This window comes from Gadus morhua, unplaced genomic scaffold (assembly GCF_902167405.1).
Source record: "Gadus morhua unplaced genomic scaffold, gadMor3.0, whole genome shotgun sequence".
Taxonomy (NCBI): Eukaryota; Metazoa; Chordata; class Actinopteri; order Gadiformes; family Gadidae; genus Gadus; species Gadus morhua.
Genome location: NW_021963964.1, coordinates 15975 through 88063, shown reverse-complemented (window position 1 = coordinate 88063; position 72089 = coordinate 15975). Strand labels below are relative to the sequence as shown.

General features: G+C 41.4%; 3 protein-coding genes and 1 long non-coding RNA gene across 7 annotated transcripts; 2 read left to right on the top strand and 2 right to left on the bottom strand.

Annotated features, from left to right (window-relative positions):
- Positions 1–23763: 23763 nt before the first annotated feature.
- On the bottom strand, positions 23764–32471 carry LOC115538266 (uncharacterized). Of its 3 annotated transcripts, XR_003975184.1 has the most exons (10): positions 29364–32471; positions 29021–29155; positions 28211–28345; positions 27081–27149; positions 26611–26705; positions 26299–26422; positions 26088–26208; positions 25772–25889; positions 25433–25506; positions 23764–24059 (listed from the first exon to the last, which is right to left on the bottom strand). XR_003975184.1 is itself a non-coding variant. In XM_030349948.1 (9 exons), the coding sequence occupies exons 1-9, from the start codon at positions 31239–31241 to the stop codon at positions 23949–23951; spliced, it is 2739 nt and encodes a 912-aa protein (XP_030205808.1). In that variant the 5' UTR covers positions 31242–32464; the 3' UTR covers positions 23764–23948. The 3 variants fall into 3 exon arrangements, 2 of the variants coding, with proteins under 2 accessions (XP_030205808.1, XP_030205809.1); XM_030349948.1 differs by lacking the exon at positions 26088–26208 and having other exon boundaries at positions 29364–32464; XM_030349949.1 differs by lacking the exon at positions 26088–26208 and having other exon boundaries at positions 29021–32462.
- A 1117-nt stretch (positions 32472–33588) lies between these two features.
- LOC115538265 (uncharacterized) lies at positions 33589–44825 on the top strand. The gene is made up of 8 exons (XM_030349946.1): positions 33589–33604; positions 41087–41293; positions 41511–41749; positions 41846–41946; positions 42073–42233; positions 43844–44038; positions 44347–44433; positions 44535–44825. The coding sequence occupies exons 3-8, from the start codon at positions 41528–41530 to the stop codon at positions 44801–44803; spliced, it is 1035 nt and encodes a 344-aa protein (XP_030205806.1). The 5' UTR covers positions 33589–33604; positions 41087–41293; positions 41511–41527; the 3' UTR covers positions 44804–44825.
- A 54-nt stretch (positions 44826–44879) lies between these two features.
- On the top strand, positions 44880–46131 carry LOC115538264 (uncharacterized). Its single transcript, XR_003975183.1, has 3 exons — positions 44880–44992; positions 45770–45910; positions 46077–46131. It is a non-coding gene; the product is annotated as an uncharacterized LOC115538264 (long non-coding RNA).
- Positions 46132–48234: 2103 nt separating this feature from the next.
- On the bottom strand, positions 48235–56870 carry LOC115538263 (uncharacterized). Of its 2 annotated transcripts, XM_030349945.1 has the most exons (5): positions 56472–56870; positions 56219–56352; positions 55483–55630; positions 54750–55020; positions 48235–48561 (listed from the first exon to the last, which is right to left on the bottom strand). In XM_030349945.1, the coding sequence occupies exons 1-5, from the start codon at positions 56864–56866 to the stop codon at positions 48361–48363; spliced, it is 1149 nt and encodes a 382-aa protein (XP_030205805.1). In that variant the 5' UTR covers positions 56867–56870; the 3' UTR covers positions 48235–48360. The 2 variants fall into 2 exon arrangements, 1 of the variants encoding a protein (XP_030205805.1); XR_003975182.1 differs by lacking the exons at positions 55483–55630; positions 56219–56352; positions 56472–56870 and adding an exon at positions 55133–55249.
- Between the last annotated feature and the right edge of the window lie 15219 nt (positions 56871–72089).

Genomic DNA, 72089 nt, shown 5'->3' with positions numbered 1-72089 from the left:
TTTACTTACATGCATCTGATGAATCCAGTCCAATGAAAACAATAGAGGTTGTTCGAAGGAAACCTTGAGAGGTTGTGTGAGTTCATGGCCAGAAGGCCTGACTTATAAACAAATGTACGATCCAATAGCATTGTGAGACTGAACAATAGGACCCAATGACTATGTAAATGTGGTAAAAAAACAAGAAAAAAAAAGCCAGATTGTTTTTTAGGATGGTTAAAGGCAGTGCTTAATTTGAGGGGGAGCAAGGGGGAGCGCGCTCCGGAAGCTCTGACGTGCGCTCCGGAAGCTCTGACGTGCGCTCCGGAAGCTCTGACGTGCGCTCCGGAAGCTCTGGCGTGCGCTCCGGAAGCTCTGACGCGCGCTCCGGAAGCTCTGACGTGCGCTCCGCCAGCTCCGCCACGAGCAGTATAAAAAAAATGCGCTGCGTAGCGGTAATCAATGAAGTACGACATAACATTGCGTGGGGAATAGGCACTTTGGTGCCCCGTGCTGCAGGCGTACACCCGTGTATAGATGGAATGAAACCCTCACTGAAGTCCATAGGTTGACGATACAAACACCCCCCCCTGTCAACAATCGCTACGGCCCCCCCCCCCCCCCCCCGTCAACAATCGCTACGGACCCCCCCCACCCCCCCCCCCCGTCAACAATCGCTACGGACCCCCCCCCCCCCCCCCCCCCCGTCAACAATCGCCCCCCCCCCCGTCCTCAGCGCTCCGGGAGCTCCCACTGGACAAATTAAGCACTGGTTAAAGGTAACGTTGTAATTTTACAACAAGGGGTGCTACAGGGTTAACATTCTTTAACCTGAGACCCCCACCATTACCCTACACATCCGGATCAAACCATTTAATCTGATACCCCACAACAACCCTAAATACTGGATCAAACTATTTAACACCAAAGAGGAAAGATTGTCTCCATGTTGAAGTTTGAAGTCTCACATTATGTCATTTAGTCCGAAGAGAACAAATAATATTCTCCTACTGCTCATCAAAATGTGTATTTCTTCTCCGTTTTCAAAATAAGAGCCTCTTACCGCCCCACAGTTTGTCGGCCAGTTCCTCCTGGTTCATCTCCATCAGGCAGAGCTTTGTGATGTCCACCACTCCCTCTATGGCGCGCCTCCTCTGCTCCTCCTTCTTATCATCCACCTCCTCCTCCTCCTCCCTCTGACTCTCTGAGCATTGTGGGTAATCTGAGAAGAGATCCCTCCAGAGCTTCTTCAGCTCCTTGTCTAGAAAAGCGTGTGCGTTCTCCTCAGCCCTCTGGAACAGAACAAACATCAAGGAGAACTTTACTCTGAACTCACTGAGGACATCAGAAGCATCTGTCCTGGATTCACGTCCCGCTGGACAAGAGATGCTTTCTAATGTTCATGGAGAGCTGAAGTCAAACGTCTTGGTGGACATTTACACACCTTGATCAGCTCTGTTTGATGTTGCTGTAGAGACTGAGCACTGGTAACCTTTGACGTCATCTGGTGTCTTTGGGGAACACACCAACACACACACACACACACAATTATATTTCACCAGACTTGTAGATGTCAGTATCAGTTAGAGCTGGGACGATTAGTCGACGAAGTCGACTTCAAAAATTCGTTGACATGAATGATTTGCGTTGACGCGTCGCCTCCCCCCCCCCCCCCCCCCCAACTCTCACTCAAGTCGTGGCGGTAAATATGCACCAGAACGCTAGTCGGCCGCCAATCGTTTAAATTCATAACAATGGCGGCGGCAAGCAGTAGCGGGAGCACAGAGGGTGGTATAAAACTCGGCCAAAAGCCGAGCTCCGAGGGTTTGTTTACCAGCGTTGCTATGGTGACCGGTCTTGCGTGTTCCAACGGTTTATTAGGTATCTAATAATCTGTCTAATCATACTTCATTCACTGCCTCTTCCGTGGTCATTACAATATTATGAATAGACTTTGTCGGGTTCGGATTTTATACTCTGGTGAAAAGAGAACTTTCGTCATGTTATGTAGTTCTAGTCCAGCTGTTGACTGTCAAAATTCCACGATCGATCAACAAGTTCTAAGTAGTAAACACACACTACAAGTTGACAATTTAAATTACAGAAATCCTTTTCGAAATTGGGTCTCTGAGGTGGCAGTGCATTATTTTTCAGTTTGCACAATGAGAGAGGGAGGAAGGAGTAGAACAGTATTTTTATATTTGGTATATTCCTCCTGATTGACTTATTTTGTTCATTTGTTAGATACTACATATGGCATCAAAATGCACTACTTTGCACTTTGCACAATTTAAGTGCCGTGTTTGCACAATGTTATTGCACAAAAAAGTGGCATGTTAAAGAAATGTTTAATAAATGTTGATATTTTAACAACAAATGTTTTGATATCCATATTGTGTGAAAAGTTACATTGATGAAGCAATGTGAAATAAAAGGTGAAATAATCGGTAACTGAAAAAATAACCGTTAGATTAATGGTAAAATTAGTCGTTAATTACTCGACTAATCGAAAAAATAATCGTTTGGGACAGCACTAGTATCAGTAGAGACTGATAACAGCCAAGTGGTCTGTTTTCATCGTCTGTTTGAACCCCCTACCTCTCCTCTCTGGAGGGACGTCCATCTTTAAACACAAATGGTACATCCATAGAGTGGTCACTCTTCATGGAGACACAGCTGGGTCCAGGGGAATCTGTTCTCTGCTGCTGCTCTGGGCTACAACACACACACACACACACACACACACACACACACACACACACACACACACACACACACACACACACACACACACACACACACACACACACACACACACACATTACTCAGACTAATGATGGAGTCATGATGCATCACTGCTGAGCTCTGAGATGGACAGCAGTCACAGACAGAGAGATCCTCTTCTTACCTCTTAGCTTTGCTCCGGCGGCCATGTTCCCCAGACAGAGTGGTCTTAGAGGTAGGACCCCCCTCTTCTCTCTCCTCATCCATAGTAGACTGGAGACCTGGACACAAACACAACTCATCCATCACTTCAATTGTCTTTTGAACTTTAGCCGTTTATTGAGAGAGAAGATCTTTGTGACTGCTTCACACTAAAGCATTATGGACGTCATAGACCATCGATATGAACCCCACAACATAACCACACCGCCCTCACTACAGTACAGATGTGTACAGCAGATGACAGATGAATTATTAAACACCTTGAGACTGTAACTGTGCTTAAACTACAACACAAAAAGGATATACAATAGACTTAAAAAATGCATTGCGGTACCATTAAAGTAAAGAACGTTTGAATAATTTCTCCACTGGACCAAAGTCTGAATTCTGTCACTTTACTGAACCACAGATTCCCTATAGATCAACTGGTGAAGCTCAACACATCGATAGTCAATACGCACAAATATTAACTTTTTTAAATATCAGCACATTGAAAGGACTTCTGTCACGTCCTTATTTTAATTCGGAGTAGCATCAGGACAAACGAATCACTTGAATATTGAACGCAGTGTCCGATTTACCACACGGGTCAGAAAAGCAGTGAAACATACCGTGGTGAAGTTGGTTTGAAGTTGGATATTCGACAGCAACACAGTCTCACTCCGAGAACGTCAAATACCGACTGTTGGCAAAGGCCCTTTAGCGTCGGTGACTGACGGGAAAGGTACCCTTTTTATTCGGTCGGTGACGGTAAAGGTACCCTTCGGCGTCTTCTGCATACGGAATGGGGGGTGCCTCACTACGTCTCTAATAGACGATGTGAGCATCTTTCCTATTGGATAGTTTTTTAGGATATTCTTCTGTGAAAATGGCGGACATACTTTTTATCCTGGGTGGAAAATATGATATTTTAGAATAGTTACACCATTAAAAGTGTTTATGTAAACATTTTTAGCGAGAAATGTGCATTTTACTTTCATAATCGTCGTTCGGCGAATGTGAAGGATGTTTGGTTTGATAGATATGACGAAGAATATTTCATCGGGCGATAATGGCCGGCGTACAGGCATCCCGGGCTCACGAAAATAGGTGACACTGTCACGTTATTTAATCTATTGAAACGTGATCAGGTACACGTATTTTCTAAATGTTCGTGTCAAAAAGCAAAATTTTCAAACTCATGCATATCAATTGGAAGTATTTGTCGTGATTTGTCACTAAGCACGACTTCCATCTAAGGTTCTGTCCGGGAGCTTTCTCCCTATTGTCCCTTAAGGAGCTCCGTACAGAACATTTATTGTTAAAAATTGTCTGTGATAACTAAGAATATGACAGCTTTTCCAGTCTCACCAATATGCGCACAGATCGCACGGTTTGACACTTTCAAGATGCGTGCAGTAGCCTACATACGCCAAATGACCATTTCGTGTGCATACGATACGCAAAACCCAGCATTAACTACTGCGGAGGGCGGATACGTCCATTTCGCGTGCATATGATACGAAAAACCCAGCATTAACTGAATGGGAGATGCAATATTTTAGGACAGATTCACCATTTAACGTGTTTCTAATGACATTTCTAGCGAGAAATGTACTTTTCCCTTGAATAATCCTCAGTCAGTGAATGTGTATGATCTTTATTAATCTTTATTATCTGAATGGGAAATGCAGCTCACGTGTTTCCTGCTTTTGTGTGATTAAACCGTTACTTTATGTAACTTTTAATGATATCATCTTGTTAGAAACACGTACGTTTTCGTGAACACTGGATTACGTCGCATTTCAACATAAAATAGCGTGTTATACACACACACACACACACACACACACACACACACACACACACACACACACACACACACACACACACACACACACACACACACACACACTGCATTTCGCTGCCAAATAAATAAATACTAAGGCAGAATAAAGAATAAATTAATTCATAATCATTCAACTTCAACATGCGTTATTACAGTATAGTGGTGGAGGGATGACGTGTGTTGGCCAACCCGGAAGTGAGCGTCGCCCTGGGTTCCCTTGACAAAAAGCCAACGGGTTTTTCCATTTGATTTTGGATTATTGCAGAAAAATTAGCATCTTTGAAGCACCTCCTCAAAAACTGAAAATAAATAAAAATAACTGTGCTCCAAAGAAAGAAATGTAAACCAATGCATTCCGAATGGGAGTGTTTCTCCGATTTTTCCATGCTACACAGAACGAAATGTAAACCCATGCAAATAAAGACTTCATGGTCATAATCATTTAAATATCATTAATCTCCTGAGGGTGGTATTCTATTTTTTTCAACGGGGCTGAATCCAGTCACTTGACCGTCATGGTTGCTATGGTGGTTGCTATCCACCAGCCCCTCTAATCCTTACATGGCTCTAAAAACCACGCGGCAAATGAGCTGCCGTGATTTGTGTTGTTTTTGTCGTAAACTAGTGTCCGATGGTTAAAAAATAGACGGATATTCCAAGGTATCCTTAAAAGGCAGCTTGGATGTTTTTATTTTCTGCAGTTTAGACTTCTTCTATAACCTATTTTTGAAAGCAAAACACCAAGCTCATTGATTTAACGAGGCAGGGTTATTTGTTTTATTTATTAAATAAATATTTATGAGAGGTCATTCCTTCTCCTGAGTTTTCTTCCTATTTATGTCTAGTGTACAACCCTACTGTCCACAAGCATCACCCCCCCCCTCCCCATATTGATTTGGAGAATTGTTGCCACATCCCAGTGGTGGAGGTATCATATATATGAAAGAGGGCATTCAATTATACTACAATGATCAATTAGGAGGCCGAAGCCCTAAAGGAAGTGATGCAATAGGTGACTGGGTCGACGACATTTAAGTAAGCTTTACTTTGAGGTCTCTTATATATCAAAGGGGGTCTCAAAGGACGCATACGCTTCAACCTGTGGCTCCGGTCCTACAGGAAATGACTCAGCAAGTGCTCCATCTCGTTGCACCTGCACCCAGCGGCTCGCTTGCAAGATTTTGGCCTGAAGTTATTCCCAGACCTACACCGTAGCCATCCAACCTGCATATCTGAGAATCAGGCCTCTCTTTAATAATGACAAAATGTATGAGAGAAATACACATTAACTTTTGACTCATAAGCGGCGTGGTGCCGGCTCCTTTTGACCTTTTGACCCCAGACTTCTGGGGGAATAGCTGAATCAATTCATTAGTCAATCAAAAGCATGTAAATATCTTCCCGGTGACGTAAGAGGGAGAACAAGGTGTCCTTCAACATCTACGCTTCCAGGCGATTGCAACGGTGCCACACATGAGCATATTCGAACATGTTTAATGGTAGTAATTAGCTGTCGAAATTGGAGGCCTTAATCAATAATGAGCAGCTATTGATTTGCTTCCCGATAGAAATTTGTGACAAATGACATGTTATTTAGCCTCTACACGTTGAGTTGAGTCCAATGACACCAAGCATGACACTCTAGAAAATGGTAACATGTATTTTACATGGTACACCTAGGTCTAGGACATGATCTCGGTGTAGCAAGAGGGCGAGCTTGATCTCATTGGACTCAGCTTAACGTGTAGATGCTAAATAACATGTAATTTGTCAAAAATCTCCATCGGGAAGCAAATCTATAGCTGGTCATTATTGATAAAGGCCTCCAAAATCGACAGCTAATTACTACCCCGAAACATATTCAAATATGATCATGTGTGGCACTGTTGCAATCGCCTCGAAACGTAGATGTCAAAGGACACCTTGTTTGCCCCGTTACGTAACCGGGAAGATATTTTCATACTTCTAATGAATTGATTCATATTTTAAGGTTCTCGGAGTGATACTTTAAGCGGCTGCAGCAGAAGTGTTGAGACGAAAGATGATATCAAGACATTTATAGAATATTCACATTCACATTATGATTCTTCGTCATAACATCCGACCAAACATCCTTTACAGTCACCAAGCGAGGATTATGAAAGTCCAGGCCCCCCCTTCCGGCACTCAAGGTCCGACTGGGCCAAGTTTAGGGCAGGAAGGGCCCCCCATTCCGGCCCTCGGGGTCCGACCGGGCCAAGTTTCGGTGCGGGGGTCCCAGTTAGGCCTTAGAATAAGGTATTCAAATTTCAGGGCGGTAGGACCTTCCTATCTCAAAAACTGTTTTTCCACCACATTCTGAACCATTAGGTCTTGCAGGTAACACTTCTGAGGGGCTTTGTCCAAATGACAGTCCATTTGGGAAAACTTTTTTTCTCTAAGGGCTAGAACTCCAAATCTCGGATATGTCGTTCTCGGGGCCCCGGGAAATGTGTGTAAACATTTTAGCATCCCTAGCTATCTCGAAAAGGCCGGAAAAGGGGCGTGACCTCCCACAGTACGGTAAATGTACATAAGACAGAGGTTAGTTTCTAGTCCCCATTTTTTGTGGGATGGAGGTGTACATTTGTGGCTTAAGGTGTGTAGTCACAGCTGGCCTGTGGCCACGTTTTTGAAGTCTGGGGTCAAAAGGTCAAAAGGAGCCGGCACCACGCCGCTTATGAGATAACAAAAAGTGAATGTGTATTTCTCTAATAGCTTTTTGTCATTATTAAAGAGAAGCCTGATTCTAAGATATGCGTGTTGGATGGCTAGGGTGTAGGTCTGGGAAGAACTTCAGGCCAAAATCTTGCAAGTGAGCCGCTGGGTGCAGGTGCAACGAGATGGAGCACTTGCTGAGTCATTTCCTGTAGGGCTGGAGCCACAGGTTGAAGCGTATGCGTCCTTTGAGACCCCCTTTGATATATATGAGACCTCAAAGTAAAGCATACTTAAATGTTGTCGACCCAGTCACCTATTGCATCACTTCCTTTAGGGCTTCGGCCTAAAGGACAAAGCCCCTCAGATGTGTTACCTGCAAGACCTAATGGTTCAGAATGTGGTGGAAAAACAGTTTTTGAGATAGGAAGGTCCTACCGCCCTGAAATTTGAATACCTTATTCTAAGGCCTAACTGGGACCCCCGCACCGAAACTTGGCCCGGTCGGACCCCGAGGGCCGGAATGGGGGGCCCTTCCTGCCCTAAACTTGGCCCAGTCGGACCTTGAGTGCCGGAAGGGGGGGCCTGGACTTTCATAATCCTCGCTTGGTGACTGTAAAGGATGTTTGGTCGGATGTTATGACGAAGAATCATAATGTGAATGTGAATATTCTATAAATGTCTTGATATCATCTTTCGTCTCAACACTTCTGCTGCAGCCGCTTAAAGTATCACTCCGAGAACCTTAAAATATGAATCAATTCATTAGAAGTATGAAAATATCTTCCCGGTTACGTAACGGAGCAAACAAGGTGTCCTTTGACATCTACGTTTCGAGGCGATTGCAACAGTGCCACACATGATCATATTTGAATATGTTTCGGGGTAGTAATTAGCTGTCGATTTTGGAGGCCTTTATCAATAATGACCAGCTATAGATTTGCTTCCCGATGGAGATTTTTGACAAATTACATGTTATTTAGCATCTACACGTTAAGCTGAGTCCAATGAGATCAAGCTCGCCCTCTTGCTACACCGAGATCATGTCCTAGACCTAGGTGTACCATGTAAAATACATGTTACCATTTTCTAGAGTGTCATGCTTGGTGTCATTGGACTCAACTCAACGTGTAGAGGCTAAATAACATGTCATTTGTCACAAATTTCTATCGGGAAGCAAATCAATAGCTGCTCATTATTGATTAAGGCCTCCAATTTCGACAGCTAATTACTACCATTAAACATGTTCGAATATGCTCATGTGTGGCACCGTTGCAATCGCCTGGAAGCGTAGATGTTGAAGGACACCTTGTTCTCCCTCTTACGTCACCGGGAAGATATTTACATGCTTTTGATTGACTAATGAATTGATTCAGCTATTCCCCCAGAAGTCTGGGGTCAAAAGGTCAAAAGGAGCCGGCACCACGCCGCTTATGAGTCAAAAGTTAATGTGTATTTCTCTCATACATTTTGTCATTATTAAAGAGAGGCCTGATTCTCAGATATGCAGGTTGGATGGCTACGGTGTAGGTCTGGGAATAACTTCAGGCCAAAATCTTGCAAGCGAGCCGCTGGGTGCAGGTGCAACGAGATGGAGCACTTGCTGAGTCATTTCCTGTAGGACCGGAGCCACAGGTTGAAGCGTATGCGTCCTTTGAGACCCCCTTTGATATATAAGAGACCTCAAAGTAAAGCTTACTTAAATGTCGTCGACCCAGTCACCTATTGCATCACTTCCTTTAGGGCTTCGGCCTCCTAATTGATCATTGTAGTATAATTGAATGCCCTCTTTCATATATATGATACCTCCACCACTGGGACGTGGCAACAATTCTCCAAATCCATATGGGGAGGGGGGGGTGATGCTTGTGGACAGTAGGGTTGTACACTAGACATAAATAGGAAGAAAACTCAGGAGAAGGAATGACCTCTCATAAATATTTATTTAATAAATAAAACAAATAACCCTGCCTCGTTAAATCAATGAGCTTGGTGTTTTGCTTTCAAAAATAGGTTATAGAAGAAGTCTAAACTGCAGAAAATAAAAACATCCAAGCTGCCTTTTAAGGATACCTTGGAATATCCGTCTATTTTTTAACCATCGGACACTAGTTTACGACAAAAACAACACAAATCACGGCAGCTCATTTGCCGCGTGGTTTTTAGAGCCATGTAAGGATTAGAGGGGCTGGTGGATAGCAACCACCATAGCAACCATGACGGTCAAGTGACTGGATTCAGCCCCGTTGAAAAAAATAGAATACCACCCTCAGGAGATTAATGATATTTAAATGATTATGACCATGAAGTCTTTATTTGCATGGGTTTACATTTCGTTCTGTGTAGCATGGAAAAATCGGAGAAACACTCCCATTCGGAATGCATTGGTTTACATTTCTTTCTTTGGAGCACAGTTATTTTTATTTATTTTCAGTTTTTGAGGAGGTGCTTCAAAGATGCTAATTTTTCTGCAATAATCCAAAATCAAATGGAAAAACCCGTTGGCTTTTTGTCAAGGGAACCCAGGGCGACGCTCACTTCCGGGTTGGCCAACACACGTCATCCCTCCACCACTATACTGTAATAACGCATGTTGAAGTTGAATGATAATGAATTAATTTATTCTTTATTCTGCCTTAGTATTTATATATTTGGCAGCGAAATGCAGTGTGTGTGTGTGTGTGTGTGTGTGTGTGTGTGTGTGTGTGTGTGTGTGTGTGTGTGTGTGTGTGTGTGTGTGTGTGTGTGTGTGCGTGTGTGTGTGTGTATAACACGCTATTTTATGTTGAAATGCGACGTAATCCAGTGTTCACGAAAACGTACGTGTTTCTAACAAGATGATATCATTAAAAGTTACATAAAGTAACGGTTTAATAACACAAAAGCAGGAAACACGTGAGCTGCATTTCCCATTCAGATAATAAAGATTAATAAAGATCACACACATTCACTGACTGAGGATTATTCAAGGGAAAAGTACATTTCTCGCTAGAAATGTCATTAGAAACACGTTAAATGGTGAATCTGTCCTAAAATATTGCATCTCCCATTCAGTTAATGCTGGGTTTTTCGTATCATATGCACGCGAAATGGACGTATCCGCCCTCCACAGTAGTTAATGCTGGGTTTTGCGTATCGTATGCACACGAAATGGTCATTTGGCGTATGTAGGCTACTGCACGCATCTTGAAAGTGTCAAACCGTGCGCTGTCATATTCTTAGTTATCACAGACAATTTTTAACAATAAATGTTCTGTACGGAGCTCCTTAAGGGACAATAGGGAGAAAGCTCCCGGACAGAACATTAGATGGAAGTCGTGCTTAGTGACAAATCACGACAAATACTTCCAATTGATATGCATGAGTTTGAAAATTTTGCTTTTTGACACGAACATTTAGAAAATACGTGTACCTGATCACGTTTCAATAGATTAAATAACGTGACAGTGTCACCTATTTTCGTGAGCCCGGGATGCCTGTACGCCGGCCATTATCGCCCGATGAAATATTCTTCGTCATATCTATCAAACCAAACATCCTTCACATTCGCCGAACGACGATTATGAAAGTAAAATGCACATTTCTCGCTAAAAATGTTTACATAAACACTTTTAATGGTGTAACTATTCTAAAATATCATATTTTCCACCCAGGATAAAAAGTATGTCCGCCATTTTCACAGAAGAATATCCTAAAAAACTATCCAATAGGAAAGATGCTCACATCGTCTATTAGAGACGTAGTGAGGCACCCCCCATTCCGTATGCAGAAGACGCCGAAGGGTACCTTTACCGTCACCGACCGAATAAAAAGGGTACCTTTCCCGTCAGTCACCGACGCTAAAGGGCCTTTGCCAACAGTCGGTATTTGACGTTCTCGGAGTGAGACTGTGTTGTCGACAGATATTCGGCCATTCATTTCCTATGGGAAATTGCTTTTTGCTCAATAGCTTCCGAGTTATAGGACCCAGAGGCCCCAGACCAATGTTTACCTGTTCTACTATGTGGTACTAACAACACACACCTCACTAAAAATTAATATTTTGCTCCTCCTATTTTATTTAAATATTTTAAGAATCCCATTAGTTTCCTATGGGAAATTGCTTTTTGCTCAATAGCTTCCGAGTTATAGGAGCCAGTGGCCCCAGACCAATGTTGACCTGTCCTACTATGTGGTACTAACAACACACACCTCACTAAAAATTAATATTTTGCTCCTCCTATTTTATTTAAATATTTTAAGAATCCCATTAGTTTCCTATGGGAAATTGCTTTTTGCTCAATAGCTTCCGAGTTATAGGACCCAGAGGCCCCAGACCAATGTTTACCTGTTCTACTATGTGGTACTAACAACACACACCTCACTAAAAATAAATATTTTGCTCCTCCTATTTTATTTAAATATTTTAAGAATCCCATTCATTTCCTATGGGAAATTGCTTTTTGCTCAATAGCTTCCGAGTTATAGGACCCAGAGGCCCCAGACCAATGTTGACCTGTCCTACTATGTGGTACTAACAACACACACCTCACTAAAAATTAATATTTTGCTCCTCCTATTTTATTTAAATATTTTAAGAATCCCATTCGTTTCCTATGGAAAACGGCTTTTTGCTCAATAGCTTCCGAGTTATAGGACCCAGAGGCCCCAGACCAATGTTGACCTGTCCTACTATGTGGTACTAACAACACACACCTCACTAAAAATTAATATTTTGCTCCCCCTATTTTATTTAAATATTTTAAGAATCCCATTCATTTCCTATGGAAAACGGCTTTTTGCTCAATAGCTTCCGAGTTATAGGACCCAGAGGCCCCAGACCAATGTTTACCTGTTCTACTATGTGGTACTAACAACACACACCTCACTAAAAATAAATATTTTGCTCCTCCTATTTTATTTAAATATTTTAAGAATCCCATTAGTTTCCTATGGGAAATTGCTTTTTGCTCAATAGCTTCCGAGTTATAGGAGCCAGTGGCCCCAGACCAATGTTGACCTGTCCTACTATGTGGTACTAACAACACACACCTCACTAAAAAATAATATTTTGCTCCTCCTATTTTATTTAAATATTTTAAGAATCCCATTCATTTCCTATGGGAAATTGCTTTTTGCTCAATAGCTTCCGAGTTATAGGACCCAGAGGCCCCAGACCAATGTTTACCTGTTCTACTATGTGGTACTAACAACACACACCTCACTAAAAATTAATATTTTGCTCCTCCTATTTTATTTAAATATTTTAAGAATCCCATTAGTTTCCTATGGGAAATTGCTTTTTGCTCAATAGCTTCCGAGTTATAGGAGCCAGTGGCCCCAGACCAATGTTGACCTGTCCTACTATGTGGTACTAACAACACACACCTCACTAAAAATTAATATTTTGCTCCTCCTATTTTATTTAAATATTTTAAGAATCCCATTCATTTCCTATGGGAAATTGCTTTTTGCTCAATAGCTTCCGAGTTATAGGACCCAGAGGCCCCAGACCAATGTTGACCTGTCCTACTATGTGGTACTAACAACACACACCTCACTAAAAATTAATATTTTGCTCCTCCTATTTTATTTAAATATTTTAAGAATCCCATTCGTTTCCTATGGAAAACGGCTTTTTGCTCAATAGCTTCCGAGTTATAGGACCCAGAGGCCCCAGACCAATGTTGACCTGTCCTACTATGTGGTACTAACAACACACACCTCACTAAAAATTAATATTTTGCTCCCCCTATTTTATTTAAATATTTTAAGAATCCCATTCATTTCCTATGGAAAACGGCTTTTTGCTCAATAGCTTCCGAGTTATAGGACCCAGAGGCCCCAGACCAATGTTTACCTGTTCTACTATGTGGTACTAACAACACACACCTCACTAAAAATAAATATTTTGCTCCTCCTATTTTATTTAAATATTTTAAGAATCCCATTAGTTTCCTATGGGAAATTGCTTTTTGCTCAATAGCTTCCGAGTTATAGGAGCCAGTGGCCCCAGACCAATGTTGACCTGTCCTACTATGTGGTACTAACAACACACACCTCACTAAAAAATAATATTTTGCTCCTCCTATTTTATTTAAATATTTTAAGAATCCCATTCATTTCCTATGGGAAATTGCTTTTTGCTCAATAGCTTCCGAGTTATAGGACCCAGAGGCCCCAGACCAATGTTTACCTGTTCTACTATGTGGTACTAACAACACACACCTCACTAAAAATTAATATTTTGCTCCTCCTATTTTATTTAAATATTTTAAGAATCCCATTAGTTTCCTATGGGAAATTGCTTTTTGCTCAATAGCTTCCGAGTTATAGGAGCCAGTGGCCCCAGACCAATGTTGACCTGTCCTACTATGTGGTACTAACAACACACACCTCACTAAAAATTAATATTTTGCTCCTCCTATTTTATTTAAATATTTTAAGAATCCCATTAGTTTCCTATGGGAAATTGCTTTTTGCTCAATAGCTTCCGAGTTATAGGACCCAGAGGCCCCAGACCAATGTTTACCTGTTCTACTATGTGGTACTAACAACACACACCTCACTAAAAATAAATATTTTGCTCCTCCTATTTTATTTAAATATTTTAAGAATCCCATTCATTTCCTATGGGAAATTGCTTTTTGCTCAATAGCTTCCGAGTTATAGGACCCAGAGGCCCCAGACCAATGTTGACCTGTCCTACTATGTGGTACTAACAACACACACCTCACTAAAAATTAATATTTTGCTCCTCCTATTTTATTTAAATATTTTAAGAATCCCATTCGTTTCCTATGGAAAACGGCTTTTTGCTCAATAGCTTCCGAGTTATAGGACCCAGAGGCCCCAGACCAATGTTGACCTGTCCTACTATGTGGTACTAACAACACACACCTCACTAAAAATTAATATTTTGCTCCCCCTATTTTATTTAAATATTTTAAGAATCCCATTCATTTCCTATGGAAAACGGCTTTTTGCTCAATAGCTTCCGAGTTATAGGACCCAGAGGCCCCAGACCAATGTTTACCTGTTCTACTATGTGGTACTAACAACACACACCTCACTAAAAATAAATATTTTGCTCCTCCTATTTTATTTAAATATTTTAAGAATCCCATTAGTTTCCTATGGGAAATTGCTTTTTGCTCAATAGCTTCCGAGTTATAGGAGCCAGTGGCCCCAGACCAATGTTGACCTGTCCTACTATGTGGTACTAACAACACACACCTCACTAAAAAATAATATTTTGCTCCTCCTATTTTATTTAAATATTTTAAGAATCCCATTCATTTCCTATGGGAAATTGCTTTTTGCTCAATAGCTTCCGAGTTATAGGACCCAGAGGCCCCAGACCAATGTTTACCTGTTCTACTATGTGGTACTAACAACACACACCTCACTAAAAATTAATATTTTGCTCCTCCTATTTTATTTAAATATTTTAAGAATCCCATTAGTTTCCTATGGGAAATTGCTTTTTGCTCAATAGCTTCCGAGTTATAGGAGCCAGTGGCCCCAGACCAATGTTGACCTGTCCTACTATGTGGTACTAACAACACACACCTCACTAAAAATTAATATTTTGCTCCTCCTATTTTATTTAAATATTTTAAGAATCCCATTCATTTCCTATGGGAAATTGCTTTTTGCTCAATAGCTTCCGAGTTATAGGACCCAGAGGCCCCAGACCAATGTTGACCTGTCCTACTATGTGGTACTAACAACACACACCTCACTAAAAATTAATATTTTGCTCCTCCTATTTTATTTAAATATTTTAAGAATCCCATTCGTTTCCTATGGAAAACGGCTTTTTGCTCAATAGCTTCCGAGTTATAGGACCCAGAGGCCCCAGACCAATGTTGACCTGTCCTACTATGTGGTACTAACAACACACACCTCACTAAAAATTAATATTTTGCTCCCCCTATTTTATTTAAATATTTTAAGAATCCCATTCATTTCCTATGGAAAACGGCTTTTTGCTCAATAGCTTCCGAGTTATAGGACCCAGAGGCCCCAGACCAATGTTTACCTGTTCTACTATGTGGTACTAACAACACACACCTCACTAAAAATAAATATTTTGCTCCTCCTATTTTATTTAAATATTTTAAGAATCCCATTAGTTTCCTATGGGAAATTGCTTTTTGCTCAATAGCTTCCGAGTTATAGGAGCCAGTGGCCCCAGACCAATGTTGACCTGTCCTACTATGTGGTACTAACAACACACACCTCACTAAAAAATAATATTTTGCTCCTCCTATTTTATTTAAATATTTTAAGAATCCCATTCATTTCCTATGGGAAATTGCTTTTTGCTCAATAGCTTCCGAGTTATAGGACCCAGAGGCCCCAGACCAATGTTTACCTGTTCTACTATGTGGTACTAACAACACACACCTCACTAAAAATTAATATTTTGCTCCTCCTATTTTATTTAAATATTTTAAGAATCCCATTAGTTTCCTATGGGAAATTGCTTTTTGCTCAATAGCTTCCGAGTTATAGGAGCCAGTGGCCCCAGACCAATGTTGACCTGTCCTACTATGTGGTACTAACAACACACACCTCACTAAAAATTAATATTTTGCTCCTCCTATTTTATTTAAATATTTTAAGAATCCCATTAGTTTCCTATGGGAAATTGCTTTTTGCTCAATAGCTTCCGAGTTATAGGACCCAGAGGCCCCAGACCAATGTTTACCTGTTCTACTATGTGGTACTAACAACACACACCTCACTAAAAATTAATATTTTGCTCCTCCTATTTTATTTAAATATTTTAAGAATCCCATTCATTTCCTATGGGAAATTGCTTTTTGCTCAATAGCTTCCGAGTTATAGGACCCAGAGGCCCCAGACCAATGTTGACCTGTCCTACTATGTGGTACTAACAACACACACCTCACTAAAAATTAATATTTTGCTCCTCCTATTTTATTTAAATATTTTAAGAATCCCATTCGTTTCCTATGGAAAACGGCTTTTTGCTCAATAGCTTCCGAGTTATAGGACCCAGAGGCCCCAGACCAATGTTGACCTGTCCTACTATGTGGTACTAACAACACACACCTCACTAAAAATTAATATTTTGCTCCCCCTATTTTATTTAAATATTTTAAGAATCCCATTCATTTCCTATGGAAAACGGCTTTTTGCTCAATAGCTTCCGAGTTATAGGACCCAGAGGCCCCAGACCAATGTTTACCTGTTCTACTATGTGGTACTAACAACACACACCTCACTAAAAATTAATATTTTGCTCCTCCTATTTTATTTAAATATTTTAAGAATCCCATTAGTTTCCTATGGGAAATTGCTTTTTGCTCAATAGCTTCCGAGTTATAGGAGCCAGTGGCCCCAGACCAATGTTGACCTGTCCTACTATGTGGTACTAACAACACACACCTCACTAAAAATTAATATTTTGCTCCTCCTATTTTATTTAAATATTTTAAGAATCCCATTCATTTCCTATGGAAAACGGCTTTTTGCTCAATAGCTTCCGAGTTATGGGACCCAGAGGTCCCAGACCAATGTGGACCTGTCCTACAATGTGGTAATAACAACACACACCTCACTAAAAAATAATATTTTGCTCCTCCTATTTTATTTAAATATTTTAAGAATCCCATTCATTTCCTATGGGAAATTGCTTTTTGCTCAATAGCTTCCGAGTTATAGGACCCAGAGGCCCCAGACCAATGTTTACCTGTTCTACTATGTGGTACTAACAACACACACCTCACTAAAAATTAATATTTTGCTCCTCCTATTTTATTTAAATATTTTAAGAATCCCATTAGTTTCCTATGGGAAATTGCTTTTTGCTCAATAGCTTCCGAGTTATAGGAGCCAGTGGCCCCAGACCAATGTTGACCTGTCCTACTATGTGGTACTAACAACACACACCTCACTAAAAATTAATATTTTGCTCCTCCTATTTTATTTAAATATTTTAAGAATCCCATTCATTTCCTATGGAAAACGGCTTTTTGCTCAATAGCTTCCGAGTTATGGGACCCAGAGGTCCCAGACCAATGTGGACCTGTCCTACAATGTGGTAATAACAACACACACCTCACTAAAAATAAATATTTTGCACCTCCTATTTTATTGAAATATTTTAAGAATCCCATTCATTTCCTATGGAAAACGGCTTTTTGCTCAATAGCTTCCGAGTTATGGGACCCAGAGGCCCCAGACCAATGTTGACCTGTCCTACTATGTGGTACTAACAACACACACCTCACTAAAAATTAATATTTTGCTCCTCCTATTTTATTTAAATATTTTAAGAATCCCATTCGTTTCCTATGGAAAACGGCTTTTTGCTCAATAGCTTCCGAGTTATAGGACCCAGAGGCCCCAGACCAATGTTGACCTGTCCTACTATGTGGTACTAACAACACACACCTCACTAAAAATTAATATTTTGCTCCCCCTATTTTATTTAAATATTTTAAGAATCCCATTCATTTCCTATGGAAAACGGCTTTTTGCTCAATAGCTTCCGAGTTATAGGACCCAGAGGCCCCAGACCAATGTTTACCTGTTCTACTATGTGGTACTAACAACACACACCTCACTAAAAATAAATATTTTGCTCCTCCTATTTTATTTAAATATTTTAAGAATCCCATTCGTTTCCTATGGGAAATTGCTTTTTGCTCAATAGCTTCCGAGTTATAGGACCCAGAGGCCCCAGACCAATGTTGACCTGTCCTACTATGTGGTACTAACAACACACACCTCACTAAAAATAAATATTTTGCTCCTCCTATTTTATTTAAATATTTTAAGAATCCCATTCGTTTCCTATGGGAAATTGCTTTTTGCTCAATAGCTTCCGAGTTATAGGAGCCAGTGGCCCCAGACCAATGTTGACCTGTCCTACTATGTGGTACTAACAACACACACCTCACTAAAAAATAATATTTTGCTCCTCCTATTTTATTTAAATATTTTAAGAATCCCATTCATTTCCTATGGGAAATTGCTTTTTGCTCAATAGCTTCCGAGTTATAGGACCCAGAGGCCCCAGACCAATGTTTACCTGTTCTACTATGTGGTACTAACAACACACACCTCACTAAAAATTAATATTTTGCTCCTCCTATTTTATTTAAATATTTTAAGAATCCCATTAGTTTCCTATGGGAAATTGCTTTTTGCTCAATAGCTTCCGAGTTATAGGAGCCAGTGGCCCCAGACCAATGTTGACCTGTCCTACTATGTGGTACTAACAACACACACCTCACTAAAAATTAATATTTTGCTCCTCCTATTTTATTTAAATATTTTAAGAATCCCATTCGTTTCCTATGGAAAACGGCTTTTTGCTCAATAGCTTCCGAGTTATAGGACCCAGAGGCCCCAGACCAATGTTGACCTGTCCTACTATGTGGTACTAACAACACACACCTCACTAAAAATTAATATTTTGCTCCCCCTATTTTATTTAAATATTTTAAGAATCCCATTCATTTCCTATGGAAAACGGCTTTTTGCTCAATAGCTTCCGAGTTATAGGACCCAGAGGCCCCAGACCAATGTTTACCTGTTCTACTATGTGGTACTAACAACACACACCTCACTAAAAATTAATATTTTGCTCCTCCTATTTTATTTAAATATTTTAAGAATCCCATTAGTTTCCTATGGGAAATTGCTTTTTGCTCAATAGCTTCCGAGTTATAGGAGCCAGTGGCCCCAGACCAATGTTGACCTGTCCTACTATGTGGTACTAACAACACACACCTCACTAAAAATTAATATTTTGCTCCTCCTATTTTATTTAAATATTTTAAGAATCCCATTCATTTCCTATGGAAAACGGCTTTTTGCTCAATAGCTTCCGAGTTATGGGACCCAGAGGTCCCAGACCAATGTGGACCTGTCCTACAATGTGGTAATAACAACACACACCTCACTAAAAATAAATATTTTGCACCTCCTATTTTATTGAAATATTTTAAGAATCCCATTCATTTCCTATGGAAAACGGCTTTTTGCTCAATAGCTTCCGAGTTATGGGACCCAGAGGCCCCAGACCAATGTTGACCTGTCCTACTATGTGGTACTAACAACACACACCTCACTAAAAATTAATATTTTGCTCCTCCTATTTTATTTAAATATTTTAAGAATCCCATTCGTTTCCTATGGAAAACGGCTTTTTGCTCAATAGCTTCCGAGTTATAGGACCCAGAGGCCCCAGACCAATGTTGACCTGTCCTACTATGTGGTACTAACAACACACACCTCACTAAAAATTAATATTTTGCTCCCCCTATTTTATTTAAATATTTTAAGAATCCCATTCATTTCCTATGGAAAACGGCTTTTTGCTCAATAGCTTCCGAGTTATAGGACCCAGAGGCCCCAGACCAATGTTTACCTGTTCTACTATGTGGTACTAACAACACACACCTCACTAAAAATAAATATTTTGCTCCTCCTATTTTATTTAAATATTTTAAGAATCCCATTCGTTTCCTATTGGAAATTGCTTTTTGCTCAATAGCTTCCGAGTTATAGGACCCAGAGGCCCCAGACCAATGTTGACCTGTCCTACTATGTGGTACTAACAACACACACCTCACTAAAAATAAATATTTTGCTCCTCCTATTTTATTTAAATATTTTAAGAATCCCATTCGTTTCCTATGGGAAATTGCTTTTTGCTCAATAGCTTCCGAGTTATAGGAGCCAGTGGCCCCAGACCAATGTTGACCTGTCCTACTATGTGGTACTAACAACACACACCTCACTAAAAAATAATATTTTGCTCCTCCTATTTTATTTAAATATTTTAAGAATCCCATTCATTTCCTATGGGAAATTGCTTTTTGCTCAATAGCTTCCGAGTTATAGGACCCAGAGGCCCCAGACCAATGTTTACCTGTTCTACTATGTGGTACTAACAACACACACCTCACTAAAAATTAATATTTTGCTCCTCCTATTTTATTTAAATATTTTAAGAATCCCATTAGTTTCCTATGGGAAATTGCTTTTTGCTCAATAGCTTCCGAGTTATAGGAGCCAGTGGCCCCAGACCAATGTTGACCTGTCCTACTATGTGGTACTAACAACACACACCTCACTAAAAATTAATATTTTGCTCCTCCTATTTTATTTAAATATTTTAAGAATCCCATTCGTTTCCTATGGAAAACGGCTTTTTGCTCAATAGCTTCCGAGTTATAGGACCCAGAGGCCCCAGACCAATGTTGACCTGTCCTACTATGTGGTACTAACAACACACACCTCACTAAAAATTAATATTTTGCTCCCCCTATTTTATTTAAATATTTTAAGAATCCCATTCATTTCCTATGGAAAACGGCTTTTTGCTCAATAGCTTCCGAGTTATAGGACCCAGAGGCCCCAGACCAATGTTTACCTGTTCTACTATGTGGTACTAACAACACACACCTCACTAAAAATTAATATTTTGCTCCTCCTATTTTATTTAAATATTTTAAGAATCCCATTCGTTTCCTATGGGAAATTGCTTTTTGCTCAATAGCTTCCGAGTTATAGGAGCCAGTGGCCCCAGACCAATGTTGACCTGTCCTACTATGTGGTACTAACAACACACACCTCACTAAAAATTAATATTTTGCTCCTCCTATTTTATTTAAATATTTTAAGAATCCCATTCATTTCCTATGGAAAACGGCTTTTTGCTCAATAGCTTCCGAGTTATGGGACCCAGAGGTCCCAGACCAATGTGGACCTGTCCTACAATGTGGTAATAACAACACACACCTCACTAAAAATAAATATTTTGCACCTCCTATTTTATTGAAATATTTTAAGAATCCCATTCATTTCCTATGGAAAACGGCTTTTTGCTCAATAGCTTCCGAGTTATGGGACCCAGAGGCCCCAGACCAATGTTGACCTGTCCTACTATGTGGTACTAACAACACACACCTCACTAAAAATTAATATTTTGCTCCCCCTATTTTATTTAAATATTTTAAGAATCCCATTCATTTCCTATGGAAAACGGCTTTTTGCTCAATAGCTTCCGAGTTATAGGACCCAGAGGCCCCAGACCAATGTTTACCTGTTCTACTATGTGGTACTAACAACACACACCTCACTAAAAATAAATATTTTGCTCCTCCTATTTTATTTAAATATTTTAAGAATCCCATTCGTTTCCTATGGGAAATTGCTTTTTGCTCAATAGCTTCCGAGTTATAGGACCCAGAGGCCCCAGACCAATGTTGACCTGTCCTACTATGTGGTACTAACAACACACACCTCACTAAAAATAAATATTTTGCTCCTCCTATTTTATTTAAATATTTTAATAATCCCATTCGTTTCCTATGGGAAATTGCTTTTTGCTCAATAGCTTCCGAGTTATAGGAGCCAGTGGCCCCAGACCAATGTTGACCTGTCCTACTATGTGGTACTAACAACACACACCTCACTAAAAAATAATATTTTGCTCCTCCTATTTTATTTAAATATTTTAAGAATCCCATTCATTTCCTATGGGAAATTGCTTTTTGCTCAATAGCTTCCGAGTTATAGGACCCAGAGGCCCCAGACCAATGTTTACCTGTTCTACTATGTGGTACTAACAACACACACCTCACTAAAAATTAATATTTTGCTCCTCCTATTTTATTTAAATATTTTAAGAATCCCATTAGTTTCCTATGGGAAATTGCTTTTTGCTCAATAGCTTCCGAGTTATAGGAGCCAGTGGCCCCAGACCAATGTTGACCTGTCCTACTATGTGGTACTAACAACACACACCTCACTAAAAATTAATATTTTGCTCCTCCTATTTTATTTAAATATTTTAAGAATCCCATTCATTTCCTATGGAAAACGGCTTTTTGCTCAATAGCTTCCGAGTTATGGGACCCAGAGGTCCCAGACCAATGTGGACCTGTCCTACAATGTGGTAATAACAACACACACCTCACTAAAAATAAATATTTTGCACCTCCTATTTTATTGAAATATTTTAAGAATCCCATTCATTTCCTATGGAAAACGGCTTTTTGCTCAATAGCTTCCGAGTTATGGGACCCAGAGGCCCCAAACCAACGTGGACCTGTCCTACAATGTGGTAATAACAACACACACCTCACTAAAAATTAATATTTTGCTCCTCCTATTTTATTTAAATATTTTAAGAATCCCATTCATTTCCAATGGGAAATTGCTTTTTGCTCAATAGCTTCCGAGTTATGGGACCCAGAGGCCCCAGACCAATTTAGACCTGTTCTACTATGTGGTAATAACAACACACACCTCACTAAAAATTTATATTTTGCTCCTCCTATTTTGTTTAAATATTTTAAGAATCCCATTCATTTCCTATGGGAAATTGCTTTTTGCTCAATAGCTTCCGAGTTATAGGACTCAGAGGCCCCAGACCAATGTTGACCTGTCCTACTATGTGGTACTTACAACACACACCTCACTAAAAATTAATATTTTGCACCTCCAATTTTATTTGAATTTTTTAAAAATCCCATTCATTTCCTATGGAAAACGGCTTTTTGCTCAATAGCTTCCGAGTTATAGGAGCCAGTGGCCCCAGACCAATGTTGACCTGTCCTACTATGTGGTACTAACAACACACACCTCACTAAAAATTAATATTTTGCTCCTCCTATTTTATTTAAATATTTTAAGAATCCCATTCATTTCCTATGGAAAACGGCTTTTTGCTCAATAGCTTCCGAGTTATGGGACCCAGAGGCCCCAGACCAATGTGGACCTGTCCTACAATATGGTAATAACAACACACACCTCACTAAAAATTAATATTTTGCACCTCCAATTTTATTTGAATATTTTAAGAATCCCATTAGTTTCCTATGGGAAATTGCTTTTTGCTCAATAGCTTCCGAGTTATGGGACCCAGAGGCCCCAGACCAATGTGGACCTGTCCTACAATATGGTAATAACAACACACACCTCCTTAAAAATTAATATTTTGCACCTCCAATTTTCTTTAAATATTTTAAGAATTCCATTCATGATATACTAATCAAACACACCTTCATTTGTTTTCCCACTTCATTATGTGAACTTGCAAATTATATTTTAACTTCAGACCTTTCTGTAATATTTCCTTCTTGCAATCCATGGCAATGAATCAGACTATGCACAGTATTGGTGTAAAGCGTTTCTCAATCAACGCAGCTGTTGTGTTTTATACACTGACTCAACAGAATCTTTTGGTAATCAGGCATTGATCTTCAGTCCTTACGGTATAGCCTAGGGTTAAAGTAAGTGGAAGGGATCCAATATCAAAGTGTATATGGCTGTAACCAGAGAGAATAGATGAAATGGAAATGTGTGTGTGTGTGTGTGTGTGTGTGTGTGTGTGTGTGTGTGTGTGTGTGTGTGTGTGTGTGTGTGTCTCCCCTCCCCATTCATGCTTTCCACATCTTCTGATGTTAACACGCCTTTTACGTTTTTTTTAATCACATTTCTAAACAAAACCTGGCACTTGGACGAGGCACAATTTTCCTCAACCTTGTCATCGGCATAAAACACACAGCCATTGCCTTTTCTTGAGTTCCTTTAACTTATTTTGGTCCATGTTCAAGCAAAGGTTATGGAACCACCGGTCACAATTATCACACTGGATCTGTTGAATTGAAAAAACAATTAATGATTCATTCATGTACATGACTTTGTCACTTGGTAGGACACTTAGGCTTAAGTGGTATGTCACCAGCATTGGGGAAGTTACTTCATTACGTTACTTGTGTGGAGTAATGCCTTATGTCACTTGTTACTTTTGCGTTACCTGACCCTCCAGGTGAATTTAATTGAGCTGAAATGTCCTTACGGGGCAATTTGGTTTCAAAACAGGTAAATAATAATAATAGTGATAATAATGTGGCAACCCCGATCGTCGGCGGCTGAGGTTTCCGGAGGAGATGGACCAAACAAGGCGTAGGTTAACGTTCGTTTATTTCGGTTAACCACTCATGCAAAAAAAGGAACAAAGGAGTGAACTCAGGTTCTTCCTGGTCTGGGAATAAAGGACACCGCGCCGGGTCTGGTCCTGCTGCGGGGGGCGGGGTCTCGATCCCCTGCGTCTTCGGCGGCTTAGTCCTGGGGGGAAGCGTATTGGCATCAGCGGGGGTTCGGGTAATCTCCACCCACTGCGTCTTTCCCGTTCGGTCGCGTTCCCCTGACTGGTGTCCACGCGGCCGTTAAGTCCCCTCCGCTGTCTTGCTCCGCCGGGTGCTCCGCATCTCCGTGATTGCGCGGGTGCGCTCGATGCTCCCTCCCGCATCGCTGCGCCGAGCGGCACATATCTCCCCCTGACTACCTGCCCGCGGAGAGGGCGCTGGCGGGGCTCGAACTCCTCCGTGGGATCGGGGTTGCCACAATAATAATTTCCATTTATATAGCTCCCTTCTCAAACCCAAGGTCACTTCACATAGTGGAAATGAAAATACAACCACAAACAAACAACAATACAAAAAAAGAGAAAAACTAAACTAAACAAAGGGAGCCTCTAGTCTAGAGGATAGAGCTATGTGTTTGGAGTGGGAGAGAAGTTAAACAGAAAGGTCTTGAGATGAGCTTTGAAGAAAGGAAGAGAAGGACAGTTATGCCGCGATCCAGTTGTATGGAACTGGCCGTACGAGTCGTAAGGTGTAGGCCTAGGCTACATCTCCCAGCTGTCTTGCGGCATTTCACGGAGGCACGCCCCCTTTTGGTCATAATATCAACATTGCCTCTCGTTGTTCTGAGGATAGACCGAGTAGAACAAACCCTGTTTTTGTTTGTTAGACTCAGGTCACCAAACCAGCAGATTATAGCAAAGGTTAAGTTTGAATCAAAGAAAGTTTTCTGTGAACATTGAACCCCTTCAACTTTCTTGGCCTTTTTACATATTGCTATCAAAATTGAATTATCTTTGTTAATTAACTTTGTTACTAGTTACTACCAACACTGTATGTCACATTACGTTACAAAATGTATGTGCTGCTCACAACAACTCACCCAGTCTGTAACGGGAGGTGCTTGTCCAGGGGGCTTGTCAGCTCCACACATCGAACAAGTCTCCTCATCAAAGACTGAAATAAAGTGTATTTGCATGACATATTTAGGGCCCAATTTTGGGGATTTTATCGGCAAATGGTATGTGCCTTTTTTTAAACCCGCAAGAGGTAATCGGTGGAGACTCTGATATGGGCAAGGCCTGTGGCTAAGGGAAATTGCATTCGCCAATCACATTCACCAATTCTGTTACCATATCATTCTCAAAATTGGGCCCTTAATCAGAATATATTTGGAATGCCTTTAAGTTATTCAAAAAAAGATGTATACTGCATTGTATACCTGATGATTCAAGGACTTGGAGAGCCATATCTCTCCTCGCCTCTTCCATGGCTCTCCTTTTTGTTGAGAAGTTCATTTTGGGGAACTCAGGGAAGGCTTCCATCACTGCTCTGGCCATCTGAATTAACAACATTAAAGTGATTGTCTTTCTCTTTTAATAGAAAACTAAACCATTTGTCAACACATGCTTGGTGGGGAGGTTTTAGAATCACTGCTGCCAGCTTCTAAATGGTTGCCTATGGGCATTCATGGTTCGTAAATGCCCATAGGCAGCCATTCTGAAGCAGGCAGGGGCGATTCTAAATGAGCCAAATACCCAGAGACAGGACCAAACGTCAACATTTCAGTGTCAACCATTCTATTTCATCCTAGCCAACCGAGAAAGGGGGCTCAAAGTACACAATAGTGAACTTATCCTTTGAAATCATCTTGTATATCTGTGGAAACACCCAAATGTAAGCTTATCTCCATCATCACAAAAATTAAAGAAACATCATGTTTCCTCTATGCTACATATATCAACTTACTTCAACAACAATGACACCACAGCTGCAACCATCCATTTGCACTGGGTGGGGCATCACTCCTCCTTTCCACTTCACATCCACCCAGTCAGTTTTCCCCTGATGTTTTCTAATCTTCAAGTATTCCCTGAAGAAATGTGATACTTTTCTTTAAGTGCTACCAAAACATTTTCCATCCACAGATACAATTTAGCAAAGTTTGTATTCAATTATAAGGTATATGGAAATATCTTCAAAACACCACAGCTGCCATTGTAGAATAAAAGTAAACATGATTGACATTTTAATGTTTAGAATCCTAGCTTGAATATTTACTGTAGTCTCTGAGCCGCATGGGTAGAGTCCTCAAGCTCAGAGGATGCTGGTGAGGGATCCATTTGGTACACAGTACCAGACTTTGCATGAATGTACTGAGAAAAAAGAGAGGGTATTCTTTAACTAGAGATGCAATTCCCAGAAATAGCAGGGAGAGTGCATGCAAAGCAAGAAAAAAGGTGATGGGTCAAAGTAAACTTAGAATCAAAGTTTCCCTATGCCAATTTCACAGTCGCCAAATGAGTTGAGTGGATGAAATAATAAGCCAAGTACAGTTTCGGAAAAATACTGTATTGAGAAGTTGATGAGTATCCATCGCTGCATGTGGCGATCGATACACATGCAAACCAAATTTACCCAAGGGTATGAATAAAGCAACCTTGACCATGACCTTGATACTCGCCGCAATACTTTATTTCACTATGTGAAAACCCACATTTGAATGAATGAATATTAATGAATCAACATACCAGCATGTTCCAGTGATTTTTGTTCACGTGGACAAATGACAGGATTCCGTCAAAGTTATCGAAGTTTACCTACAGCATGAAAAAAACAATGTTTCAGGATGATTTTATGAACATGTTAGTTAGCTGTCCACCTATGATAAGTATAGTTAAGCAATAGATCACGACAGGCTGTGGCAGGCTGTGGCTGCGCGTCGGTCCGAACAACGCCCCTTAACAGTGGTATAATGAGCACATACTACTGACTGAAGTGATCTATAAAAAAACAAACAAGAAAGTCAAAGTAGCTGTTTTATTAAAGAATACAAAAAAGTAGTCCCTCCTGGCTGCCTTCAAAATGCACGACGGTCGCTATGCAACACACTTTAGCGTCCCTCCGAGAGAAGGCTCCGCTAGAGCGGTACGCCGGCAATTTATCCTATGGAGCAGTTCACTCGCCATGTGCCTAAGCTTTCGTTAGTCTCTCCATCGCCTTGCTCACTCCCGGAGTAACAACATTTACACCCTCTCCATCATTCAACATATTTTTTACTTTGTAACTGTTTCTACTTCCAGGCGCGGAGTGATATGCAAACTTTCACAAAATGATTGGGCGTCATAGCAGTTATGTATACGCTTATTATACAACAGTTAGGAACCAATCAGATCGCTGGATTCAAGCCACCCGTTGTATAATATAGTATATATAACAGCACAATATGTGTTGCAGAAAGGAAATGAGTGTGCAATAACACTTAAAGCGCACTTATCCTTTACGACATCTAAATGACACATCAAAATGGTACCACTTTACTTGAGGTCTAAAAAATGTATTCATTATACTGTAATAGTGGTTTCATGAAAGCCAGTTCTGTGACATATCCTGTCACACAATTATCTAACCAAGTGCTAGAGTTTGTCTGTAACCTTGCTCATCTAATTGTAATAATGATTATGTCATCATGTCAAAAAGAGGTGGATTTTCTGTGTATGTTAAGTTTTCATGACGAAGTTCATGACAAGAGTCATGTCACTCTTATGTAGATACCTTCAAATAAAGTGTTACCTTCTCATCACAGTTATTTCATGCACTGTAGTAATTACCCATCACGCAACATACCGTAAAATGCACAAACATACACTGAACATATTACCTTAGGTAAAGTGTGGCGACGTGTAGTAGCTCTGTCACCAAATAAAAGTACACCTGCGGTGTAATAATCCATTAGGTAAATGGTGTCCACCACGTTGTACGTGAAGGCACTGAGATGCAGCAATCCCTGAATTATCTGATAAACACAAAATAATGTTTGATTAGCATCAGCACACAGCATCACCATATGAACACAAACTAGTTTCTTTGGCCATTGAAATTAATAACGAAGTTATGGCCTACTGTTGGCTTATCATGAGATCACCACTCACTCAGAGGGGGGTGGCTTCATCTCAGTGGTTTTCCATGTACAACAGAAAGAAAGACAGGTAATAACAAAGAGGGATAGTATGTCTGTCTATCTGCCTGCCTGTCTGTGTGTGTGTGTGTGCGTGTTGTGATATCCTTAAGTGCCAAGGTATCACCACAGTTTTAATGTACTTCAACTGATGTCTTTATTCCAACTGTGGACAAACGCAGACAACAAGCTCGTGGCTAAACTTCTTGCTCTGCCTATTGTTCTGTACTAGCTTGTTCCTTAGCTCCAGAACGTTAGCCCCCTTTATAGGATATATTAATGCTTGCATGTTAATGCTTTTTCACATTGACATTATTACGTGTGTGTGTGTGTGTGTGTGTGTGTGTGTGTGTGTGTGTGTGTGTGTGTGTGTGTGTGTGTGTGTGTGTGTGTGTGTGTGTGTGTGTGTGAGTTAATGGAGGTCTTCAGTCCTCCAAATACATCAGTTTGAAGGACTACAAATTGAAAGACAGATAGACTAGCAGTGAGAGGAAGAGCTTTTAATACGCCTACCTCTCCTGTCAACCACAGGTGGGGTCGTAGACACCGTAGATCAGTGTGGTGGATGAAGAGGCTCCGACCCTTCACTTGGGATGGCAGGGTTGCAACAATTATCTCTGTTCCCCTCTTTTTCCACAGCAAGTTTAACTGAAAGTCAGAATTAACATTGAAATCCATGTAGCAATTAAGGTCTATGATCTATGGTTTAAGTGTACGATGTGAAATGTGAGGTTCTATTAATAATTATATTGCATCCTCATTGTCTCTACCTAGGGCAATGAGGAGGAAAAAAAACATTTTCATTTCATGTCCTTTATCTCACACCTGTCATTTAAAAAAACGTCACATTACTTACTTGTGCATCTTCAACCCGTTGATTCTGCTCCACTTTTATGATCTTCTTGCTTTTGGTCTTGGTCTTGGGGTTTGGAATGTTTTTTGGAGGATTGAAATATTTTGACTTGCGCTTTGAACTGCCAGAAGAGGTGTCCCTCTTACACCATTGCTCTTCTGGGTCATCTTCCAGCTTAACAGAGCTTTGAAGGTTTCTCTGAAGTACATCAATTGGCAGGCTTTGTTGAATCACATGTTCAACATACCTCCCCTGCACTGAGGCAAACATTTTAGAGACAAACTCTGCAGGTCTGAGGTATTTTCTTTTGCACAGAATGCTGTGTTTCACCAACCTAAACCATAGTTCGACATGGCAGTTGGTTTCCCGTGTTTTGCACCCTGTTCCTCTTGTGATAGATCCTTTAGAGTGCCTCGATAGATCAGCGAGTAGTACACCACTCCACAAGGGAAAGATGCCCATGTATGTCTTAAGCAAGACATTTATTATACCTGGGCAGTGGTAGTTGTTGTTTTTGTCTGCTTCCTCATCAGACAGGACGTCACATGTGGCTTGCTCCCTTCTTAGGTCAAAAGCCTGCATGAAGGGGGACCTTGCGAGAATGCCATTGGAAGGGTCACTGGAATCACAGATCCTGCTCCCCTCTTGTGTTTCCTCAATATCCATGTGTTGACTCTGCAAAATGCAGCCATTCAGGTACCTTTCACTGGTATTGATTGAGTCTGTGTGCTGTTCTGCATCAAACAGCACACACATGTGGTAGAAAACCTCAAGTGCTTCTGGCAAGCTTGTACAGTTCAGCAGGTATGCAAAACTGTATGTTGCATACTCCTTTATGCCTCTGTCACTGGTTGTTCTCCCAAAGGCCTGGGAGACTGCCTTAAGTATATGTGCAGAGCACAAATGGAGCACAGTGAATTTTGGAATGACTTTGAGTTGTCCCGACACAATTTCGAATGCTCTGCAAAGGTATGCAGAGACATCCTCGTGGTTAAAAGAGATGAGCACACTGTTCATCAACGCCCAGCTGTAATCTGTCTCTATTTGTGCAATTTTTCTCCCGGTAATGTGGGACAGCCTCCTATTGAACTCCATAAGCCAGTGCGATATTGATGGAACACTATGGCTGTTAGTCACGAACTCCGCGACTGGCAAAGGCGGCTTGTCCTTGCCCATTCCAGGCAGAACCAGGGCATAATAGAGAACTCTTTTTGACTGATGGGGTACTTTCTGAACTACCCCACCTGTTGCATCGAGGTATAGGGTAGTGGGCATGGGTCCTCTCAAATGTTCAGCCAAAATTTGCAGGCCCGCATCAGTGTATAAGTGGGTTGCAAAAGGGTCAATCTGGAGGAGCTGCAGATAGCCGTTCGATGATGCATGCCGAGTTTGCCGACCACTCTCTCTGATAATCCTCTGAGTGAGCATTAGCTCCAACAATTGGTCATTGTGAAGCCTTGCAACGCTTCTGATCTCGTAAGATATGATTTTTAACACGTCTTTTGTGAGGCTTCTGGTTATGTTACCAGCCATGATCTCCTCCACAGGTGTGTTTTTCAGCAATTCGTAATAGCAGTTGCTCACACCACTTTTTACTGCTTTTGCTATTTTTCCTCTCCTGAGGTATCTTGCAGGCCTACATTTTCTCTGAGACTTAAGGTGTTTGACTTCCCCAAACCGTGTCACCATGACAGTAATCTTTTTTGCGTTGTATTTTGGTGGGCCTTTCCTGGTGAAAGTGTAAACCGCCTCACAACCTTCAAACGTGCACTTGGCTGTGGCGCGGAGGTATGGTGATTTTTTTTTTCCGGCTGTCACGTGTTCTAATATTTTGGTACTTAAAGGCCAATGTGCACGATGGGTTGCTTTTTCTAAATTCATTGTAGAATATATCGGTCCATGGGGGTCTCAGTTGTCTTTTTCCCTTTTCCGGCTTTATTTTTATCCAATTTTTTCTTGCGACCTTAAATTTGAATTCTTTTGGACCGACTACGCACGTCCTGTACGTGTCCTCTTTATCATTTTTTTTTGTGTGCTCTTCTCCCTTTGTCTCCGAAATTTGTTCTTCTTCATTGTCACTTTCTGTGAGTTCTTGAACTGTTGGTGATGGTTGATTTGTAATTTTGAAATCTCCTTCATTTGTGTCATCACTTTCTTCTCCAGAGTAAACAGCTGTTTTTACTTTTCTCCTTCTTGTCATTGTCGCTGAAAGTTGTTCTTCACTGTCACTTTCGGTGAGTTCTTCAACTGTTGGTGATGGTTGAATCGTAATTTTGAAATCTCCTTCATTTGTGTCATCACTTTCTTCTCCAGAGTCAACAGCTGTTTTTACTTTTCTCCTTCTTGTCATTGTCGCTGAAAGTTGTTCTTCACTGTCACTTTCGGTGAGTTCTTCAACTGTTGGTGATGGTTGAATTGTAATTTTGAAATCTCCTTCATTTGTGTCATCACTTTCTTCTCCAGAGTCAACAGCTGTTTTTACTTTTCTCCTTCTTGTCATTGTCGCTGAAAGTTGTTCTTCACTGTCACTTTCGGTGAGTTCTTCAACTGTTGGTGATGGTTGAATTGTAATTTTGAAATCTCCTTCATTTGTGTCATCACTTTCATCTCCAGAGTAAACAGCTGTTTTTACTTTTCTCCTTCTTGTCATTGTCGCTGAAAGTTGTTCTTCACTGTCACTTTCGGTGAGTTCTTCAACTGTTGGTGGTGTTTGCGTTGTCATTTTGTCGTCCCCTTCATGTGTGTCATCATTTTCTTCACCAGACTCAACAACTGTTTTTGCCTTTCTCTGCTTTGTCTCCCTTGCCTCCGAACTTTCTTCATTTTCACTCTCATTTTCCTTGTTTCCGTCAACTGTCTCCCTCTCATTTTCCTCTCTCCCTTAATATAATAATATAATAGTAACGTTATTGATAAATATTAAAAGTTTCAATGTCAATAATCTACAAAAATACAAAAACAATATACAACAATATGTTAGTTTTCACCTACTACTGTAGGTGAAAACTAAATCCTGTTAGATACAGTAGCATCACGGTAAGCATCCCTTAACTATGAGGGGCCACCTGGGACAGAATTCATACTTGGTCTTACACACACTATTATAATCTTGCATATACACCACTATACTCATACACACACACTATTATACTCCTTTTACATGCATGTATGAGTGTATAGTCGTGTATGTGAGAGAGTATAGTAGTGTATTTGAGAGAGTATAGTAGTGTATGTGAGAGAGTATATTTGGGTATGTGAGAGAGAATAGTAATGTATGTGAGAGAGAATAGTAGTGTATGTTGTGTGTTTGAATGTGTATGTTTGAATGAAACGGACAGAGGTGGGACAAAGTCACTGTTTTGCAAGACCCAAGTAAGTCCCAAGTCTTAGTAGTCAAGTCCGAGTCGAGTCCCAAGTCAAGACAGGGAAAGGCAAGTCCAGTCCAAGTCAAAGTCACACCAAAGCAAGTCCAAGTCTAAGTCCCAAACTTTTCAAGTCTTGAACAAGTCTTGAAAAAACAACCATGTATTTTTCTTAATAATGTCATTATTAGACTATTGATCATAATTTCAACATATCACTTTGATGTACAGTGTCACAATGCTCTCGATTTTGTCGGCGGGGGGCGTATATTAACATGTGACTGCATACAAATGTGTCCATAGACATGGTGACTACTGTATGATAATAAGCATTATTGGCCCTTAACTCTAATATTCAGAAACAACACTTCCTCAAAAGGCTATTGGCTCAAGCAAGACCAGTAGAGGCATATACTTTTAAACGTTGCAAAAGTTGAAACATGCAAAAACATAATTATATATTCACGTGGCATTCAGTCCAATTTCTAAAATATATCTGTGGCATTCACTGACCAAGTGTTTCTTTCTGTTGTGTTCAATAGATTGAATTTTATCAATCCCCTGTAGGAGAATCTGAAGGGTCTACTTAACCACTCCCCCTACTCACTTCAACCAAAGCAAAGCGGACAGCACTGAGTATGGGAGGTGTAGCCTAACTGCTTTGTGAACAACCCAGAGAAACGCAATGCAAATTCAATGTGAACATGTATGAGGATTTAATAAAATCCCGGACGATTTTGATATTCCGCCACACATAAAGCGTCTCAAAGAGGGCATGTCCGGGCAAAAGAGGACGGCTGGTTACCCTATGTACGTGAAACCCATTTGATACCTACCTGTCCCAGTGTTAGGTAGCGGCGCAAATTGGTGGGCGCTATCCTGGTAATTTCTCTGCGTGAGAAATACGACGCCATGGGTTGAATTGCGTGTATCTCACGCCGAATGCGTGAGACTTGAGAGCCCATTTCTTATCAATAGTTATAATATGTTCATTGTTTCTGTCTTCAAATGGGATCCTTCTCTGTGCATTCATTATTAATGAGACTGTTCTGACCCCTTAGTTATGCTGCGTTCGCACCAAAAAATTATTTGTTCGTTTCCTCGCGTGGTCGAGTTTGAGAGAGGCTTCCTCTTGTGACCGCCAATTCATTCTAAACCCGTCTCTACGTGTTGTGGAAGTACCAGAGACGTCAGAAAAACCGAAGCAGTCGTTTAGGATTCATAATATCATCCGTTCTATAAAATATTCGAATCTAGAACACTCCGAGAGCTCTGGCAGGAGTCCAGGTCCTCTATATCTAAATAATATAAGATGATATAATATAATATATTAATATCTTTATAATATAATATTGTAGCGTCACAGGCTTTGGGAGATGGGGGCGGGCCTTAGCGCGCGGGGGGGGGGGGGGGGGGGGGGGGGGGGGGGGGTTACCGGCGTTGTCGTGGTTACAAGACTTTGGGGAGAAAAAAGATCGTCCTGGCGGCCTTAAACTGACTCAACACCGCCGCCTGCTGTTGTGTAGTGTGAATCACAGGACATTTATTTGTCACGTGACTTTTGGCACTCATTTTCCGCCTTGCTGATCGCAAATGCAATCCGATTGTACTTTGTGTAAAACATACTGTATTTGTTTATGAAGCAAAATGCATTAGTTTGTGAATGATGTTTTGTATTTGCAAACCACACACTGGAAAAAGCCTTCTGTTGAACCAAGTAAAAAAAACATGGGTAATGGTTCACATCTATATTACATAACTTGAGCCAATGACAAATATATAGCTTGCCTCAAACAATATTTCCTATGTTCATAAAAACAAAACAATACAACTTGGCACCAAGTATAATTCTATTCTTTGAATGAAGTTAATACGTTTAAATCGTATGTTAAATCCTAAACAAAAAAATATTGATTCACTCCAACAATTGGTTCTCATTTAAGAAATATCTATCAGAAATAATTTGGTTTATCCAATCAAAAAGATTACAATTTTATCAAACAATTGTTTCTCATTATTGTATACATCATCATCATCATTTATTCCCGCTCGGCTCTCGCCGCTTCATGGCCTTGAGGCGGTTCTGTCTGGATTCGACATCACATCGCGACATCAGTCAGGGTTAGGTGCTTTGCCAAAGACACCTCGATACACTGCTTGGTGAAGCCGGGGATTGAACCAACAACCTTCAGATTACCAGCCAACCCGCTCTACCACCTGAGCTACTGCCGCCAATGAGTCATCGTCACTCTGGTCAAGGGTAGTGGTTTCACCTCAAAAAGTCGCCAAAAGTCACCAATAGCAGCTGAAAAAGAAGCTAGATTTGTCGCTTGTCGCTGTTTTGAAAAAAAGTCGCCAAAGGGGTCTGAAAAGTAGCTAAATATAGCGACAAAATCGCTAAGTTGGCAACACTGCGGTTTGGTCCAGTAGTCGTAAGCGTCTTTGTATTTAATGCGCATGCGCAGGCTTGTACGTAACCTTGACATTTTACATTTGTCAAAATAGATATTTCTTAATTGAACTCCTAACTAAAAATATCTATATTTCACAGTATTTTGAAATAAAAAAAAGTTATTTTAAAAATAAAACAAAAAATGTTTATTTGAATTGAATTACAAAATAATAATCAGATGAAGTGCGGCATAAAACCCTTTTTCCAGTGCACTGAGCGTGTGTGTGATTCATTTTGTGTGAGTAAAACACGTTTTGTGTGCGTGTGAATCGTTATGCGTGAGCAAAACACGTTTTGCGTGTGTGCGGGGTTTTGGCATGAATCTAACTCCATACTATGCGACTTTCCTTGATAGGCGCCATGCCTATAGATCAGGTTGAATCTGGAATAATGTTCTCGTTCTTTTACTAGTTTGCGCGCGAGAGGCTGTTTTGCGCGCGCAGAGGTAATTTGCGCGCGCGCAGAGATCATTTGCGCGCTCGCAGTTAATATCTACGCGTATGGAATAATATAATACGCCCGAATGCATCTGTTATCACATTAGTGAATTATGACACTAATGTGTCGCCATACAAAACCCCCTGAAACAACTTCAGTCTCACATTCTTATGCCACCATACAACAGTGCAAGCAGGCCAATGGCAACCAAGCGCGCGGTCCTTCCTCCCTCACTGCAAAAACGACCAGCCTCAACTGGTTATAGCCTACACGTGTGTGTGTGCGTGTGTGTGTGTGTGTGTGTGTGTGTGTGTGTGTGTGTGTGTGTGTGTGTGTGTGTGTGTGTGTGTGTGTGTGTGTGTGTGTGTGTGTGTGTGTGTATACTGGTGTTTATGCGAAATTATAGTCCTTTTTCCATCAAAAAGATAATGCGCTTTAAAATGATGCTCATCAAAAGTTAGTGCGACATATGTGATGGAAAAGGGTTATATCGCTCTAAAGCCGATTTTGTCGCACTAAGTTAATTCGCTCTGCAGAGGTGGTTTTGGGAAAGTTCTAGCGACATAAAAGTAATGGAAACGGCTTGAAGCGATATATAAAATGTCGCGCATACGCATTGACAACGGAAAATCATCTAGCGGGTCAGAAAAATGCGCTTCAACACGAGGCATTGTGACACCATTTTAATTCGCTATAATCATTCTGTCGATGGAAAACCGTTTAGCCGCTTCTTATGTCGCTACAAATTAATTCGCTTTAAGAGTTAATTCGCTTGAAAATCTGATGGAAAAAGGACTTGTGTGTGTAAGACCAAGTATGTGTGTATAACGACAGTGTGTAAGACCAAGTATGAATTCTGTCCCAGGCGGCCCCTCATGCTTAACAGCCTTTCTTATGGTCTTGGACAGTTAAAATTCTACCTACAACATAAACTGTATTAGGGAGCGTACCTTTTTGCAGCACTTCAGTGCGGACTCCTTGTCTGTCCTGCTGCCAAATAACCTTCAACCACTTCTGGAGGTTTTCCTTGTCTTTTTTAAATAAAGCAAGTGTGACAGAGGACCACTGATCTGTATTGACATTAACTTTGTGAGAAATTAAAGATTTTACAATATTTTCTCTTCCTCCTGCTTCTTTCCAGAGGTCTTTATTTTTGCTAGTCTTTCCACTCTTGAAGCGCCCCATCATTGATATCGTCTTCCATGTCCTCTTCAATGTGCTCTAACGATTTCTTCGTGTAGCCTGAATTTGGTCCCGAGCTCAAGGATGCCACCTACTGGATCTAAGGATTTCAGTCACCAAATCTGGCTTCCTCCCGCGCAATAAACATCCCGCTTTGAACGGTGAACTATTTAAGCCTAGCAGCTATAAAAAGCTATAAAAAAAATAAAAACTACAAAATGACTCTATTAATGCAGGCTATGTGGAAAATGCGCCGACTTTGGCTCAGCCTGGCTCCGCCTCTTCCGCTACGTAGCGAAGATTGCTGCCGTTGAGTACGGGGAGTGTACTTCGATCCACACTTCACGATTAGCCCGTTTTGAGTACGGCATCCGGGTCCTTGAAGTATACTTATTTTCGCCGGATCAGAATTGGAACGTACTCAAATTTTGGCTAGTAAGTACGGACAGTACGGGTATTGAAACACGTTTTTTTTCTTTGGATTTTTGGCTTATTCCCAGAGAGTCACAATTTTCACAGAGTAACCCCAAGATGAACCCTGGTTTAAAGTCTAAAAGACAAGTTTGTATCACTTGTCAACTGATTTAGACACATTTCTAGCAACGGCTTGTTGCCAATGCGTTTCAATGGTGCATTTGATGATGCTGTGTAAGCCTTTCCTGTTATAATAATAATAATGATACATTTTATTTAGAGGCACCTTTCAAGACACCCAAGGTCACCGGTTACAGAGCATATAGTCATCATAAATCGTTTAAAAAAACAAGACATTGTGGAAAAAATAAATTAAAACAAAAACAAGACAAAACAAAACAAACAAAGAATCAAAACAGTGATCAGTTAGACGTTGTGTGCGAGTTTGAACAGGTGAGTTTTGAGTTGTGAGTTGAAGGTTGTAATGGTGTCTGACCGTTTTATGTGTGGGGGGAGGGAGTTCCAGAGCCTGGGTGCTGAACAGCTGAATGACCGGGCACCCATTGTAGTGAGTTGTGATGTGGGGATACATAGTAGTCCAGCAGAGGTTGAGCAGAGGGAGAGTGAGGGAGTGTATTCTTGGAGGAGGTCGCAGAGGTAACTGGGGGCTAGGTTGTGGAGAGCTTTGTAGGTGAGGAGTAGGGTTTTGTATTGGATGCGGTAGTGTACTGGGAGCCAGTGAAGTTGGATGAGGACAGGGGTGATGTGGTCAGATGATTTGGTGCTGGTGATGATCAGGGCGGCTGAGTCTGAATGGTCTGCAGTCTGTTGATGAGTTTGGTGGGGAGTCCGGTTGAGGAGGGCGTTGCAGTAGTCTATGCGTGATGTGACAAATGAAGTGAATTAGGATTTCAGTGCTGGATTGGGTCAGTGATGGGCGGAGTCTCGCGATGTTGCGGAGGTGGAAGAATGCAGTCCGGGTGATGTTGTGAATATGGGGTGCGAATGAGAGGGTGTTGTCCAGGATGACGCCGAGGCTCTTGACTTTGGAGGAGAAGGGTACTGGGAATCCATCGATGATCATGAGTGGAGCTGGGGTGTGTTGTGATTTAGTGAGGGTGGATTTGGATCCGATGAGCAGGGCCTCGGTTCTTGTTTCCATTGAGTTTCAGGAAGTTTCTGCTCAACCAGCTCCGGATCTCTTCCAGGCACGTGATGAGGGAGGTGGGCTTGCGTGTCCTATAGCTTACTTGTTAATGTCCTCGACTCAGTCACCTATTGCATCACTTCCTTTAGGGCTTAGGCCTCCTAATTGATCATTGTAGTATATTTGAATGCCCCTCTTTCATATATATGACACCACCACCACTGGGACGTGGCAACAATTCCCCATATCCCCATATGGGGAGGGGGGTGGGTGCTTGTGGACAGTATGGGTGTACACTAGACCTAAATAGGAAGCACACTCAAGAGGAAGAATGGCCTCTCACACATATTCAATAATTGTTTCAAATAACCCTGCCTCGATATATAAATGTTTTGCTTTAAAAAATAGGTTACAGGCTGTCACTATAAAATGTATCCATGCGTGTCTCTGAGTGACGTAACAAGCCACCAGACAGCGATATTAAAAATACCCGAGTTTAAGTTCATTAAAAAAGTCACTTATTAATTATGTCTAAACTGCGGAGAATAGATACATATTCCAAGGTGCCTTTCGAAGGAAACCTTGGAATATCTGTCTATTCCTAACCAGCGGACCCTATGACAAAAACAACATAATTGACGGCAGCTCCGTTGCCGCCCACGTGGTAGACCATAGCTTTTATTCAATTGTCGTTATAACAAGATCTGTATCCGACCATTGACCATCGACTCGTAAATTCTATGAATTTAATTCATATTGACGTATGGCGATGGACCGTATGGCACTGTATCCCTTAAATCCCATTTTGAATTTAATAGACCATTCTCGTTGCTTCGAGGAAGTCTGGTGGTCTCCGTATATAATAAATAAATATATAAACATATTTATTTATTTATTCCAGCTCTTCTCAATGCTGCGGAACGCTCACTAAAATGTTTACGTAAACAATTTTAATGGTGTAACGATACATAAATATCTTACCCACCCAGAATAAAAGTATTTCCGCCATTTCACAGAAAAATATCCAAAAAACATCCAATAGGAAAGATGCTCACAGCGTCTATTGGAGACGTAGTCGGGTTAATACAGGAGTGAATCGGCTGCTGGAGCACCCCATTTCCGTCTGCAGACTACGCCGAAGGGTACCTTTCCCGTCAGCCACCGACGTTCAAGTGCCTTGGCCAAACAGTCGGTATTGATGTTCTCGGAGTCAGACTGTGTTGGTCTGCATTGGTCTGGGGTTTCTGGGTCCATAACTCGGAAGCTATTGAGCAAAAAGCCGTTTTCTTAGGAAATGAATGGGATTCTTAAAATATTTAAATAAAATAGGAGGAGCAAAATATTAATTTTTAGTGAGGTGTGTGTTGTTAGTACCACATAGTAGAACAGGTCTAAATTGGTCTGGGCCTCTGGGTCCCATAACTCGGAAGCTATTGAGCAAAAAGCAATTTCCCATTGGAAATGAATGGGATTCTTAAAATATTTAAATAAAATAGGAGGAGCAAAATATTAATTTTTAGTGAGGTGTGTGTTGTTAGTACCACTTAGTAGGACAGGTCAACATTGGTCTGGGCCTCTGGGTCCTATAACTCGGAAGCTATGAGCAAAAAGCATTCCCATAGGAAATTAATGGGATTCTTAAAATATTTAAATAAAATAGGAGGAGCAAAATATTATTTTTTTAGTGAGGTGTGTGTTGTTAGTACCACATAGTAGGACAGGTCAACATGGTCTGGGGCCTCTGGGTCCTATTAACTCGGAAGCTATTGAGCAAAAAGCCGTTTTCCATAGGAAATGAATGGGATTCTTAACATATTCAAATAAATTGGAGGTGCAAAATATTAATTTTTAGTGAGGTGTGTGTTGTTAGTACCACTTAGTAGGACAGGTCAACATTGGTTCTGGGGCCTCTGGGTCCTATAACTCGGAAGCCTATTGAGCAAAAAGCCGTTTTCCATAGGAAATGAATGGGATTTTAAAAAATTCAAATAAAATTGGAGGTGCAAAATATTAATTTTTAGTGAGGTGTGTGTTGTAAGTACCACATAGTTAGGACAGGTCAACATTGGTCGGGTGCCTCTGAGTCCTATAACTCGGAAGCTATTGAGCAAAAAGCAATTTCCCATAGGAAATGAATGGGATTCTTAAAATATTAAATAAAATAGGAGGAGCAAAATATTAATTTTTAGTGAGGTGTGTGTTGTTATTACCACATAGTAGAACAGGTCTAAATTGGTCTGGGGCCTCTGGGTCCCATAACTCGGAAGCTATTGAGCAAAAGCAATTTCCCATTGGAAATGAATGGGATTCTTAAAATATTTAAATAAAATAGGAGGAGCAAAATATTATTTTTTTAGTGAGGTGTGTGTTGTTAGTACCACATAGTAGAACATGCCTAAATTGGTTCTGGGCCTCTGGGTCCCCCTAACTCAAGAAGCTATTGAGCTAAAAAGCCGTTTTCCATAGAAATGAATGGGATTTTTTAAAAAATTCAAATAAAATTGGAGGTGCAAAATATTAATTTTTTAGTGAGGTTGTGTGTTGTTATTACCACATTGTAGGACAGGTCCACATTGGTTTGGGGCCTCGGGTCCCATAACTCGGAAGCTATCTGAGCAAAAAGCCGTTTTCCATAGGAAATGAATGGCCGAATATCCGTCGAATATCCAACTTCAAACTAACTTCACCACGGTCTTTAGCTGTCTGGTGACCATTTTTATCTATGTTGCAGCTGAGGTAGCAAGGCTCTTTGCGCCGTATAACGGCGGAGCCAGAAGAAATATCACGAGACGACCAGCTCAAGTCCAAGTGAGTCGAAGAAGCTATACACACACTGTGTGTTGTTTGGCTGACCACAAGGCGGATAAAGTCCCAAGCGTACAGCTTAAAGCGGACCTTCATATTTCAGGACTTGGAGAGCACAAAGTGACATTTTCAGGTCAGTGCGAAACTAGGCATTTACCAAAACCAAAATAAGTTTGTACTGTCCGGCTCGTTGAAATGATTTGCAGTTCTACTCAGCATTTCTTTTTATAGTTATAAATATTTCCTGTTCATATTTGACTCAAACTTAATTGATTTTCATAGTGTGAATAATAGTTATCACAGGCTTATTTGAGTCAATATGAGTTATGATTTTTTTTTATTTTCTCCAGGGAATGACAGCGATCCCATGGTCATAACAAACAAGTTGATGGAAGTATTTCCGAAGCTCCAAGAAGGGGGAGGCTTCGAATTTTTAAAAATTGCAGGATCTACACGGAGTCGAAATCTGGCATTGCTTCAGTGTCCCAGCACTGGATACACGCTTGCCTATCTAAAGGATCCAGCTTCGATGATTGGACAGGCTACAATCTTCATTCGTCCGCTTCAACAGGATCTACCCTTCGATTGTGTACATACATTTACAGAGACCTAGTTCAATACATAATCAAAACAAAGCTTACTGGTGACTTTCAATCATTAATTAAACGCTATTTGTTGTTGTTAGGAGAGCTCAAGTTCTGCCTCTGGTCCAGTCATCCCCTGCATCACCTGTCAGAAGGAGGTTCCCTTTTCAGAGATGAAGCTGCACAGATTGAGCTGCAATGGGTATGTACTTCCTAAAGCAATGCAAGGGTCGCATATTAATTTTTCTTTGGGAAAATGTCTCTCTTAAGAGTCTTGTGCACACAAATAAGGGAGTATGACCATAATTTAAATTTTGTTAACTTCAAGGACACCCATGCAGGAATCAGAGAAAGAACAAGAGGGAGGCCAAAGTGATAGTGAGACCGTCAGTGACAGTGTTCCAGTGAGGCCTGGAACATCAGCTGAAAGTGCAGAAGTGCCAGCAGTGATGGTCAACGAGGAGCTGGATAGTAAAGAAGCAGACAGCGGTTTGTGTCATCACGATAGGGTTGCTATAACTGAGCAACTGAAACAAAGTCAATAGAAAAATAACACGATATAATTAGATAAGATAATACAGTTACAGACAATTAACCTCTTAAACCCGAGCGCCCCCGGGGGCGGGGGCAGCTGCACCAACGTGTGCTGTAAACAGCTGTAAACAGCACCACCATGCTCCAACATGTCCATGTTGCATACCCACGTAACGGGAAGAAGCTCGGCTAAAAGCCCATGATAACCATTTTTACCTAAACAAAACACAATTCTAACAACAAGCAACTAAATGAGCCCGTAGCAAAACACGCAAAACGTGCATGCGCGCATACTGGCCGTCGCCGATTTCGCTACTCCATGCCACCCACACAAAATAGGTCATATGAAAGCTGAGGCTCCACAAATTCCAATGATATCACTCCCATCACTCTACGACGAAAACTCACCGAACTAGCAACCAAAGAAGAGCAAAATAAACAAAACAAATCAAAAACGTTATACAGTGTGATACTTTTGAATGGCGAATGGTGTTTTTTTTACATGGATTCGGGTCCCTCGATTTGACGTTCCCTCGACTCTATTGGCTCTTACGGTTCGATAGAGGTGTCAATCATCCAAATTGACCATGCATACCCACGATATCTTGGGTATATCCAGCAGTGGCATGACAGCCCTTAGTGTTTATAGTTAGTTAGTTATAGTTGTTCAAAGTTGCTGCCAGCGTGTTTATATATATATATATATATATATATATATATATATATATATATATCTTTATCCCTAGTGATGTAGTTTTTAGCTGTGTTTTTACCTTTGATTTTACAGTTTGGTTTTATTATATGTATTTCCCAAATATATCTGCTCCAGTTGGAGTCAAACTTCATTTCGATTGTATGGTTTACTTTGACTGGAAAAATTATAGAGCCCTGGGTGAATTTTCAAAACAAGTCAAAAATGTTGAATTTGGATGGAATGAATACCTATAGTGATATGTCAGTGAAATAAAATTAGATTTACAGTCTGGTACCTTAGAAAGGTCAAATGGTGCCCAAAAGTGCCCAAATGGCACCATTTAGTCCGCCTGGACCTACCTGTACTAAAACCTCTCTAAAATCACTTTATTCACTTTATTAGCATTTATCCTGGAACAGGGTACTTATTAGATGTTGTTATATGTTTCCCTAAAGGTTCTGGGCTACTATCCCATAGTTTCAAGGTGGTATTCACTCTAAGTATGTGTTTTCTCTAGGCGAAAATTTAAAATTGACATTTCTTACTATGTTCTAGCAGAATTTACTCTGACACAGTAACATCTATATTGATTCTGACACTTCTGCAGTCCCCTCACAGGTGTTACCTTCTTTTTGAAACCAACTTTATTCATATAGCCCTTGTAGTTGTGGAGGCATACTCTATTCATTTTGGGCATGTCATTTCGGGCAGGAGGCCTGTGAAATAGGCCTAGGGCTTAACAGGTTAATAACATGCAACTGGGTTATATTTTCTAACTGTTCCTATATTTAAATTTTGTTCAGAATGCTGTTTTGCTGTTGTCTTGGATGTCTCTCTGGAATAGATAACATTATTGTTGTTGTTTATTTAGAATGGAAGCTTATTGAAGAACCGTCTCAAGCTGCCAAAGTTTTCAAAGAGAATCTGCTGAAGGAACATGCATCTGGGACACCACTTCGAATGAAGATGGATGTAAGGGACTCTGAAGAGGACAGGGAACGGGAACTTCTCTTGTTCTATAAACAGCAGCAAGAATGGGCATGTCCACTTCATTGTACTCTTGTTGGTAAGTAATATAAAGTTTGTAAAATAAATGTATAAGTAAAGTTTATACCACTCAAGTATCTTATATGGAATTGTTAAATGGGAGAATGGAATCCAAACAACTATATAATTGATGACCACTAATGAAAATATACCATGCAATATTCTCCTGTAATCTGAAAGAATCAATATTAAGGATGCTATTCTAGAATTACAGCCAATAGAATATTGACTATTTTTTCCCTTGCTTGTTAAATGTTAACTTATCCAGTTACCTGTATTAGTCAGCCACTGTTTTTCCACTGTGTTATTCTCAGTATTTTATTTCAGGTGATGCTGCTGTCGGAGAGGGAGTGATGAGGTACTTTCTGACAACGGTGATATCCAAACTCCAATTTGGATTCAGTCTAGATCTTGGTAAGTCTCTTACTATTTGAAGGTTAATATGTACTTTTAAAAATGTATTTAAGTGGTTTAATTGTTGTGACTTTATCCCCTGCTCTCTTGATATTTTACAGGAGGAATGGGCCGAACACTGCTGTTTGAGGGTGAACCTGACCATCTTGTTCCAGCAGCATCAGAGGCACTCATTGAAAGCAATCTCTTCCGGGTTGCAGGAAGGATGTTGGCCCACAGCTTTCTGCATGACGGTCCCCATGTCACAGGATTAAGTCCTGCTGTGATTCATGTACTGTTCAATGGGGATCCTGAAATGGCAACTGTTGTTACAGAAGACTGTCCTGATCTGCACATCAGGAGTATCATAAAACTGGTATGTAACATATAAGAAACTTTGTCTTGCAAAAAATATTGTTTGGGCAAATATAATAACTTGTACGGTCTTGATTCTAGATTGAACAAGAAACTCACACCAGAACAGAAGGACACAGTTTCAGATCTTTCCATGTCTTGGGATCTTCCAGCAGTCACCAAAACAAATCGGAGATGGCTACATAACAAACTTCTACTCCATGCAGTGAGTTCCTGCTGGTTAAGTCACATAATTCATTGCTGTAGTTGTTGAAATTATAGTTATAATTATAAGTGTTGTAAACTCTGGCTTGTTATGTTATCACTGGCAGAGATGGAAAAGGCCAAATTTCAGTGGTGAAATTCATGCTATGAATACTTAATGATATTTAGTCTTTGCCTATTGTCATGTTAGTCCTTCAAAACCACCATTTAATGTATATACAGTTTTAAAAAATCACACTACAGTAAATTGAGAGCAGCTTAACAACACATGTCTGGTTATGTGAATTTGCTTTTTGATAATCTACTTTAAAAAGGTGATACAGTCAAGAGTTCACCACTGTTAACTTCTTTCATTTACAGTTTTTAAACATTCGCAATAGACACAAGTTGCTGAAATTTAGAAAGTGGAATTCCCCCATTTATCCATTAGTTATGTCTTAAGCAGAACATTTTTGTCAAGTGTGCATGAAGCACCGCATATTCTCAATCACAGGCAAACTGGGACTGTAGACAGGACAACTAGCACTCTTTAACTTGTCATCCAGGTAGAATGTGATTTGTTGCAAAATGAAGGGAAAATACACATGTAAATAGTGGCATACATTATTTTAAAATGTGTAAATGTCTTGTAAAGGGTTGCTATATTCTGTACTAGAGTTTGAATGGATTTTATAAAGCACTTTATTGTGCTTTTATGAACATTTTCCCTACTATGCCAACTTTTGTAAAATTTGGGTTGAGGATTTGGACTGTAATATGGGTCGGTTCTGTCTCTTAGGTCATTGGGAGGACCATGCGCCAGATCAAACAGTTGAGAAAGGGACTGAAAGATGTGATGGTATGGCCCCTGCTGACATCTAGGCCAGATGTTGTCCCACTTATTTTCCCCAAAATGGCTGAAATGCAGTTCACACCCCAGGTAAGTCAGTAATTTAGTTATATTTGTCACTTTACTTGATGAATTTACATGTATTTTCAATGACTGAGCTGGTTATTTTTCCTTTTACCAAGAATGTGATCTGCATATTCCTTCACCAAAATAAATTCTCCCTTTTAAAATAATTACAATTTGTGTATTCTTTAAGATGCTCCTACAAAAAATCACATGGCCAGTTGAGGACAGTGATGATGAAGACTTTGGGCCCTATTTTAACGGTCTGAAACGCAAGTGGGAAAGCGCAAAGCGCAAGTAGCTTTGTGGGCGGTTCTACGGCGCTATCGCTATTTTACAGGCGGACAAATGACGCTTGCGCCGCGGCGCAAGCGTCAAAAGGGTTGGTCTGAAGCAGCCTAATTACCCGTAGGTGTGGTTTGGGCGTAACGTGCAACAAACCAATGAGAGTGCCAGCTCCCATCCCCTTTAAGAGCCATGAGCGCATTTGAATCGGACGAGTTGATATTTTGACAGCGCGTCTGCAGTCTCCGATGAGACAGATGCACATGAATTTGCAAATGGCTTAGTTTATTGCCAAATAATGTGGCCTAATTCACACATGGAATAAGGGGTTTTCTTCAACAACTTCAGAAATACTGAGTCCTCAAATAAATTTCGGCAAAGAAAACGTATGATAGGCTATAACATATGATATGCGGTAACTGTGGTTCTATTTAATGATATACGCAATACATTATAAACATTGTTTCTTATCAGTATTGTATGCATGTGTCCCCGCGGTAATAGACATTGCCATTGATTGTATTATGCGTTACGTGTTTAGTTTGCCCAAGTGAAGGAATTCAAGTACCTCGGGGTCTTGTTCGCGAGTGAGGGTACTATGGAGCGTGAGATTGGCCGGAGAATCGGAGCAGCGGGGGCGGTATTGCGTTCGCTTTACCGCACCGTTGTTACGAAAAAAGAGCGGAGCCGCAAGGCAAAGCTCTCGATCTACCGGTCTATCTTCGTTCCTATCCTCACCTATGGTCATGAGGGTTGGGTGGTGACCGAAAGGACGAGATCGCGGGTACAAGCGGCCGAGATGAGTTTTCTCAGAAGGGTGGCTGGCGTCTCCCTTAGGGATAGGGTGAGAAGCTCAGCCATCCGTGAGGAACTCGGATTAGAGCCGCTGCTCCTTTACTTAGAAAGGAGTCAGCTGAGGTGGTTCGGGCATCTGGTAACGATGCCCACTGGGCGCCTTCCTTGGGAGGTGTTTCAGGCACGTCCAGTTGGGAGGAGACCTCGGGGAAGACCCAGGACTAGGTGGAGAGATTATATCTCAACAATGGCTTGGGAACGCCTCGGGATCCCCCCGTCAGAGCTGGTCAATGTGGCCCGGGAAAGGGAAGTCTGGGGCCCCCTGCTTGAGCTGCTCCCCCCGCGACCCGACCCCCGATAAGCCGACGAAGATGAGATGATGATGAGAGTGTTTAGTTTGCGTGTGTTAAAACAGAGCACACACGCGCGCCCGCATTCATTAATTCTTTTTAACACTCACTCGCAGTAAAGCAATGTTTTTCACGATCAAATAGGCCTACTCATCAATCCTAAAAGTTATGGGCATGTAGGCCTACACGATGTCTCAAGAAAATGTGTTTGCTGTACGGTGTTTGCAGATGCATTGATTAAAAAGTAGCCTACAACTTATTACCGCTGCATCAGCTGTTCTTTCCCAAATAATTTACCAAGAATGTGCGGCTAGGTAGATGAGAGAAGCAAAGTGTATTCGCGAGGTGCACAAGCAATCCGTATGCATCGCATGCGCATGTATGCTTGCGCCCTTAAAATAGCATCTGAACAACGCGCCACTGACTTTAAACCAGGTATTTCCTGGTCAGTAGCGCAATGGTATTCAGAGACGGCAAAATACCGTTTGCGCCAGAACACGCCTCCTCCTTCCGCCGAACCAGAACTTGCGCCGGATGCAAGATAGGGCCCTTTGACTTAGAGTCCACGTGCCGCGTCACTGGCTTTCTAAGGTTGTTCATTGAAACAGGTATAAACACCTTATTTGGCTAATGCATTGCTCTCTTTACAAATGCTTCTATGTCTCATGGATAGATGTGATCAATTAGAACTAAATGTCTTGAATCCATTTTATGACTTTTAGCTTCATCAGGTAACCTGGCCCAGCTGTTGACATTCTGGGTTGGCTGGGAGATGCTTCCTCCCAAACTGAGAGTGGAGATTTCTGGGGGAACCCTTCCTACGTCCTCCACATGCTTCGAAACACTAAAGCTGCCAGCTCATTTCAAAACCTACATGGATTTTGAGGAAGCACTTGTCTCTGCCATAAATAGTGCACAGACTGGATTTGGACTTGTTTAATTTTTTCAGACAGATGTCATTGAATGCACTGTTAAGTAGGTCAGGTCAATTGACACAAGTTCAGTGTCTTTGAAAACTAATAAACAAATAAAACACTGGGTTGGACATCAGTCTGCTATGATTCTTGATAAAACTTGCACAGTCTCTACGTATAATCTAAGTGCATCAGTTAAAGAAACTCCTGGAGCTGGCAAAATGGCAACCTCTTCATCTGAGAGCTCACGGGCCAGCTGAACCTCAGGGACTGACACAGTGCCTCCATGAAGACTGTGAGGTCCGTTCCAGTCGATCCCATACTCTTCAGGAACCTGAATGGAGGACAAGCATGATCAATCTTGTACTTAAAACTAGTTTGACGGGGCTTCCGGTTTGGCGATGATGCGATAGGCAGCAGTAAAGTAGAGCTCCCGGTCAAAATTAGTAAAAAACTGTGTAAAACTCCTCAAATTATCTGAATAGGACATGGATAAGAATACAAGGGGTCAAGAGAAAGACAAAAGGCTTAATATGCCAAAACCCGAATCACAAAGTAAGAAAAAGATGACGACGATGTCAAAGGAAACCAACGAGGGCCTCGTGCTAACAGCCAGCGCTGACAATGACGAGCAACCTAGCTGGGTGGCTGCGTTTCAAACAAGCATGCAGACCACCCTGGCTTGTATGCAAGTTAAAATTGACGCTGGCAGGCAAAATATGGAAACCAAACTGGACAAGATAAGTAAGCAAATGGATGATGCTCTGAAAGGAGTTCGAGACGAGATGGCAAGATTGAGAGAAGAAATGGGTCAAATCAGAACGGACACGACGCGGAGCCTGGAGAGCTGCAGGGAGGAAACGAGCGGCAGAATCGCACGTGTTGAGGTGGATATTCGTGATCAACGGAAAGACATGGGATTGGTAGAGGAACGTGTGGGAGAGACAGAAGAATGGAACACCGAGGCTCAGGACGTTATCACGACTCTGATTGAACAACAGTCCAAACTTCAGGAAAAACTGACTGACCTCGAAGGACGATCCAGAAGAAACAACATCCGTGTTTGGGGTGTGAAAGAAGGGCTTGAGGGGGCCTCGACCAAAAAATACATTGACGAGCTAATTCACAAGGAGCTAGATGTACCTGTTGGTGAGGAGCTTCAGATCCAAAGAGCACACAGGGCTCCAGCCCCCAGACCAGCTGAAAACAAACCAGCCAGAGCAATCATTGTGAACTTTCTGAGCTTTGATGACAAAGAGAGCATCCTCAAGACGGCGTGGAAGAAGAACGTGCAGGTGTCCGGGCAACGAGTCACATTCGATCATGATTATTCTGCGGAGATTGCAGCCAAGCGTCGGGACTACGCTGGTCTTAAAAGGATTCTCAAGGAAAAAGGTCTCCGGTTCCAATCACCCATGGCCACGCTGAGGATCCACTGGGGCGACGGAACCAAGATCTACAACAACCCACAGGAGGCTGCCAGGGCGATGCGACAGAAAGGATTGGAGGTACCAGTTCGGAGAGAGGAAAGACCTACGCTGCTGCAGAGAGCCGAGGCAATACGCAAGTGGACCAGGGTCGGGAGACGAGAGCGCGGAGATCCCCCCAGTACGCGAACAACGAGGGACCCGAACTGAGGATAATCAATGAGTGACGGGATGGGAGCGAGTCCTATTGCTTACCATCCCCGACTTGAGGCTTCTATGGGTGAGCAGGAAATTGACTATAAATCGCAAGTGCACATTCTATTTTGTAGGATAACATATATAAAGGACACCAAGCGATTAACACAAAGGTAAATTGACCTACGACCGAGTGCAAGGGATATCTTCTTATAGATGACCTCAATGTTATTTGATCTGGCTTTGTTGGCCATAATGTTCAGACTATTTGATAAATTTGACTCCGAAACAAGTTTTGACCGGGAGTTACGGAGTTTAATAATGTTGGACAATCTTAGTGAGCTTGGGAGACCCATAGCATTGGACGTCTTCGCCACTAGGGGGGGCCCATCCACTAGGGATGGATTTACCCCCTGCCCTCCAACAGGGAGAAGAGGAATAGTTTGCCAATCCTCGTTTAACTTGGGAGACCGAACCATGTTCTTTTGCTTTTGGTTTGGTTTTTGTTTGTTGAGTTTAGCGGTTGCTGCTGATTTATTATTTGTGACTCTTGACATGTGGGGAGTTGATGAAGGACACTCTGAGAAACTGTACAATGGATAGGGGTTTGCAAATGGTGTCTTTGAATGTTAATGGAATGAACAACCCAGTCAAAAGAGCCAAGGTGTTAGCAAAATTTAGGAAGGAGGGGACCGTGGTCATATTTCTGCAAGAAACTCACTTGTCGTCCCAAGAGCATGACAAATTAAAACGGTTTGGATATGATAATACATTCTACAGCTCATTCAAACAGACCAATAGGAGATGAGTGGCCACCCTAATCAAGAATTCTGTGAAATTTGACTTAACTGATAAGGAGGGGAGGTATGTGATGGTTAAAGGGAAGATGGAAGGGCAAATGGTCACGTTACTCAATATCTATGCACCACCGGATAGTGATAGAAAATTCTTTAAGACTATATTTGATATCATAGCGGAGGAATCAGAAGGTACTCGTATCTGCGCAGGGGACTTCAATGTGACACTCGATCACAAATTAGACACCACTAGTACCAACAGGAGCAGGGCACGTATCAGTAGGTACGTAAACCTACAACTGTCAGAACTAGGAATTGTGGATGTGTGGAGAGATATGCATTTACTAGACAGGGATTACACTCATTACTCGCACAGATATTCGACCTACTCCAGGATTGATTACTTTTTTATGACGACAGGGGACCGACACAGGGTGGAGGACTGCAGAATAGGGGTAACGGACCTATCCGATCATAGTGCTATATACCTGACGGTGGACTTGAACAGCAGGAGGAGAAAGACTGAGTGGAGAATGAATGTAGGACTATTAAACAATAAGGATTTGGTAGAAGGGATAAGGCGAGATATAACTAGATACAGAGAGGAGAATGATAATGGGGAAGTGGACCCGACTATTTTGTGGGATGCACTAAAGTCAGTAATAAGAGGGAAGTTAATAGCACAAACATCTCTCCTCAAACGAACCAGACTGGAGCTCTATCAAAACTTAATCGGACAACTTAAAAAACTGGAAAAACATCACCAAGAACTGAAAACCATCGAGACGCTAAAGAGGGTTAAGGAAGTCAGAGGAAAGATCGATCAGATACTATTGACAGAAGTAGAGAAGAAGGCCAGATTTGTGAAGCAGTCTTATTATGAGGGAGGGCCGAAGGCAAGTAAATTATTAGCCAGAAGAATAAAGATGCAACAAAAGTTAAACACTGTACACAAAATTAGGGATCCCACGACTGATGAGCTAGTAAGAGAACCAGAGGACATAGAGAGGGTGTTTGTCGATTACTATAAAGCGTTATACACACAACCCACAGCAGCAGAGCCAGATAGGATGAAAGATTTTTTAGAAGGACTGGAACTGCCATCAATAGGAAGAATACGGAATGACCTCCTGACCTCAGCTATAACAGAAGAGGAATTAGAGGAAGCAATAGGTAGAATGAAAAATGGCAAGACAGCAGGTAGCGATGGATTTCCATCAGAGTTCTATAAGGTATTCAGACAGGAGCTGAACCCAATATTGATGGCATCATTAAGGTATACGATGAAGGAGGGCAAAATTCCCCCCTCTTGGAAAGAAGCTAACATTACCACGATCCTAAAAGAAGGGAAGGACAAAGACCTATGCAGTAGTTTCAGACCAATATCCATACTTAATGTAGATTATAAAATATACACCTCAATACTGTCAAAGAGGTTTGGGACATTCATGCCCGATGTGGTCGATGAGGGTCAGACTGGATTTATAAGAGGAAGGCAAGCACAGGACAACATAAGGAAGGCTATTCACATTGTGGATGAGACGCAGAGGAGCGGAGAGAGTGCGGTCCTGGTGAGTTTAGATGCTGAAAAGGCCTTTGACTGTGTAAACTGGACATACCTTTTCATCGTGTTAGAAAAGTTAGGATTCAATGATAGTTCAGTTAAATGCATCAAAGCATTGTACCAGGAACCGACCGCAAGAGTGAGGGTAAATGGGAGTCTATCGGATAGGTTTATATTAGGTTGATCGACTCGACAGGGCTGCTGCTTATCACCCACTCTCTTCGCTATCTTCATGGAGCCCTTGGCCCAAGCAATTAGACAACACCAAGACATCAGGGGAGTAGAGATAAGAGGGACAGAGCATAAATTGGGTCTATTTGCGGACGACCTGCTGGTATACATAACGCAACCAGACGTAAGTTTTCCGGCTTTGATGGGCTTACTACAGGAATATGGATACTATTCAGGGTATAAAATTAATGTGACGAAGACACAGATCTTGACGTTAAATTACTCACCTCCGAAAAGGCTCAAAGAAAGTTTCAAAATCAGATGGGACTCAGACGAAATGAAATACCTGGGGGTATACATCACAAAAGGAATAGACAAATTATACAACGCAAATTATTTACGCACCAACCAAGAAATAAACAAGGATCTGAGGAGGTGGTCACTTATCAACCTAGATTTTAGCTCAAGGATAGAAGTGGTCAAAATGAACATGCTGCCAAGACTGCTGTATCTATTCCAGTCTCTACCTATACAGATACCACAAAATAAATTCAGGGAGTGGGATAAATTGATATCTCGTTTTATTTGGGGAGGGAAAAGACCAAGGGTTAGATTTACAACTATGCAGTTGCCCAAAGAGAGGGGGGGATTGGCAGTGCCCAATCTCGAGGACTATTATTATGCAGCGCAGCTCAGGGCGGTGATATGTTGGTGCGATTCACATTATGAAGCCAGTTGGAGGTTCATAGAAACGGGAGGGCTAACAGGGAGGGAGGGCCTTCAGATCCAGACAATGTTAGGGGATAGGGAACGTTTTAGGACACAGGGGAAATTATTGGATACAATCACTAGATTCACTTTAGACATCTGGAACACTGTAATTAAGAGGTATAAACTGGAAAAGGAAACCAAGGTTCTTAGATGGCTGGCTCATGACAGTAGGTTTCAACCAGGGAAAGATGATTGGAATTTTAAGAGATGGGAGGTTAGGGGTATCACGGCAATATGTACTATAATGGATAAAGGGGTGATACAAACTTTCCAGTGTCTTAAGGACAAGTTTGATTTGGGGGCAGAGACTATTATAGATACATACAGGTGAAAGATTATTATGATAAGGAAATAAAAATAGACAAATCTGTAGGACGGAACTCGCTGATTCAATTGGTGATTAATGCATACGAAGGGAGGAAAGTGAGGGCCATTTCAGCTTTATACCAAGCACTGCATGAAAACAGGGGAAACTCAACAAATTATATCAAGGATAAGTGGGATAGAGAATTGGAGATAGAGATGACCGAGGAGGAATGGGAAAATGTATGTAGGATTCAGCACTCGGCTACGGCTTCGAGGTTGTGGAGGGGAGTTTGGTTGGAAAAATGTCATCCGGTTCTTCATAACACCAAAAGTGAAGGGGATGTATACACCAGAACATAATGACTGCTGGAGAAAGTGTGGCCAGGTTGGGGCTGACCATACGCACATATTTTGGAAATGCCCCAAGTTGAAGGTGTACTGGGAAGAAATATGGGGATATTGAAGAAGATCCTGGGTTATGGAGTGCCTATGACTGGATTGGTGCTGTATTTGGGGAATCTGACGGAGATGAACGTACAAGCTGGAGATCTTTATTTGGTCAAAATCTTGCTTGTCGCTAGTCGGAAAGCTATAACTAGAGCATGGTACAAGGTTGAGCCACCTACAAAAGAACAGTGGTTGAGTGTAGTAGAGGAAATATATGATATGGAAAGGTTCACGTTTATACTGAGGGTGCAAGGGGGGAAACTTGACTCGAGATGGGTGAAATGGATTGAGTTTAAGAGAGAGGAACAAATGTAACGTTTATAGGACACCGCACGACCATGAAGCCTGCAAGAGATGTTATGTAAATAAGGAGTAGCTCACATGTCACACTGTCATTTTTTCATTTTTTTTTATTTTCTATTATTATTTTATTTTTTATTTATATTATTATTTCTGTTTAGTTATTCCGTTTTCTGTTTTATTCAATGGAACTGTGATTATCTGTAATTTGCAAAAATGCCAATAAAAATTTAAGTAAAAAAAAAAAAAAAAAAAACTAGTTTGACATGTCATTACACAAGGTAGTTAAGATTGTTATTTTTGGTCACCAAGTCGGTGAGAAATTAAATGTTGCCTATTCAATTGTTGTTTTGTAAAATAATACAGTTGTGCATAGTATGCACCATAAAAATTACAGCTCAGAGGTTGATCTTTGAAAGCTCAGGAGACTGAAGAAACTATAACCTATGTTTCATTTAAAGTAGCACGTTTAGCACAATATCTTGTCCCATTATTCCTTTGGGGAAACAGACAGTGAAGTGTTCAAAGTTGATTGTTCTTTAACCTCAGTAGGATCCTCCATAGGGCCTTGCTCTCTGTATCTTCTCCAGAGTTGCTGTGGCGACTGATTCCTTTCAGTTCTAAGACCATGAAAGTTCCAAGCATCTCGGAAAGAGTCGAGGCTTTGCTGAATTAGTGGAAGGAAGATCCGGTGCAGTGCGAAAAGATGGACTTCATTGTCTGGATTCAGTGTTCCCTGATCTTGCAATGAAGTGAAAATCTGATAGAAGAGGTCCAGGGCATGTTCATAAACATCTCTCCACATCCTCTCTATTCTGTGTTTAGGATAAAATTGACAAATTGTTAATTTACGTGACATATGCTAAAGAAGTACATTAAACTGGTACGTTTGTTTTGTGAGCCTAGTTGTCAAACATATTTATTTACCGCTGATTGTGGACACTTCTGCCTGTGATGTGTGAATTCCTGTCGGTACCTCTGCTTCTGATCATGAATTCTGCTACATCTGCATTCTCCCCCCTTTATCAGACCGTACCCTTGATGGCAGCCATACTGCTCGGCAGCGGCAATAAAGCTCTGTAAGACCGTCTGAGCACGATTATTGCCAGCCACAGTCAGGTAGACCACTAAACGACTGAATCCATCCACCCCACCATGGACAACAAATCTCCACCTGTCAGCCAATTGTGAACACATGAAAAATAACAACTTTATTGTAAAGCAATTCTAATGAAACATCTAGAAAGATGCATTGTTTATCTACTTATATCACTGACCTGATGAGCTTATGGTGGCCATCTATATGCCACAAAGAGTTTGGGCCAGGAACAGAATACTGTCGTCGTCTTAATACACGCAGCCTTAGACGTCTCATGTAGACTCCCTCTGCATCGACTCTGCGTAAAGACTCTTGCAGTCTTGAGACTGAGGGGAGGAAAATAAAACGAATAACCACACACTCACTGGCTACTTATTTTGAGGAAATAGTGGTGTCATAATGAAAGACATGACGTGTGTATTTTCTATTTTGGATTTTTGAATGATTTTGTGTTTAAGAAGACTCATTCCCCCTGGGTTGTATGCAGTAAGCGAGGTGTGTTTATTTACGTTGCATGTCATGTTAATTAGGTTTGTTGTCCCGTTGTCATGGCGACCACTGCGGTCCAAAGGAAGTCCGGTTTTCGCTACGGCTAGGATACTTGTTACAACTGTATTTGTGTTATCGCTCCTCCAGTGATAAGCCAGGTCTTGATTTTAAATACAGGGCTTTAATGATCGTCAACCCGTGAGAACCAGGTCAAAGAAAGAAGATATAAATGAACAAAAAATAATGCTGTATGAATGTCTAATAAAGCTTGCGTCATAACATAAATACAACTAATCATCTGACACTGGAGGTCTGCAGCCAGACCCCTCGCAACGTCTTTCCATAAGCGGACTTCCTTCACCTTTCAAAGGGCAGAGCTCTGTATTAAAAATAAATGTAAATAATGCTCATATTAATATACTCACTTGGAACACGCACACCTCTTGCATTCAGATGACCGCGCATTAGCTTGTAGCCGGTGTTTGGATGTCTTCTGTGAATTTCACTTACAATACGGTCTAACTCATCATCACTCACAGCTGAATAGAGGTCTGTCTTTCTGCACAAACAAAATATCAACATCAAGTAATGTTACCTTAAACATAATATCCTTTCTGAGTGGATGAGACCAGCAATCCCTAAACTGAATTAAAAAAAAGAAAAAAAAAGTGTAAATACCTTAAACCGTTTTGTTTCATGCGCCTCCTGATGGTCCTCTTTGACACTCCGAACATCGCTGCAATTTGACCCGCGGGTAAGCCACTAAGAACTTGATGCTCCAGAACTGCACTCGGTATGTCAAACGCCAAACGCCCCGGTCCCTGTGTGTGTTGGGCCTGATGCTCCCTGGTACCAGAGAAGCGGTGGACTACTTCTTCTAAATTTGCAGTCACTCTATAATCAATATCTTGGTCAGAAAGTGCGGAAATAACTCCAAGAACTTCAATAAATTCCTCTGCTTTACTCGCTACATGCTCTGGGTCAGCAGGTCCTGCTTCCACATCCTCTGCTAAATCTAAAACGTCTCTCACCAACTCCCTAGAAAGTTCATGAAGATCCTCCATCATCATCATCTTCTTCTTCACACTCTAGATAAAGTTTAAGTTCAAATCAGTTTGACAGTTTAACAATTCCTCTTCTTCTGCATTACCGCCACCTACTGGTATGGAGTGCTCCATTTTCTTTATCCAAGCACTCTACTTCAGACCAAAGCAATGGATCAGACTCGATTAGCGTTAGCCCCACCCACCGATTTTGATGGGCGAGTTTGACAGTTTTACATTTCATGAAGCACTGAAACACAGGATCATGAAATGTAAATGTAAATCATGAAATGTAAATGTAAATCATGAAATGTAAATGTCAATTAATTAAATAGTATTTAATTCCAATTTTAATGAATTAATGACACATTTAATAAAACATTTATGTATTTAATTCCAATTTTAATTAATTAATGACACATTTAAGGAATTATTTAATGGTGTATTTATTTATTTAATGGTGTATTTATTTATTTAATTTTGGCACTTTTAGTCCTCCATAAGTGATTAGATGTCATGACTGCCTGCCCAAACACCTTTTCTGCAATGACTGTGATTTGTCTGTGCATCAAAACTATGTTTTGCACAATAGGGACTCTGTTGTAGAAGGTTTTTACAAGGCACTTCCACCTACATGTTATATTGTGCAAGACGGCAGTGTAGCACATCAATTATGTGAGCAAGGTATGTCTTTGATGAATTTTTATGCTTTGTCATATTATCTATTTCATTTCAATTTAAATACTTTATTCTATTGAATATTTTCACTCCATTGTTTTTTTAGCATGTCTTCTACCCATAGCTTTGCCACTCAATCTTTGCAATTGTGACAAACAAGACATTGCAGTAAACGCTGGATGAGCCATCATTCTTGTGACCATAAGTGGTGAGTTTGCAATACCATGGAAACTTGTATGACTATGGTGGTTTTCTGGACTTTTATTTGAATTACTCGTTTAATGACATATTGTAATGAAATTTTGTTTCAACAGGTCGATATGATCTTTCGCTTCCCTTGGTGACATGCAAGTCCTGCTTCAAATCATGGACACCTGGATTAAAAGACCTTCGGTCCAATGGTTACTGGCCCGGCAATGTGGATTTTCAGACCGTTTATTCCACTGATGTGTTTCACACATTTGAGGAATTCAAAGTCAGTGCACCGGGGTTATCTCGACAAGCATTTGTGAAAATGCTTCATAATCGCACCATCAACTCAGGGCAGGGTAAATGGTGTTACACCTTCTACTTCTGCTGTGCCCATTTTGGATTGTTGCATTAATAACATAATAAAACATCTCTTCATTCTGTTAAAATGTAACTGGAAGGAAGAAAATCTGGTGATAGTTTCCAGCGTAGTTTCCTGGATTGGACCTACTGCAGTCATGAAAAGGAAAAGCTGTTGGCTGTTGACCATTTATCTTGTCCAGCCTGCATGGAAGACATTGCAGCAATTTATGTTTATGGAAACTGCAAGATGTACCGCTTCAGTCGGATTAAAGGGTAATGGCTACTGCATTTAATCCCGGTAACGTCCCAGTAAAAGAAGCACAAAAATTTGGTCTGAAGCTGCAAGGTTGTCCAACATACACAACGTGAAATATACAGTCGTATCAAATATGCTGCTCAATTGACCAGCTGGGGCTTTTTACTTGTGGTGGGTTTGTCACTGAAGATGATTGTAAAACTGTTACACTAACATAAACTACTGGAGGATTAAAGCTCTGGTGTACCCTGTAGTAATTTCAAGGTTTAAATTCCTCTAGGACTGATGATTCTGGTTACTTTGATGGTGCTTATTTTTCAAAAGACAAGGAGGTTGCAGAATTTGTGGAGGGTATCCGGAATCGAATCAAACCTGTGAGTGATGCTATTCCATGATTATATTTTAATGTAACAGAATCATACAAGGTTAGAAATTATAATCTCTTTGGTTGTTTGAGCACAAAACCAAACTAGAAAACTTAATACACAAACTTAAACAATAATTACAATCTGCTATTCTCTACCAATTAAAGTGATACGTTTTTCTTACCATGTTAATGATTTTAGGCTTCAGACACATTTGAAACAATATTAATGTGGCATTACTGTTAGCTTTTTGGAGCAAAAACCACAGCTATTTGTTTGCTTGATTCAACTAACGTTAGCTACCGCTTTTTAGATATTTTTAGGACAGAGTCTACTGCACGAACGTAGACCATGCATAAAGTGAATAAATTCTAACAAAGGGCTATTTAGATAAATAATCTGGTAAGGATGTTGTCCTAGGCTAATACACCAACAGCAAATTTCTGTATAATAAAGGGCTACATTTTGCGTCCAAGTCTGTCATTTGAAATCTTTCCATTGTATTGTGTACTCGAACCTCCATAATAAATATTCATGCTAAATCCCGCCCATGGTAGCTCAGAATTCGAGTAGCCGTATATCTCCCCGACACTGTCACCTTTTTACTCTGAGAAGTTTGCAGGTCTGATATCTTCATTCTATACATTATTGTGGCTATGTAGGAAAGACGTATAAATTGCCTGTTTTCATTGCTTTTCTTTTCATATGGGGCATTTCTACATTGCCTTGTCGCGTTTTTGAAGAAAGTAGTCCAATCCGGGTCACTTTTAACTCACTTTATTTGTAAAGTATTTCGGTAAGGTAACTATAAAGCAAAAGGGAGGGAATTGTATCTAACACGTGTGGCGGAAAAAAAACGTAGAGCTACTTCAAGCTAGACAATGCTCTCGACGGGTCCGCCTATGTTTTTCTGACCTCAATCTGACTCCCACGCTGGTTAGTATCAAGTAGGCGTGGCCTGTGTGACGTATTGCCCCGCCCTCCTCACCTGTCCAAAGGTGCTGCCATCTGTGGCTGGAGTAGTTATTGCAGCTTATGGCCGTTTCTCAATTCCTAGCACGCGTACTACGGACTCGATGACTTGCAAGCACGTACTTGGCAAATCTGTACTTCAAGCACATACTTGCGAGCACCCGAGTACGTACCTGCAATTGGAACAGCAGCGGACTCGATGACGCTACGGCCTCATTTAGCCATATACTACTGAACAATGTAAACAAATTATATAAAACAAAATCCCAGCCTCTTTCATTTTCAAATAGTATGTAAATATTCTGAATGAATAAAAATTGAAAAGATATGCGTGTCCTGTCATGTGTATAAGCTATACACACACGACTTTATGTATATATATATTTAGATATTATCTTGTATTATTATTATTTAAATATATATAAGTTAAGAGTAACTTCAGCTACAATATATGACTTGATGAAATCACACCCCAATACCACACCTGGTGCACATTGGGCCATTAACATAAAAGAGGGGTAATGAATGATCAAAATGTCAAGACTGTCACACATCGTCCCAGGTAAATTACTGAGATAACATTGCTAGATTAACACTAATCACACATGCATATGTTCAGGAATTCTGTCTTGCGTTTGCTCACACATGGCATAGCAATGCTAGCTCGGGAGCCAGGTGAGTCTCGCATGTTTCATTTGCTAAGAGTAACAGCTTAAGTTAAGAGTAGGCTATTGCTATTGTTTTAAATTATAGGATGGATCTGAGAGGGATTGCCGTTGCGATGGGTTTCCTCTATCTTCAAGCAGAAGAGGAGGCTGCCCAACTGAGGAGGATCATCGTTGATCGGAGAGCTAGAATGCGGCGGGGGATGCTAAGGAGACGAGCCATCCTCAGTTGTCTGTCTCACGTATGTGTTTTATTGATATGGCTTGTTTTTAACCTTTCGCTTTATCGGTTGATACTGATATATATACTTGACTGTAATGGGTGAATTTGACATTTTTACCACAGGGTAAAAAGTTTAAGCCCCTTAAAGCTACACACAATATTTAAACCAGGCTAAAATGTATTAAAAAGAACTAGCCCTAGGAAAGATTCCTTTAGTGAATTTACCCTTACCTTTTTACTGATCAAACAAGTAAAATGTTAAATTGTTTTTTAATTCTGGTATACAGCAGACAATACATATTAAATACATAATTGCAATTTATTGTACATTAAAATACACAAATAAGCAATAAATCAAAATATATTAACCTAACCATTGGCATATAAAAATATATTTATTTTCTTTGTTTGGTACCAGGAACAAAGCAGCTCACAGCTGTACACACAGCTGAACATCACTGTGCCCATCCTAGCCTTGTTTTTCTCTGGAGGGGACCTGAAGCCAGCCCTCAGGTCTCTCCAGGGAGAGCTTCAACCGGCTGCTTGCCTTGCTGCCCCGGCAAAAAGCCCATGGATGGAGCCATGAGGTGGAGGTGCTGGTTGCAATGTACTGGCTGACCTGTGGAGCATCGTACAGGGCAACGGCAGATGCCTTCGGGATGCCCCTGTCCACAGTTTGCAGGACGGTCCATGGCGTGGTGGAGGAGATGATGGCCATCCTCCACAGGGTGATTCATTTCCCCAAGGCAGAGGAGATGGAGGCGGTGGGGGCTGGCTTTGCTCGCCTAGCAGGTCACGAGGCCTTCAGATGTGCTGCTGGGGCCATTGATGGATGCCACATCAAAGTTTTGCCGCCTGCAGAGCAGAAGAAGAGCTACTTTAACCGGAAGCTCTTCACTTCCATCATCCTGCAGGGCATCTGCGATGGAAACGGTCAATTTATTGACGTGCACATCGGGACCCCGGGGTCAGTGCATGATGCCCTCGTTCTCCGACGTTCTCCTTTTTATAGGCAGGCTCTTTACCCACCAGCTGGGTACTTCTTGCTGGGTGATGGAGGGTACCCATGCCTGCAGCGTCCTGTGGCCATCATGACGCCATACCGCCACCCTTTAGCCGGTAAGCACCTTCTCTTCTGTCACACATGCACAGAAACAAATTGTTAGTTTGGTGACACTGATACATCCATGTGATTTTTGATTACCAGGTCAGGTTGAAGCCAGATACAACAGGCACCACGCTAGAGGGCGTAACATTGTGGAGAGGTCATTCGGGATCCTCAAAACCCGCTGGCGGGCCATCTTCCTGCGGTATATGGAGATCCGGTCTCTGTTTGCCCCCAAGGTGGTAGGTGCCTGCTGCATCCTGCACAACATTTGCATGGCAGCAGGGGATATCTTGGAGGAGGAGGAGGAGGATGGCCCAGGTGACACCGTGGAGGCAGATGACAGGGACCTGTCAGGCAATGCGTCACGGGCGAGGATTGCTGCCCATGTTTCTGCTCCTGCAGGACTGGATGTTTGCCTGCAAGAACATGATTACCTCTAGACACACACACACACTTTTTTTTTTTGTATATATATTCATAGCTTTGTCAATAAATGTACATATATTTTTTTCAACAACTTTCAGCAGATATCGTCTGTTTTTTATGCTTAATAAAGCAGCGATTTTCTTCTTGAAACTCTTGCCTCCTGAAGTCCTTGTGTAACTGAATTTGCCAGTATACATGTGAAATGTAACATAAAATTACACTTTTGCTTTCAAGAATGAGCAGATGAATTTAGAATAATATTTATTTACATCTTGGAGATTAATTTTTCAAACAGGGTCAGGTACCGTTCAGCCCAGACTGCTGCCGCCCTCTCCCTCTCTGCCTCTCTCGCCACTCCCTCAAAAGCTCCAGCAGACTGTCCCTGGGTCTCTTTCTGCTGCTGCTTCCCCCGGCCTCCTCAGCAGAAGAGGTAGAAGCCGGTGTGCTTACTACCCCACCTGTAGTGGCAGTCATGTTGGATGCAACAACCAGGGGCGGACAGATGGAGTGATGTCCCTGGAGTGCAGCATCCATGGCACCATACCACTGCCAGGTGGCGGCAGTAGCTGTACCAGCCTCTACCCCTCTGCCTGTCGGTGGGTCCCTAAGCGACTGAAAACTTACTATATATATAAATTACTATTTAAAGGGCCACTGAAATGGTATTGTGTGTAGGTTAATTTTCATATGAAGGAATCGCTGGAATGCTCAGTATATATAATATAATCAGTATATAATACAAAGCAGATAAACAGGCAACGTATACTTACTTTGTACTTGAGCTTCAGATTGTTCCACTTCTTCATGGCCTGTTTGGTGGAAATATCCAGGCCAGAAGTGGAAATGAAGTCCCTAAAGCACATTCACACTGCCACTTTAATAACATGTAACATATTATTCATAATAAATTAAGACTACTGAAACCCGACTTGAACCGTCCCCAAGAAATAAAAACACTCAAAATCAATCAATACTCACTCCCATCCCGTAGCAGAGGAGTTGCGGAGGCCAGTGAACCGAGCTTCATTTGCCGCCCGCCACTCGATGAGGGCCCTTGTTTCTTCAATTGTCCCTTGATAAAATAGAACGTGCAAGCCTATATTAATTGAATGCATAATAAAGGCCATCATATCAAGTCCTTTCGAGTTACGGCTATCTGCCTGAATTTTTATAATAGGTCATCATCTATGAACTGAGGACTGATGGCTGAAGCTGGCCGGGCGAGCTAGCTGTCCCGCTCCGAAAAAGTGAAAACGTCCGAGAAAAACAAGTAGGATTTGACAGGTTGGAGAATTCAATGATAGCCTAATAAAAACGTTAAAAATAATAAATACCGATATTCGTGAAACAATATAATAATATAATAGCTTATAGATAATAGCTTACAGTTGTGCGTCTTCTCCGTATTGTCCGCCATCGTACTGCTGCGAGTGCGAAATGCACCCTGGGTTTTATAGCGGTTGCAAGCACACACTTGCCACCATAGACATCATATAGGTAGACGCCCCCTTCGGCCTTGGGCGGCATAAATCGTCGGCGCCATCTTGGTACGGGAGTTATTTCGTCTTCGGAGTGAAGATGCCTACTTCATGCGCCGCTTGGGGGTGCACTACCGTCAGGACGATTCAAACGAGATCGCAAGGAATTACCTTTCACAAGTAAGACTAAACAATTGTTTCTATTTGTAATTGTAAAATTCAGTCATGTCACGTAGATCATGTGTTATGTTGAGAGCTAAGAGCTGTTGAGACAGCTAAGTTGCCGCCAGAATCAGACTATAGCTAGTCTAACGTGAAATGGACATGGTGAGCAAAGCCTTATTCTATCGTTCGTCAACAGGAGATAATATTGTCAAGAAATATAGGATATACAGTATATATATATATATATAATCTACCACTACTTGCTTGTGAGTAATTACAATGTATGTATAATGTAATTATATAGCATTTATGGTCGCGACGGAAAGCTGCGTTTCGGCTGAGCGACTGGCCTTAATTTCTCTCTGTGATGTATTTAAAAAAGAGACTAGATTAAAACAAAAAAAGGCTCAAAACATGCCACTGTATATGTAATGGTTCTACAATATATGAAGGTGTCACGTAATGAATGAAACTACGGAAAAAATGTCACGATACTCTACATGCACCTGTGAGATGCACGTGCAGTCAGTCGCCGGCCGAAATTGACGTTTTAAACGTTATTTCTATTTAAATGTTTTTCTTTTTTAAAGATACATCTGTATTATGAATCTGACTGACTGGCTAGCTAACCTTTCTCGCAATTTTAAGGTTTCCCAAAGAGAAGCAGTTGAGGAGACAGTGGGAAGTGGCTGTGAAAAGGGAAGACTTTTCTGCCAATGAGAGGTCAATGCTCTGTAGCCAGCACTTTCGGCCGGAGGATTTTGACCGGACAGGCCAAATTGTCAGGCTCAGGGATGGAACTAAACCATCTGTGTTCAGTTTCCCAACACATCTCAAAAGAGTAAGTGCATCACTAAACTTGTTGAAAATGGTTTTTGTGTGTGTGTGTGTGTGTGTGTGTGTGTGTGTGTGTGTGGTGTGTGTGTGTGTGTGTGTGTGTTGTGTGTGTGTGTGTGTGTGTGTGTGTGTTCATTTGGAATGATTGAGAATGAGATACACCTGTTCAAGTATTTTGTTCTTCGGTTTTAGAAAGTGCCAGCCAGGACTACACAAGCCTCAAGGAAGGCTGAAGCGAGCCTTGTAATTGACTGTTCTTTACAATCATTACAAGTCACTGAACCTTCACCTACCTACCTTGTGAGTATTAACACTAGCTATGCCCCAAAACAGCAGTGAGCATCATGGCATCATAAACATTACTCACTACTGTTTTGTCCTTTTTTACTAGGAACACCCTTATGCATTGCCTCCATCTCCCACTCTTCTCAAGACTAGACTCAGTGAAGCCCTGGCTAGGGTGGAGAGTCTTGAGAAAGAGATGAGGAACTCAAAGGCCCGAGAGTGGAGGGCGAAGAAAACAGTGCGTTGTCTTCTGGAGGACCTCAGGGGGAAGAACCTCATAAATGAAGAGCTGCACGAGAGGCTTGACTTATACTCAGGTAACATTGAAATTAAACTTTGAATGTCAATTATATCTTGGGGCTGTAACCAAAGAAATACAACTGCAATAATGTGTTCAAATGCTTGGCTTGTCTGAATTTCATATATCAGACTTAAACTCCAAATACCTGACGTCTGTAATATGCCCCCATTCATAGTTTGAATAGCATCTGGCACAGACAAAAGCCAACAATCATAGTCTGATAGCTCTAGCTTCAAGACACACAATAGCCAGGTACCTTTGTTGGCAGGTGTTTATGGGCACCTGTTTAGAGCAATCAGTCATGGTTCCTGGCTTTTGTGCATCTTTAAGCTAGAGCTATTAAGTCAATGATTGTTGGCTTTGGTCTACAGCCATGACAAGATTACATTTTTCATTCATATGGCCTTGCCTGGAAATAAACACATTAGCCTATTGGTGTTTTCATAATGACATTCATACTCTTTCAGTCACTTACTAATTACTCTGTGCTATCTGCATTTCAGATCTTCCATTAGGCCTCCTGTCCAAACAGGGCCACGAGTACACTAAAGAGCAGAGGGAGTTTGCCCTCACTCTCCACCTGCACGGGCCCAAAGCCTACTCTTACCTGAGAGAGTCTCTCCACCTCCACCTACCACATCCACATACATTGCAAAGGTATTTGCCATTACATTTAATTGCACTTTATTGATAGGAAATTACTGGTTCAAATACATTTGTATTGTATTATTGCTACTTAATAATAACTACTTTTTCATTTGATAAAGGTGGATGATCTCTGTGGATTCCAAGCCTGGACTCAACACCATGATGCTGGACATGTTGAGAAGAAAAAGAGAGGAAGATCCAGTGAAGTATGGACGTGTGGCGCTCATGCTGGATGGCATGGCCATCAGGAAACATGTCCAGTACAGTCCACATTCCCAGAAAATGACCGGATTTGTGGACATGGGGGATGGCCTAAACGAGACAGATATTGCCACTGAGGCTCTGGTTTTTATGGTGGTTGGCCTACAAGGCCATTGGAAGGCTCCAATTGCCTACTACCTGACCAAGTCTCTGACGCCCGACACACAGAAGGTCCTGCTGGTACATGCGCTGGAGGCCCTGCATGAGCGTGGCATCCGGGTCATGTCCCTCACAATGGATGGGCATGCATCAAACGTAAGCATGTGCAACCAGCTGGGGTGCCAGCTAAAGGCCAACCCTTGTGAGCCTTTGAAAACATTTTTCCCCCATCCTGCGACTGGCGAGAGGGTGTTTGTCATGATGGACGCTTGCCACATGTTGAAGCTGGCAAGAAACATGCTGCAAGCGTACAGCCCAATCTGTAGCAGAACTGGCCTCATCAACTGGGACTACGTTGTTTGTTTGAACGATATTCAAACAAAGAATGGACTGCATGCTGCCAACAGGGTCACTGAAAAGCACATTCAGTTTGACTCACAGAAGATGAAGGTGTCCCTGGCTGCACAGACGCTGAGTCGCTCTGTGGCAGTAGCGCTCCGAACGCTGAGGGACCTGGGGTATCCACGCTTCACCCTCTCTCTAGCGACAGCCGAATTCATTGAGGTAAGACTAGATTCAAACATTGTTTTCTTATCAAAGGGTCCTGGCCATCTTCTTCATCTTCATCTTCTTCCTTTCTATTTCCTAAACAATTTATTTTAGATGATTGACAGGCTGTTTGACATTATGAACAGCCGCAATCCCCGTGCCAAAGGATTCAAAGCCCCCCTGGGATCTTTGAATTGGACAAGGAGTGTGGAACTCTTGTCCAGAGGCCGGGAGTACTTAATCAGTTTGGTGATGAAGGATGGAACTCCCCTTCATCGTTCAAAGAGGTATTTTAAATAGTGACTCTTCCATATGTGCATGCTCTGCTTATGCATGCATATGATGCTCTGTTCTATTGTTCCGATCTTTTTGCTGTCTGCGGTTTTTCAGTTCATACAGGTGAATGTGGAAATGTCCATGAAATGTCCATCTACAACTTTCAAACTGACAAAATATTTTCTTTTTAAGGTACCTGTCTGTCATGGGGTTTGTCATCAACATTGACACCCTAATGCTGATGTGTCCTGAGCTGCTTCAGAGTCAGCAATATATCTGCACCTACCGGTTCAGCCAGGATCATTTGGAGCTCCTTTTCAACTCCATCAGGGCATCAGGTAAGGATCTCAGAAGTTTCTAAATTAATTAAATTGTCTTTCCAAAAAAGTCTTTGACGTCTGAAAAGAGTAAATATCGCTATTAAGTGTTGTGTGTTTTTGGTTTTTAGGGGGCTGGAACAACAATCCCTCCGCAGGCCAGTTCCAGGGCATCTTCCGCCGGCTCATGGTCCGATGTGGTGTCACACCGAGCACTTCAGGGAATGTGGCACCACAGGATGAGACCGTGTCTCTGTCGGCTGTAGAGATGTCCTCTCCCTCTGAAACGGAAGAGCTTGAGGTGCCCTTCGTGAATGTGTCTGCGTTGATTGGGGACCACAGCTACTTGCCAACCCGCTTTGGTGGCCTAGTGGAAAACGCACTGGTCTACATTGCAGGGTTTGTGGTGCGGCAGGTTTTGAGAAAGCTGTCCTGTGGTGAGTGCCGTGCTAGCCTGGTGACAGATGCTGCACGCGCATCTTTCGACGAGAGCTACCACCTGCTGACTCTGAAGAACAAAGGAGGGCTGATGATTCCTTCAGAGGGGACAGTGAAGGTGGTCAGGTCAGCAGAGCGGTTCATTCGCCAGCGTGCATCAGGGCAAGCTGTCAGTGTGTCTGTGATCCAGCAGTTTGTCCGGGCTGACATCTGGACAGATGATGTGTTTCTCCTCAAGGAGCACATTCAGGACACACAATTTGGCATTGAAAACCACCACTTTGCACTGTTGTCCTTGGTTGTGTCTGTATTTCACAAAATCAGGCTGCACCACATTGCAAAACTGAGCACGCTGCAATTACAGACTGGCAACAGTCGAAAAAAGCTCAGCAAGACTATACTTTTTAAAGGGTTCTAGCCTAGATTAAATTATTATATAATATCATATTGTGGCGACTCCTACCCCTGGGGAGTCTGGGTAATGGGGTATTCATAACGTTGTTTGGGGAAAAGGGGGTTTATTGTCTTTAGATAAGTTGTTTATGTTATTAGGTTCAGTGGGGTTAACGGGTTTGGGGTCTCTATTGTTTGTGTGTTTATTGTGTGTAGTGTTGTCGGCAACCATTACCCGGAATTGGATGTATGTCCGTCGGTCAGGTGTGCCGTGTTTTCTGTTATGTGTGCGTGTTTGAATAAAGGCAGCTCTCGGGGTCGTGCGGTGTATTGAGGCACGAGAGTTGCGCCGCCATTTAAACCTGGGCTCCCGTCTCGTCCTTCCCGCGCTGCTCGCCACAATATATTGTGTGAAATTATATATTGTGTCAATTGCACTGCATAGATGTGAAAATGTTATGAGCATGATTGTATATTATGTCAAATTGTACAAATGTACAAATATATATATTATATAATATGAATATATACCTATACTTAAAATATATTATATTGTTTCACATATTATATATATCATATATATGTTATTCCATTGCACATTATACTGAGTCATTATATTATATTGTATTATATATATGCTGTTATTTATATTACAGTTCAACTATTGAGATGTGTATGTATATATTGAGATGTGTATATTTTACTGCTATAGAATATATATATATATTCTCTTATAATATATATAATATATTTCTCTTAATGATGGTCAATACGTAGTAACTAAAGAAGCACTATTTCGATAGTTCATAGATCTCAGTATTTTCAAAGTGCACGGGCTGTGCAAGAAAAGGGAGCGTTTATCATAGACCCATGCACATGTATGACTGGCGATTTAACTAGCGAGATTCAAAGTAACGTAGAGGCAAATCTTTTTCACACACTTCACGTAGAGCATAAACCCTTGAATACTCCATGAAATTGGTTGCGAAATGTAAAAGGTTATCGTGATTTTTATCCAGATAAACCGCAGCTCCTGGCAACTTGCGCTTGTTTTGACGCGTCTGACAGACCTCCGGCTTCAGAGAGCTCCCGTACCAATATGGCGGCGCCGCGTTTCGCCTAGGCAACGGGCTGACGCAGTGGAGGCGGCGTCTACCTATATGATGTCTATGCTTGCCACCTCCGATGCATGCTCGGTGAAACGGCGAGATCGAGCACGCATCAAGAACACTTCCGGGTTTTACGACAGTACTCGCTTGATGCGTGCTTCGAATTGGAACAGGGCTCGGGCAACGACTGATGACGTTTCACGAGTCCACGAGCTCACACAAGTACGCGAATTGAGAAACGGCCTATGTGTTCGATCCTGCTTCCTAGTGGCTATGTGGGGGTAATGCAGCTTGTGTGTTCGATCCTGCTTCCTAGTGGCTATTTGGGGGTTGAAGTGGCGAACCCTTTGTTCGCCCTATGTGTTCCTGAGGCAGAGGTAGTCCGACACACATTTCTTGGAAGCACGCACAGAGATTGTTTAACTTGGTGTTGATTAATTTATTAAGCAATAACTCCGGTTGACTTTCCAGGAAAATAACTAAACATAAAAACTCCAAACAATGTATCTGTTTGCGGCCAAAACAGGGTTCTTTCGTATTGGACAAAAAGGGCTTTTCAGTGTAAAATAATCCGTCAAAAATGCGTCCAATAATGCGAAATAATGCGATAATAATGCGAACTAATGTGAAATGCGCTAATGCGGTCAGAAAACTGTTGCCTCTCTGCCTTCCAAACCAGAACTACAGTAATTAGCCTGCCCTATATGAGGGCCTCCAATAGGCTTCAGGTAGAGCGTGACACACCTACTTCCCCAGGTGACACAACGAACTAATCACCACGTCATCACAAAGTGCATTAATATACATATGAATGAAGATTTGATAATATTTCATACACTTTATAATTCATAACTAATACTTTTAGCCTTAGACTCAAAATATATTTACTTAAATATATTCAACACAAAAGACCTCTAAATGGCTCCAACATACCGGCCCCTAATTGTGATGTTACCACAAAACAATTACCTTAATTTACTATAAGGAGCCAGATGAGTACATATATAAACCAACCAAAATCCTTCAAAAATATATCACATCCAACAACAATACAACACAATTGACATCATCCCCTCTTGAATCCCCCCCAAAGTCCATGTTGTATGAATGTCTCTTAGACAGGAATAATAGTCCAGTGAACGTGGAGTTCATGTATGCAAGGACAGTGTGTGCAGGGCCATCTGTAGCGGGGCATGCGTGTGCGTGTGTGTGTGTGGCATGTTATTAAGATCAGTTTTCAGCTTCCAAAAGCAAGCAGAGCTTATCAATGGGCCTTTGCAGGGTCGTCGTCTTTGTTTGGAACAAAACACTCCGGACGAGACCTTTGGGTCCAGGCAAAGTCTTTACTACACGGCCAAGTGGCCATGAGTTCCTTGGTGCAGTATCATCTACGATGACCACCACATCGTTGATGTTAAAGTTTCTCGTGGTGTTAGTCCACTTTTGGCGTTGCTGCGTGGTAGATATTCTTTTATCCACTTCTGCAGGAACAGATCCGCAATACTGGATTTGTTTCCATCTCTTCTTTCTTTTAAGGTAAACCCCATGATGAGGAAAATACCAAACTTGGATGTCATTTCTTTGGACTTGCTCTTGGGGTACCTTCTCTGAGTAGCCTTTCTGCAGCACATTTTTCATGAAGACCTTGTATTCTTCAGCATAGGTAGAGCTTCTCTTGAATTTCCCAGCCAGGTTTAATGTCCGCTGCAGTGCCACGTTGTAGTTATTTGGCATGAGTAACTCCTTTTCTCGAAACGGCAGGGGAAAGATGTAATGTCCACTTTCAAACACTTTAAAACTTTGGGCCAGCTCCATAAATCTCCTGTCCTCGCATGACATCTCTTTCTTCTCCTCGCATTCCTTTTCCGGGAACTCTTGGTTGTACTGCCTGAGTAGCAGGTCTTTCAGATTATCCATTGAGATGCGATTGACTGTCATTGATACTTTATGTTTTTCCATTGCAGATGAAGACTTGAGGGGCCCATTCACCACCCATCCGGGAAGTGTCTTCACTGCGTATGGTCCATTACTCTGGCTGTTAATTATCTGCCAGGGTTCCATAGCTTTAGGAACATTCATTCCTATCAGCATATCAATGTCAGCATCAATCTCTTCATTTTGGATTCCACTGAGGTACGGCCATCTCCTGACTTCTGATTGGGTAAGTAGGTTTTCCTTTGAAACAGGGATTTTGACTTGTGTGTAAACTTCAGGTAGGTCAATAAATTCAGTTCCATCTAGATTGCCAACTTCCAGTCCTGTGAGCTCATAACAGCTCACATTGTTTTCCTGTCCCATCGTCCGCAGCAGAATGTCAGTTTTGCGTCCGGTCACATTCAGTTGGTTCATTAGCTTCTCTGTGCAAAATGTGGCTGAGCTTCCCGGATCAAGGAAAGCGTAAGTTTGAATGCACTTGCTTCCTTTGGCAGCTTCAACTTGAACTGGAACAATAGCGAGAGCACATTCTTTACCGGCCCCTGTTGCATCATCAGCCGACACTTGTACACTGTTTATTGATGTCTGCTTTGGTTGCTGGGAATTGAGGTTTTGCAGGGGTTGCTTATCTAAGGTTCTTGTGTCAGTATGTAGCAGGGTTGGATGTTTCCGCTGACATGTTTGGCAGTCTAGTTTTGTCTTGCAGTCTTTGCTCATGTGACCCTTTAAGCAACCGAAGCAATATCCTTTTATTTTCAAACATTCCACCTTTTCGTTGTGTGGCTGTGATTTAAATTTGAAGCAGTCCAGTAGTGCATGCTTGCCTTCACAGAAACAGCAGACAGCTGAAGTAGCAGCATTAAAGTTGGTGTTTTGTTGTCCTTTAAATGCATACTGTCTGTTGTCTTGTTCTCCAG

Bases quoted from the DNA above. Each gene is read 5' to 3' on its own strand.
- LOC115538266 (XM_030349948.1), bottom strand. From the start codon at position 31,241: ATGAATTTAGAAAAAGCAACCCATCGTGCACATTGGCCTTTAAGTACC. The intron at 26,706-27,080 runs GTATGTTGATTC...CTTTTTTCTCAG, and splicing joins AAAATCACTGGAACATGCTG to TACATTCATGCAAAGTCTGG. The intron at 26,423-26,610 runs GTAAATATTCAA...ACATTTCTTCAG, and splicing joins CATGCGGCTCAGAGACTACA to GGAATACTTGAAGATTAGAA.
- LOC115538265 (XM_030349946.1), top strand. From the start codon at position 41,528: ATGGTCATAACAAACAAGTTGATGGAAGTATTTCCGAAGCTCCAAGAA. The intron at 44,039-44,346 runs GTAAGTAATATA...ATTTTATTTCAG, and splicing joins ACTTCATTGTACTCTTGTTG to GTGATGCTGCTGTCGGAGAG. The intron at 44,434-44,534 runs GTAAGTCTCTTA...GATATTTTACAG, and splicing joins TGGATTCAGTCTAGATCTTG to GAGGAATGGGCCGAACACTG.
- LOC115538263 (XM_030349945.1), bottom strand. From the start codon at position 56,866: ATGATGATGATGGAGGATCTTCATGAACTTTCTAGGGAGTTGGTGAGA. The intron at 56,353-56,471 runs GTATTTACACTT...TTGTTTGTGCAG, and splicing joins ATGAAACAAAACGGTTTAAG to AAAGACAGACCTCTATTCAG. The intron at 55,631-56,218 runs GTGAGTATATTA...TCCTCCCCTCAG, and splicing joins AAGAGGTGTGCGTGTTCCAA to TCTCAAGACTGCAAGAGTCT.